This window comes from Cucumis melo, chromosome 12 (genome assembly GCF_025177605.1).
Source record: "Cucumis melo cultivar AY chromosome 12, USDA_Cmelo_AY_1.0, whole genome shotgun sequence".
Lineage (NCBI taxonomy): Eukaryota > Viridiplantae > Streptophyta > Magnoliopsida > Cucurbitales > Cucurbitaceae > Cucumis > Cucumis melo.
In genome coordinates, this window is record NC_066868.1 from 19,361,760 (window position 1) to 19,433,848 (window position 72,089).

The following is a 72,089-nucleotide window of genomic DNA, read 5'->3' on the forward strand; positions in this document are numbered from 1 at the left end:
ATTACCCCACAAAATGCATATGAAACAAAACAAATCTCGAAACTCATTCAACAAATCTCGAGTAATTTCATCAATCTCGACTGAGATTCTTCATCTATACGAGCTTAGATTGATGAAATTGTCGAGATTCATCAAATGAAACCACCTGCATTAACTTAAAATCTTGTTCTCTATCCAACTACAACAGAAAACCAATTACATAATTTTTCATCTGCCTTAAATTTCACAAAAAAACACTATAACAGAATTTAAAATCTAGCCCTAAACCATGAAATCGTTCAAAGTAAATTACCTTCGCATATTTGAACTTGAGGATAACTTCCTGAAATTTGGGCTCACAAAAATTAATCAAATCTATTCAATTTTGGGAGCAAAGCCATAATGTCTCAGGCAGGATGAGTACAAGATTTTAGGGTTTACGAATATCAAACGTTGGACTTCCAAGGATATTTTGGTCGTTTGAGAACACCCTTTATTTTGAAATTTAAAAACAAAACTCAATATCTCGGTGTCGAGTTCAGCCAAGATGGATCAAGAAATGACGTTGAAACCATTTTTTAAAATTTGAGAAGAATTTTCGTGTCGAGGTCGACCAAATTAATTGACTAAGAAAAACAACAAATTAATGAGTTTTGTACAAGTGTGCTACTAAATTATTAATAATATAGGGCTCTACAAACTCGAACCGTAGACCTTCTCGGTAAAACAGATCAAACTTATTATTATCAAAATGATTTGAACTGTTTCAAAGACCCAACATGCATTTTTGAAATGTAAAACCAAAATTATGCTACTTTTGACAATTAAGCAAGAAAAAGAGAAGATGAAAAATTACTTTTCTCTTTTATTTTATTTTTTCCTTTTTTTTTTCTTTTTTGAAGAAAACTTACATGTACTTGGAGGGTGTTAGTATGTATATCTATCGGTTATGTACGCTCTAAACCCTTTTTCTTTTCTTAATTAATTTTCTCCCAAATATTTATATTAGAACCAATATTCTCAAATCTTTTCCAAATTTCTTTACCAAAAAAAAAACTTCAAACTAAATATCCAAATCTTCTTAAATGTTAAATTAATTATCTCAACACCCTACTTCAGGTTTAATCTTTAAAAACCATCATATAATTCAAGATAATTAAATAAATTTACCTTAAAATTTTGGAATGTTACATAATATATCTCTTCACTCCTCTATTTATAGAGTTTTCACAAACGAGCTTTATAAATTTGAATTTGGTTGGTCCATGAACTTAACCATTGGATCCTACTAATCGGATATGAGTCTTCATTTGGTATTTGAGCCAATTAAAACTACCATTTTGGTTAAAAAAAAATAAAAATCAAACCAATTGGTGTGTGAGCCGGGAGGAGACATGCAATTATTGAGTTTTGAAGAGAAGAAAAGAACAAAATTAGGTTTTTTTTGGTGTATTTGATTCGAGTGTGTTGATTATATTTTTGTGTTGGCATAAAAGATTTATATAATAAATTAGCAAGATTTTTTAACTATTTATCAATTTAATTAATATTATGAATCTAGAGTCTAGTTATCCGAATAATGAAATTAAATAACTTCATCGCTCCTTTAAAGAGTTAACAGAATTTTAACGATAAGAACGAAACTAAATATATTTTGTATTTTATATTTGAGAAAAAGCAAAATATTTTATTCAAAATCTTAACAACATATATCAATCCTTCATCCTAATAAGTTGAAAGTTTTATTAAAATGAACTCTTTTTTATCCTTCATTCAGTTATACATTGAATTTATTCACACAATCAAAGTTAAATTGTAGAAGTCCCTAAACTCTCTGATTTCAATCAAAGTTAAATTGGATCAATTCACAGAATCAATTATTAAATTAATATTTAAATTTGTAAAGAATTTAAGAAATATACAAAGCTTTTGTTTTTTTAGTACAGAAATGTGAAGACGTGAGTTTAAACCATCGATCTCAAACAACAAAAGAATGGATGTCGTAATTGTTGAACTATTTTTCTGTTGAAAGCTCTTGTGTTGTTTATGGACATGGATGTTCTATACTTAATTAAACGCGCTACATGAATATTTTTAAATGATTTTTGGGGAAAACAAACCCAATTGAACATGGAAGTTCCAATAATTATGTAAATTTTTCGAATCAAATTTGATACACTAATTAGTCCATGCCCATTGTATCTAATTTTAGACTTATATCATACATTTAAAAGTTTCTTGATTTAAATATAGTTTAACTCATTAAAATATATAACATTAATCCAGAAGTCAATTGTTTGAAGCTTTTAATTTTCATACAATAAAAGAAAAAAAAAGGAATGAAAGAAAAAAAGAAAAGAAAAGAAAAAGAAAAATTCTCATACACATATATATATTATTAGTGTTTAAAGGCAGATGTAAAACATGGCATATGTACTTTAGTGATGCTTATTTTCAACTTCTTATTTTGAAATATGAGACCGGAGAATGCCTTTAGTGTGATATATGACTAATTCCTTTGAAAAATAATATGCTTTCCTCTTATCCCATCCTTAATTTACAATGCTTTCTTTTTGTTCTATTAACAAACAACTAAAGGTACCATAGTAAGAATATCAACTACATATAACTGCCGGTAGTAGTAAGTAGTCATAGTAGTAGCAGTAGTGCATTTGTAGTCTATTAACCCTCACTCATAATGTAAGGAGACTTTTGTCGCTCTTGCTTCTTTTTGTGGTGGTTGCTACTGAGATTTCTGCTTTGGCTTTACTTTCTACTTTCACATGGTAAATGTTTGGAGCTTAGTGAGAGATGAAGTGTGAAAAAGAGGAGAAATGATAGTGAAAACAAGTATTATAATAATACTAGATTAGTATAGGACCAAACATGGAGTGGGCGCTACTCCTCTCTAATCCTAGGAGCAAACAACCCCTAATGTATGAACAAGTAAAATATCATAACACTCATTTGAGCTGGTATTTCAATATACCAAACAATAATTACTACTCATTTTTAAGTGCAATTTCAAACAAAATATATATCGGTATATCAATAATATATTAACACTTACTTTGATTTCACATTTAGAGTATAACACCGATATTTCAATATATTGCTGTATCGATGTATTGTCATAATTCAACTATAATAACTCACATTTTGCCCCAAACACTCCCTAAAAAAGTGTTTCACGTTTTTTCGGCCCAAAAATTGATAAAGATCAACTTATTTACCAGAATGTCATGTTGTTTTATCTACCCAAATGCCATTAGGCATGTTTACTTAATTGCAATTAACTTAAAATTCTTTAGTATTTTGTCATTTTCAACATTTATATATATAAGTATATGTATAAGGTATGTCAGGTGTATAATTTGAATTAAACTTATGTTTTTCTTTTTTTTTGTTATATTTGCAAAAAGAAAAAGGGTGTGACAACCTCTAAACTCAAATTACAACCAACTGCGACAATTTCGATTGCTTTGTTAATTATGGAATATCAAGCATAACTTAACTGGTATCGAAGGTTGGAACCTCCAATAATATATTTTAATTAAAAGAAAAAAGAAAAGGATGTTTTGATGTTATGGATCACTCTCACATTCATTGGAGGGCTTTAGTCACAACGATACGTTTCGTTATTGTTTGGTATAACTATATAAATAATATATATAATGTGGAATTATAATAATAATAAATAAATAAATAAATAAAAAGTAAAGTAATTTCACACCGCATGCAAATACATCATAATGTTAATGTAGAAAGAAAAAGAAAGAAAAAAAGAACAAAATGAATGTGTGTGTGTGAGTGCCTTCTAAAGTAATTCAATCTAATCTAATCTAATCAACATAGATAGGATCCCTCACGCCAACTTCTTTGCTTTTCTCTCCTCTTTTTTCACATTAATTAATCCACTATTTAACTTCTTCCTAAAACTAATTAAATACCTAAATTCATTTGTTTAATTATTTTTTTATTTATATATACTCTTGCAAATTAAAACTAACTATTTTCCTTTTAATCTTTAATTTATTTTTATCTAAAAAAAGAGAGGTGGGGTCCGTTCAAAAGATCATGTTCTTCTTTTTCTTTTCTGGTCTTGGGGTTTTTGGGGAGTGGTTGGTTAGTTTATATAAATAGAGAGGGAGAGTGAGAGTGAGAGTGAGAGGAGAAGTAGAGGGGGCACTCTCCAAATTGTGCTTCAACATATATTCCTATATTGTTTTCCTAGAGAATAAAGGAGGGGGGATACAAGAGGACGATGAAGACTGAAAATGGGAGGAAACAAGGGGGAGGAGCAGCCCCATGCGCAGCATGCAAGCTTCTTAGAAGAAGGTGCGGGGAAGAATGTGTATTTGCTCCATACTTTCCTGCTGACCAACCTCATAAGTTCGCCAACGTTCATAAGGTTTTCGGCGCTAGCAATGTTAACAAAATGCTTCAGGTCTTTCTCTCTTTTATCTTTTCCTTTTTACATTAAATAACTACAACTAAACATATCTTAATCACTATCTTTATTAATCGTAAACTAACGAACAAAAACGCTTGTTTTATGTTAAAGAAATAACTTATTGTAAACTAAACTCCACGTGTGTTGTTTATTTTATAAATGGTTATGATCATATGTAATGAATCGTACTATCTTTTTGAACGGTTTTTCTTAAGACAAAGAGTGTATAGTATAAAAATTTAAACATTAAATTTGAAAGGAAAGGTAAAGATAATATTTGCTAATCACTGTTGAGTTACATTGCCTTAACTCAACTTTTATAAATTTAAATTAAAAAAAAGAAAACACAATTAAATAGGTATTTGTTTTTAATTTTGTCTTTTTTTGGGTTTCTCTTGGGCAGCGTATGAAAGTGGGTTAGGAAAATTTGCAACAATCTTTGACCAAAACTATTCCAACTTTCGTAGCTGTTTGGGCTGCAGTTTATAGACAAGATGTCAAAAGGTTAATTATCAAAAGTGAATGTGTGTGTGTATATATATATATATATATATATATATATATATATATATATATATATATGTATGTATGTATGTATATTTATTTATTTATTATTTAACTAAATTAAAATAAAAAATAGAAAAGTATATTTATTATTGAACTAAATTAAAATAAAAAATAGAAAAGTAAATCTCCTAACATTTGGTGATGATCAAAGTCGTGTTAATATCGTTGAGGAAAGTTTGTTTTAAATTTTCTTTTACGTCATGAAATAGAGTTTTTTATTTTATTTTTTAATTTATAATATTAAACTTTAAGAAATTTAGATGATAGGTAGAACATATTGACTCTATTATGAAAATGTTGACAAATATTGGTTGAGTTACCATCGCATGCTAATAGCTATAGAAAATTGAAACTATCATTAAAATAAATAAACCTAATAAGATAATTCAAAATGTCAAAGATAGGATTTTCAAAAAGTCTCAAAAGAAATCAACATTCGAAATATAACTATTAAGTCTATAATTTAATTACTTTTGCAAGAGATTTTCAAAAATAACAAAACATTAAAATTATTTACAAAACATAACAAAATCCATCCAACTTTTCATAGTCTATTTAAGTTTTCTTTTTGTTATATTTTGTAAATAATTTTAATATTTTTGTCTATCTATGATAATTTTTATATTATTACCTTTTATTTTTAATATTAATATTATTATTATGCCAACAAGAGCTCAGTTCGATTTAGTACTTGAAGACAAAACGTATCCTTTAGATCCTCTTCCTCCAGTTTGTACTAAAAATTACTTTTTTTTTTTGTTTATATATAAATAAATTATATATTTATATTAAAAAAAAAAAGGAAGAAAATGGTGGCTTATTGCTATCAACTTTTAACGGTTTTAACCTTTTTTCATTGCGACCGTTAATAATTAATAAAATATTTATGGTGGAAAATACAAAAAGGTGTGTCTTTTCATTTAAGAAAAGCATCAAATTTTCTTTTCTTTTCTCTTTTGTTTAAAGGGGAAAAAAAGAATTCAAAACAACTCTTTGAAAAAAGAGAGTTGTAGTTTCAAGCCAAATTCATGATGCACATAGACCAAACAAAATAAACCAAAATTACTAAAGTAGCCTATTATTCAAAGCTAATTACAATTCATACCCTATTGCTTTAAATATTACTTTTAATCCTTTAAAAAAGAATTTAAAAATTATACAAAATATTACTCTCAAGACCTAATTTATTACAATTTTTTACTTTATACATAATTAAAACAAGAATTATAATATCATATTATTTTTATATTATAAGAAATTAAAAAAAAAAAAGTTGCTGACATCTCACGTGGTACATACTGCAGAAGTATTTTAAACGATAAAACTACTCAAAATATTTACAAATATCACTATCTATTATCAATAATAGACAATAATAAACCTCTAATAGGCGACTATCATACATCAACACTCTATATATGAATGATAGACGATAATAGTCTACCAAGTTCTATCGATATTTATCTCTAATAAATAATGATATTTTACTGTATTTATAAAATATATTGGTTTGATTATATATCGAAAACAAACCTAAAAGAATAAAAAGTGAATCAATTATTGAATAAAAGCTATTAAGAAGAATATACATTTAATTAATAAATTTAAGGTCAACTTAAGTCACTAAAGGATATAATTGATAGATTAATTAATTTTCAAATCTAAAATTTTAATTAAGTTATCTAAAATCACATGCCTTTTGGAATTTAGCTTTTAACCTTTTCTCCCCCCATTTGCCTTGTACATCACGTGAACGTGAAGTTATTATTTATTTTTAATTAATAAATGTCTTGTTATTACAAATTAAAATATATATAATTTATTTTAATAAAAAAGCATATATTTAATTAAGACAAAAAAAGAAGGGAAAAAATGTCTTACACAGACTTAAGGGTTAATTGTTGGGCAGCCACCCACCCCTTTTGCTTCTTTGTGGAGAGACAACCGACAAATAGATACCAAATTAGAAACTACCGTACCATCTTTTATCAACTAAAAAACAACAATATTCCACAAAAATTTCAAACTTTTTCAGAATCCCAATTGAACTATAATACATTATTATAATATTAACCACTCTAAATTTTAGTTTGCACGTAATTTAGAACTTTGACTGAACACAGTTGTGTTTCATAAGTTTGAATATTATACTTTTATGTTTGAGAAAAAGATGACGATAGCGTTAACATTGCAGGAGTTGCCAATTCACCAACGGGGAGATGCAGTGAGCAGTTTGGTGTACGAAGCAAATGCCCGAGTGCGTGACCCGGTGTATGGGTGTGTTGGAGCAATATCGTCTCTACAGCATCAAATAGACGCCCTCCAAACTCAGCTGGCTTTGGCTCAAGCCGAGGTGGTGCACCTCAGGGTGCGTCAGACAGCATCATTTTCAAACTATGGGCTAAGCCCAACAAGCCCAAGTAATAGTGGGTCACCCTCATCGAGGCTCGTGGGCTCACACTCTAGGGCCATGTTTGAGATGGATATGGTTGTGGACCAAGCCATAGAGGACTCAATGTGGTGATATATCATACTATTATTATTTTCCTCGAATCCCATTTCCATGGCGATTTAGTTAGTTTTTCCTTTTTTTTTCTTTTCTTTTTCTACCCTGTTTTGTCAAATTGGCTTTCACCTGGTTGTTGGCCATTTGCTGTTACTTTCTTTCGTATATGCCGACCAGAGCATAGCTCCAGCAGTCAGGTAATGTTTCCTTTTGTCCAAGTTGGAAGATTGGATCATCTTCCTTAATTATAGTGTAATACTTTTAAGAAACTCGTATATAAGTATATATATCTAAACATATTATTGAGATATTATGTCGTCGTAATGAACATCTTTTCTATATTTAGTGTCATCTTCTTACTGTGTTGCTGATGAGTCCTATAGTATCATGTACAATTGATTGGTGTTGTAATACGTTGGTCAACTATAAAATTGATTTTTGGTTTAGGAAAAATTCCAAAAGGTTTAATTTTGTCGGATGGTTTGAGCTTTAACTCCAATTTTATTAATTTGATCTTTGTGATTTTAGGCTTTTCAATGTACTATGTACCAAATATCTTGCAAAACTTACAAGGCCCCTTTTTAGAACCACATACAAATGTACGTTTGAAGTTGATAATTCCGTAGTTAAATTCTAAAATGGCGGATAGATTTGGCTTAAAACATTGTATATGTATACCTATTATGAGATACATACCCTGAGGCATTTGTATATACATATATATTTTGTACAGGACATAATATGCGTATTACAATGCATGTCCTAAGATCATGCTGTTTTATAACGTTCACCGCTTCCAGCTTTACAACACTTCCCATTCCAAAACTATTCTTATACCTGCATACATCGATACTTCCATCCGGCCCAATCATTAGAACCAATCAGATTTTCGGAGGCTTTTGGTGCGCCACATTTGGGCTCGAGTATTCTATTTCGTCGTCGGAGCATGAGTGAACATTAGATGATTCCGCTGACTCGACAATGGTTGCAGCTGATGGGTCCAGAATTGTATTAGTATCAGGATTCGATTGAAGTGTCTGACTCCTGAAACTATGAGAGCTTGCAGGTATTGTTGGTTGAGGATTTGTATATACATGAGCTTCTTCAGTAAGTCTTTTAAGAAGGTTCATAATAGATGGAAGCAACTGAGATGAAATGGAAAGAAGTCCTACGAACTGCTCAAAAATGTACGAAGCAGAAGCCAAAATTAGAAAAATAATAATCACAAACTGGTAAAAGCACCAGTTTTCGCCGCAACAATTTCAAACCAAGTTCCAAAACATGTTCACACTTGAGAGATGATGCATTATTATGAAAATCATCCATTACTGTAAAAGGTTAAAAAGGTTAGACCATAGAATTTCATAACAAATATCAGCAGCAAACGATAAAGAAAGAAAAAAAAATCTATGAAGTATTGGGTATAACAAATACTCTTAGTTTGCTGTGATTGGTTACACTTGTAACTCATTGATTCAGTTTTTATGTTATATATTCATAGTGTATTTATATTGGGATTCTCTCCCAAATCATCAATAATTTGAGAAATTTATTTACCCTATATATTATAAAATGGTATCAGAGAGAAAAAAGTTCACCTCCCTTCAAATCCGTCTCAAGATTCGTCTTTCTCCATGGCAAACGAAGGTAACGAAGGTAACGACGGCAACTCGGAAGGTTCAACTAGAGCTCCCGACCCCAATCCTATTCAGAATCAAGCCACCACTTCCACAGTGGCGTCTCAATTGGGAACCTCCATTGACGCACAACTAAATCCATTTCTTTCTTCACCACTCATTTGCACCAACTTTAGTTCTGGTTACTCAGCCATTGACAGAAGCAAGTAACTAAAGTTCTTGGAGTCGTGCAATGATGATAGCGAACTCTGGCAGAACAAAGTCGGGTTGATTGAGGGAACAATCACGAAGCCAAATACAGAAGGAAGTCTCCTCTCAGTGTGGTATTGCAACAATAATATCATTGCTTCTTGGATACCGAACTCTGATTCAAAAGAAATTGCAGCAAGCATCGTCTACAATGGATCCGTGGAGGAGATCTATAGGATGAACTACGAGATCATTTTAGACAAAGCATCAGGCTGCAAATCTATCAACTCCGCAAGGAACTTGTCACACTCAGGCAGGGTACTTTATCTGTTGAAGCCTAGCTATTGCACGAAATTAGAAACGATTTGGCAAAATCTTATCGAATTTAGATTGGTTGATGAGTGTTTTTGTGGAGGCCTCAAACCAACTAACCATTTCTTGAATACTTGGATACTGAATATGTGATGATATTCCTCATGGGACTTAATGAAGCATAAGCGAGTGTCGGGACCCAAATCTTGCTAATGAATCCTATTCCTTCTATCACCAAGGTTTTCTCCTTGCTGATTCAAGAAGAACATCAGAGATCCGTAGATCTCCATCAAGAGTCCATTACTACTCCACTTACTGCTGAAACCACCAAGAAACAAGGTTCCTCTTCATCAAATGCCGATCGCAATCACAAGAAGGATGGGCCAATTAGTTCAAATTGTGGAAAAAAGGTCATATTGCTGGTAAATGTTACAAGTTGCATGGTTTTTCACCGGGCTACAAAACTCAATCTCCTAATCCTCCTACGAAGTTACAGCACAAATGTTCCTAACACTGTAGTCCAACTTTTACCTTCTTACGCGACCGTTTAACAAAATACTCTTTCAAAACTTTCTCCTAAACTCTTGTTACCAACAATGACCTTCAACTTAGGTGTGGGTCTTACATTCATAATATGTTGTTTATCCCACAATTCCAATATAACTTGATATCAGTTAGTTGCTTACTAAACGATAAATCTTATTCTCTGCAGTTCTCTAACATTGATTGCACCATACAAGACAATTAAACTTTGAGAATGATCGGCAAGGCTAGGTGCTGCAATGAGCTGTATCTGTTGAACTTGAGTAAAAAGTCATCTCCCTTGTTGCTATCCTTAAGGCAGTTGTACCCTCCCATGTTTGGCATAATCGTTTAGGCCACCCCTCTCCTAAAAACCTATCCATTTTAAAAGATAGACTACACTTTAATGATTCTCACTCCTCCTCTTGTGACATTTGTCCCCTTGTCAAACAAAAATGATTGTCCCTTCATTCAAATAATAAAATCTCTTTGAATCTTGTTCATTGTGATACTTGGGTCCCTTCAAATTATCTACTTATGCTGGTTATAAATACTTTCCATCTCTAGTTGATGATTGTTCTCTGATCACCTGGGTCTATTTGATGCACCATAAATCTAATGCTTTGGCCATTGTTCCAACCTTTTTCAAAATGATAGAAACACGATTTTCTAAAACCATAAAGTTATTTCAATCTGACAATGCTCCTGAACTACGGTTTGCCGAATTCTTTGGTTCAAAAGGAACCTTTCATCTGTTCTCATGTGTCAAAAGACCCCAACAAAACTCCATAACTGAACTCCATAATTGAAAGAAGCCAATAATTTCTAAATGTTACTAGGGCCTTATACTTCCAATCCAAAATTCCTCTAAGATTAGAGATGGTATTCTTAGGGCAGCCTCTATCATCAACAGAATTCTTATGAAAATCATTAACCAAAGATCCACATATTTCATACTTCACACCAGTGAGGTTGACTACACAACCTTTAAATCCTTTGGTTGCTTATGTTATGCTCTACCTGACAATGAACAAATCTAAGTTTGATCTTGGGCCTTGTCATATGTCTTCATTGCATATCTGTCTGGTTACAAGGGATACCGCTTACATGATATAACTAATCAGAAAATTGTCATCTCAAGAGATGTAGTATTTCATGAGAATTATTTTCCTTTTCATCATGTTGCTGAATAGAGAAAATGGTGCTAATGCAAATGACATATTTGTTCTACCACATCCATTAACGGATGTTGTTCCCTTGGAGGTATCCCCTTGAATTCTAATGAAAGCAATTCAGCATCAGCCTCTGATATTCAACAATTAGCAAGTAGCAGTCCACAATCAGCATGAAGCAATCAAGAGGAGGAAGAAGTTAAAAAGTCTAAGGTTATGAAATGAAGAGAAAAGAGAAGAAGATGAAAAGTTTGAATTGAAAATGCACCTTCTTTTGCTATTAATGTCTGAAGCACGACACTTAAGAGAGGAGGTTGCATGCTGCATGCAGTATCTCTCCTCCATGATTGAGAGATGGCCTCTATTTCTCTTTCTAATCAATGTCTTGGTAGTATCACTTTTTAATTGAAGCTTTGTCTGGTGGTCGAAGAATAAAAGTCCACCTTCTGTCTATGTCTAATTTTACTTAAATATCAAATATTCTAGATGATATTGTCATATTTTAAGAGTTAAATATTTTTGCTCTTCCGTATAATAGGTTTAAATAATATTAATTTATTATTCTATTGAATGTGCCCTTCTTCACTCAGACAACGCCTTTATGTCGCCTCTCGCCTTGAGGCAATGAGACTTGTCGTCATAAGGTACGCTTGTGCTTTGAAAATACTGCTTTTACCTGTTCGCTCATCTTCCTTCCCAACTAGGAGACATGTTCACAAAGATTTTGTTTTTGTCGCTTACGGAAGGGTTTATGGACAAGGTGGGCATTTTAAATCTTCATAGTCCATCTTGAGAGGGAGCATATTAGGTATAAATATTGTTAGTTTTTTGTGATTGGTTACACATGTAACTCATTGATTCAGTTTTCTGTTACACCTTCAGTGTGTATTTATGTTGGACTTCACTCCCAAATTATCAATTAAGAATTTGAGAAGTTTATTTACCTTTAATATCATAAAAAAGTTATTTAAATTAATAATTACATTGTTTCTACATCTAAACAAAGTTATAGAGGTTTCCACTTAAAAATTAAGTATAGATGATGTTATTATTGTATGTCTTCCTAATATTATTGTATGTGTCCCTATTTTGGGGCTTTTTTTTAAAATAGAAAAAAAAAAAAAAAAACAAATTATCCACACTCCATAGAGAAAAACCACTAAAAGAAAAAATGCATTACACAAGTGTCAATATTCTATCAATTTTTCTAGTTTTGACAATTTTCCTATTCTTTTAATGTTTTATGATGTCAGACTCTCCAATTTATATTGACATTTTCCCTACTTGATTTTTCTATTATTGATAGATATATTGACATATGGACAGATATTTTAATCCTTACTTGTGCATATGTTGTAAGATAAATAATTATGTTGTTTCTACTTCTGAACTAAATTATAGAGTTTCCACCTCTAAATTAAGTTATAGATCTTGCTATTATTGTATGTCTTCCTATTGAGATTAATTGATATTTTTAATGTTTTATGATGTCGGACTCTCCCATTTATAGATATTATTGATAGATATATTGACATATGGATATTTTAATCCTTGCCTGTGCCTATGTGGTAAGATAATAAAAACTTACTGGCCCACTTTGGAATGCTCTTCCTATGTCCATTTGAATCCATAGAGCCTTCGAGAGCAGATATACCACAAATATAATGACGAAATAGAGTGGATTCCTGTTAATATTGTTAAAGAAAAAAAGGAAAAATAAGCACGATTTGTAGACTGGGAAACGAGAAATTAAAATAACACAAATTTCTATGCAAGATAATAGAATCCTGCTCATACCTTAATAAAAGCATAATTTCATTGAAGCCGAGAATAAACATTGCCAGAATTGCCCATGGAGGAGGCAGCCAGTTGTTTCTCCTCTTATAAGCCTCCTGAAAATAGCAGCCGTGTAAGGTTTAATAACAGGCAAAAACAGTCTCTAATTTAAGCGACAAGAAGAAGAATGAAATTAAATGAAAACAAAGTAAGCTTTTTGTGTTTCTATATGAAAGAAAAAACGGATAGTTGAGATTAGGAAATTGTTAAGTCACTTTCTCGTAATGCAAATTCATAGAAACTTCAAAATTCAATTCTTTATTGCAACGTGATCTTTTACACAAGAAATCATCATCATACTTTTCCAAATCATTAAGAATTAGACCTTGCCTTCGAGATGTTTTTCATTACAAAAGAAGATTTGGACTAGCGATAAGGTTAAGCTATTTGATACATATTGAATACCAGACAAACACATAGGGAAAAAAGGTAAGCACATCAAAATCAACTTGTAGGTATAGCAAGCGCAAAAAACTGCATGAAAAATTTGACCTGTGCTGTTATAGCTTGAGTAACCATATATTCGGTCTCTGCTTTGAACTGCCTCCACAAGGACTTGCATTGCACAGGTGTAATCAGAGTATCGTTTTCCGAAACCTAATTCATGAGCATTTTTCAGTGAGTAGATTGTTTCATAGTGCTATTATTGCGCAAGCAAGACAACAACAATCATTCCTAGAGTACCTTCTCCCATGTACTTGAGGCAAGAAGATCAAAAGAAGATCCAGAACTTGCAACACCTTCGTTCATCAAAGATGATGTGAGAATATTCTCAATCGTATCTGGTTTCTCGTCTAAACGTATAGCAACCAAAACGGATAAAATTTTCAAGGACTGCAAGACAGTAACAGTTTGTTTTTTAAAGTTTATCAGGCAGAGTAAAGTGGAGTTATGATTAATCATTAAGATCCTATTAACTCACTGCTGCACGGGCGTCTTTAGTAATAGTTTTAATATCTTCCTCCCCAGTCCAGGTCCTAGGTAATGAATTGTTGTCATGATTAAAGACGGTTGAAAACCTGAAGAAAGAAAACAGGGAAATGAATAACTAATACATAGATATAAGGGCCAAATCAAATATGCCACTTTCTACCTATCCTTCATGTGCATTAGAACCTTGTTTGCTTCTTCTCTTGCTCTGTTTTCCACCACATTTCTACCATGGTTCCTTAGATTTTGGACCATATTGTCAACTTTTTCTTTATCCAACTCAAAGCCAGCAATATCAGCTGAAAACTTTGATATGGTAATTTCAGTCTCTTGTTGAAGAATCTTTCTTATTGAAGCCCAGGCATCCTTCCCACTAGCTTCAAGTAGAGATCTTACTGGTTGACTCAGGGCTTCAGTAAGCCGTTTCTATCAATTAGAATGCATATATTTATTAGCATAGCAAAAAGTATAGGAGAAAGTGGAAGGGGGAAGAGAAAACATGCAAATACCATTAAGTCAGAACTTACCTCGTAGCTGGCTATCATTCCTGAAAGCTTTTCATTTTGAATAGATAATGCATGCCTATCAATATCCTGACATAGTTTCTCCCGGAATTTTGAAGGGTTCCAATCCGCTTGCTGCACAGCAGCATCTACAAGCGAGAGATTGGTTAACTCATGGAAACAAGCATATGAGATAACAATTTCTACTCGTAGTACACAATTATTTTGACTTCAATCTCCCAAAATACTCAACCAAACCAACCATCATAAGCATACTTTTAAAAAGTGTGCCAATTCGTAAAAGAATAAATTAATATACTATTTCACCTGCAGATCCTTGGTCAAACTCAAGCATGCAAATTTTGGTGCACTTGCGAACAGTTGATGCAAATCCTTCTCCATCATTCATAGACTGTTCAAGTCTTTTTTTGAAATCCTCAAAGGTTTTAAATCGCAGATGCCCCAACATGGCAACATAGGAAGGATAAACAAACTGCAAAGTGCACATCAGCAGGAATCAGATAATAATCCTACAAACTGAAAGAAAAGACAAAAGAGAGCCTTTTTATGTGAAGAATGTGATTCTCATCATGGTTCCAAACTATGCTTGAGGTAATAAATTCGAACCTTTACTAAATTGAGGATACATAAACAAACTGCAAGGGACATATCACTAGGTCAATCTTTTGATGGAGGGACATATCACTAGGTCAATGTCCCAAGTAGATAATGACTGACAAGATATTGAAGAGTAAAGTTAATGTCCCAAGCATGAAAAATAAGACTGAAAAGGTTCAAAAAGATTATCTTAAAAATTTTGCAATTCATTATACAGAACTACATAAATGACAATATAAAGAACTGCTAGGTCAGTTTTGAAGGAAGTATATCAGAAATAACACGTACACAGTGAAAATCTAAAATGCAATCAACTATAAACCTCTCTCATTTCACAGCTGGGAATAGGAGGCTGAGGTAGGACCTTTGCAATAAAATAAAATGCTCCAGACTAACCTCCAATACTCTTGATACCAGTTGGTTTCGTTTAGCTTTTGTCACTTCCTCATCAAAAAATGCTGCCTCAGTATCGTATCTATGGGGAAAAAAATATTACAAAATTAACTCACATATGCTCATGCATAAATTTTCAGATTTCAGAAAAACCATAAACGAGATGAGGAAATGCAAAGTAATAGCAAAACATCAAACTTAGAAAAGTGTTCTTTGTCCCAATAGATCGAATGAATGTTTTATGGCTATATGAACAAAAGACTATTTAAAAAACAAACTTGCTCCACTCAAGAAACTCTACATAGATCCTCCTCCTAAGAACCTAAGGCGTTTGACGCACAGATACGGAATCAAATGATCATTGATAAGTGAATTTTTTTCTAAAAGATATGACATTCAATAAAAAGAACATATTCCAAACCCATGGGTTTGGTTTCTTAATCCCATGAATTTTATTGCAAATGTCCAAACATGGGTTTGGCTTCAAATGCCAAACCCCCTAATTACAAACCCATGGGCCAAACACTCCTAAGTAAACACAAACAAGATTAACGTGTATTAGCAGCTCGCTATTTTTAATTCCCTATGAAGAAAAACACTGCAGTATATTACTACTATTGTTTCTTTTCTTTTTCAGCAGCCATGGATATGATAAGGATAGGAGGTACCAGATTCTGAAGTGAGTAAATCTAAAATTTAACTTATACTCCTGAGTAAAATAGGTCGAAAAAATATTCCATCGAACTGCTTTACTTGTGATAAATTATCCTAAATCAGATGACAACATACTCGTTGAAATAGAATTCTAAGATAGAGCTCAGCTTTTTCCCAAAGCCCCACACAGGACCCTTTTTTACTGCTGCTTCTAATGTCAACCACCTCTGCGTAGAAGCCAATTCAAGTTGTCAAAGCTAATCTAGAAAAACTCCAAAGTAAAAGGACACAAAGAAGGGGATCAAATATCTCACACCTCATCGGTGGTTAAGTGACTAAACTTCTCATTGGCGATCTCTTCACATCGCACACTGGCAACCATTACCTGAAAATATTATTTAATCTCATATCAGAAGCAGGAAATGAATTTTCCCTGGGAGAAATAAAATGCAACATGGAGATATGATAACATAGAAATTGACATGATGGAAGCCCATCCAGTTTCTTCTTTTCTATCGATTGTTAGAATCTCTTTCCTCGTCATCTTAAAGATACTAGAGCTTGATCTATCAAGTCTTGATCTTGTTGTCAGCAGGAAGCTTGAATCATCCTCTTCAGACGATAATATGATTGAGCAAAGATTAAATCATTTCACTTAGTTCCCACCCATCAAAATATCTTTTAATTTACAAACAAAAAAAAGTGAGTCTGAAACACGTGAAGGAAGACATTTATCACCTTTGATACGTTGTTCTTAACCTTCATGACTTCGCTGGATATGTTTTGACGAACTTTAACTTTAACTTGCATATTTTTTCTCAATTTGAATCAAATTTTTAAGAGGAACCATTTCAGCACGGTTCAAGTTCAAGTTTTGGCATCAACTCAGTCATGTTCTCATGGCAAATACAATGGGAAGCATGAAAGGAGAGAAGTACAAAAATTCCATCCGGTAAACATTTCTGTTTGGACCATACTTGGAATAGGATACTGTGCACTTCATACATACTTTACGAGATATCAATTACGATGTTTTATATCTTTTATTTTTTTTTTTAATGAAATATATAACATCTTCAAATCCTTTTCCAGAATAGTACAGACAACTAGTCTTTCCTAGTTTACATATCAATCATGTACTCTATAAATGAATTTATCTCATCGTGAGGAAGAGAGTATAAAGAAAAAATATATATAAACAAACCTTGTGGGCAGGGAGGTTCAGGTCCTTGTTTTCCTTTATTACTTTCCATATTTGCTGTGCACTGAAAGAAAATCCTGAAGCAGGGATAACACCTCGTCGATCACCTGCTATTCCTCCAGGAGAAATAGAACGAAAAAACCGTTGCCTCAGTTGAGCAACCTACATAAGACAGATCATATAACATGAACAGCTGAATTTAACAGTAGATATCAGTGGAAGGAAGGAAGAAAAGAATGGTTACAGCACTGGAAAGAAATATCAGTAGCACAGATTCTGAATTACTGATTAACATATAGGGAAGGGAATCCTTAGAAGTTGCAATGAAGTGCAAAACACCCACATATTATTTCTAGTTTAAAAAAAAATATACTAGATGCTGGAAAATTCCATAAATTAGTGTGCAGCCAGCCACGGTAGCTTGTAAAAATACTACCTCTTCTTTAAACTTCCTTTCTTTCTCTTCGTAGCTTGACAAAGCAAAGATTTCCACCTTCAAGCCAAAATATTTAAATTAAGCATACATGATAACGCAAATGCCTACAAATAGACGTTGAAATAAAGATATAAAATGCCAACCATAAGAACAAACTTACATTAAAAAATTCACTGAGGGGAGTATCCTTGAGAGAATCTGGTTTGTGAACAGCTTTCCATATCTGCCCCAGAAGAGGAAAGAAAATCATTGAGAATAGGATGCTTGAAGTGGATGTCCTTAAATAGCTTTACCAGAAGGGGACATCATGATACAGATAGAAACACCACCTCCACTTTAAATAGAGACTTCAAATAAGTTCACGATGCTCAGCCCATAGTTGAAATACTCAATTTTTTGAACAGAACCATTTGGTTGAAATATTAAATATAAGCAAATCAGTTTTCTTGCTCTAGCAGTTCATACATAATTGCCAAAATTAGTAGGCTTAGCCCATCGAAGAGATTTACCCTAAATATTTTTTCTTGTACTTTTCTATTTATTCCCCTCTTGTATCTATTATATGATTATCAGAAAATAATAAAACTAAAAACATCGTGGTTTTTCTCCCCGGTTCTCGGGTTTCTACGTAAGTTTGGTTTCGTGTTTATTGCTTTCAATATGGTATCAGAGTGAAGTAACAATGAAACCCTAGAAAAAACTTTAGGAAAAACTCAGACCAAAACAAAGCATAGTCCCAAGAGCAGTGCTGAGGCCGAATATAGAGCTATGAGTTTGGGAATATGTGAGAAAATTTGGCTCCAGAAAGTCCTATCTGATCTTTATCAGGAATGTGAGACTCCATTGAAGCTCTTTTGTGATAATAAAGCTGCTATTAGTATTGCTAACAATCCAATTCAACATGATAGAATTAAATATGTTGAGATTGATCGACATTTCATCAAAGAAATACTTGACAGTAGGAGCATATGCATTCCGTACGTCCTTTCGAGTTGACAAGTTGCTGATGTCCTCATCAAGGGACTTCTCAGACCAAACTTGGACTTTTGTATTAGCAAGTTGGGCCTCACTGATATTTACATCCCAACTTGAGGGGGAATGTTAGAATTAGTGGGCTTAGCCCATTGGGGAGATTTACCCTAAATATTCTTTCCTTTTTTATCTCTTTATACTTTTCTATTTATTCCCCTCTTGTACCTATTGTATGATTATTAGAAAATAATAAAGCTAAGAACTTCGTGATTTTTCTCCCGGTTCTCGGGTTTCCACGTAAGCTTGGTTTCATGTTTATTGCTTTCAATAGTATGCATTAACTATTAGAGACCATCTCCAGAATATTTTCAGCAAAAAACTACCAGTTGCTTAACAATTTTCATCTTTCTTCATCATTGTGAATTCTCCACCAATATTTTGAACGAGTAGAGGGAGATAGATGGTATGGACTAATCTCCAAAACATGTTTATTTTAATTCTCCAGAAACAGAATTAATGCTGGAAGTTTTTACACTGCAACAAAGCACCAAAGAAATGAGTACCTTCTGAATATCTTCCCTTAGAATAGATTCCAAATGTTGAAATGGGGTCTGCACGGATATCCAAGTACTTATCAGGAAGAACATTCAACAACGCTGAACTGTGAGATTTTGAGAGAAACACAAGACATTTGACTTGTTAAGTCAATAACAAACCTTGGTCTTGTCACGTATAACAAACAGTAGAGTTGTTTTACGAGGACTGAACAACCGCATCATGACCTACAATTAGCAGTGAATGCAACAAATTGTTGGTTACAGAAGCTTCACGTCAAACAAAAATAAACCAGTAGAGATATTACCTCAAAGACTGTCTTCAGAAGAGGCCTGTTTGCTGCATGCTCTCGACCAATATCATGGCACCATCTGTACATGGTTTACAGGAGATACGAAGAACCACTTTGGGCGTCAAAATCATCCATCTCCATGTAATCAGGAAATAAAACTCAAAAGGAAAATTTGGTAGCTGGAATAATTTGCATTATTCATACATCAAACCAAATAATAGAAAGATATCTATAGTTTGTTTGTTTGTAACCTCTGTCACAGAACAGAGTAACCTAATGGTTAATGACTCTAGTACATCATCCAGAAAAATGCTACCATATGGTTAATTGGAAAGAGTCTACCCGCTTATGCTATAACATGATAACCCACTTATGCCTCACAAGCACCTATTGAAGAAGCCCTGTAATTTTCTATTGTTTAATTTATGCTAGAATCTTATTTTTCTCCTACAAATGCTCATCAATCAATCAACAGACACCTCGTTTCCATGCCCTACTTTTTAAGAAATTGGTGTGTCATCGTGTCTCTATCTATGTCTTGTCCCATATCTGCGCCATGCTTCTTACTAGAATTTTCTAACATGGAGCTAATTTGTCACCCCTCAAGCTACTTTCCATACATGTTTTTTACTTTTTACTTTTCATAAGTAATGGTACGATCCTTGAAGTCGTTTTTACTTTTTTCTTTGATGTCTCATTCTTTTGTTTATAAATAAAATGCATTAATGAGAAAAATAGTAATAATAGCCAAGATTGTGATAACAATATTAATATTCAAAGAAGCAAACAGTCAATGCCAAAACTTACATATTTATCAAAACAATATCAGAGACTGCCAAAGCAAATAACGCACTCTGTTTTTCAAAAGTAGTATCATCCTGAAAGTAGAAAGAATTGAGTATAGTATACACAAATATTATATCATGATGAAATAAAATGTTAACAAAACAATAATAACACTTCTACAAATGTTCGCTGGTTCTTTCATTTCATATTAACCCATTCATTGCAATGCATATTGCATGTACAAACCCATGGTAGGAATTTATGAGTTGAAATAGGATAAAAAATAATTAAAAAAATCCAAACACCACATTTTACCTCTCCTCTTTCTCTTCCATCAGTGCCCTCCAAGTCCATGGCAATTGTGCAGGGCTCAATGCCAACACACTTCGCCACCCAAATGCCTTTGGTAGTTTGAACCCTAATTACGTTTTAATAGCTTAGCCTCATATGGTAATATATGCAAAGGAACATAACTATATAATAAGAATTAGAAATCGGTATAAATTTTATATGCCTTCATAGCCCAACTATATGGTTTGGAATTGGTTCCTGTGGGTGTGTGTCAAGAGAAAACACAGTGTAGAGGAAAGAACCTTCCCTTGTACGCATCCATCTCTCTAAAATTTGTGTGGAAAAGATGATTCAGTAATGTGCTCTTCCCTGACCATACAAGAGGGAGGACGAGAACAAAGTATTAGTGCAGCAAGTTGGGCACATTGGATGCACAAAATGAGTAGAGAATCTAAGGTTACGGAATATGTAATCTAGGGAACTTCATTCCCATGAAAAGACAATGGTAGAGACACAGAGACAGAGAAAGAGCTCTTGGGCATTCCCAATCGACTAGACAACAACACTATGGGCATGTCTAGAAGTGATTTTGTAATAGTTAAACACTTTTGTCATGTTTAAGATCACTCTAGAACACTTTTAACCTCTCCAAATCAATTCAGTGTTTACTTTTATACTTCTAAATGCATTTTTCACACTTTTAAAATTAACTTTAAGTGAATAAAAGCGTTTTAAAGTGATTTTAAACAAATTTAAGATCACTTCGAAACATGTACTAACTTCCTCAATACCTAAAGACAAAAAGGGACAAATGATAAAATACTACGCACAACGTTATGATTTTAAGCCATCTTCATCTCAAGATAGCATTAGTGACAATTTTCCCCCTTCTTTTTCATGCTGACTAATTTTTTTAGTAACCAAAAGAGTAACCAGCATATTAATAATATAAAAAAAAATTAAAAAATCACTATTAGTTTCTTGATCACTAAAGATTCTAGAGTTTCATTCAAACAAAAGCCTCCACATGAGGGAGGAGATCCCGTTGGACCAGAGGATTTTTTTCCCTTTAACATTTAACAAAGGACCTTCAATGTGAAATCTGATGTAACGTTATCCTCATTCCTTAAACATTGCCATTTCTACATTCCGACAAAGACCAACACCACACCAAATTACAATATTAGGACCAAACTTTTGCAAGCAAGCTAGCTATCAAAACAATGTAAAATGAGAATGATAAATTACAACAACCTTTTCTCTAACAAAAATAAAAAAAGTACAGATAGATATAAATGGATCAAATGCAACGATAGATTAGTTTGAAAGAGTGCAATCTCCACAAACATACCACTACTCTGAGGCCCCATGATAGAGACCACCGCATAGGAAAGCCCACACTCAGCCAACTTAATCTTCCGGACGAAACTTTCAAGGCCAGCGGCATTGAATTTGCCATTTGCATCAATCAGCTGCGTCGTGAAACAGTCGTCTCTACTCATGTCGAAATAAGAGAGAACCAAAAGAGAGCTGGAAATTTCAGATGTAGATAGGGGAATCACTAAAGGGAAGTTAGATGAAATATGAAAGTAAGAGCAGAAGGTTTACTTGGAGAGAAAGGAAGGCTTTGAGCCTTTGCCTAGTGTTGAAGCTGAAGGTTTATTCCTCTGTGTATAAAGAGAAGTTGAGAAGCTTGGAGAAGACGAAAGGCTTTGTTGTGTGTTGCAGACTTGCAATAATGGCGGAAACTGTGAGTTTGGTATATATACGTGTCTGTCGGAGCACCGCCGGTGCGGTGACATCAACCGCCACCGCTCGCCGTAGGTTTCGGAATAAACCGCCTCGTGTCATTCTCGGCTAAATTACAAAAGTAGCCCCCAAAGTTTTTAAAATATCAAAATTTAGTTGAGTATGTTAAATTTACTTCCCTTCTACCTCAATTTTACAAAATAACCTACCTGCAATATTGTTATAGTTGCCAAAATCAAATATAAAATAATTAAAAAGATTATTTTAAATATAGTTAAATAATCCAAAATATTTATAAAATATAGTAAAATATCATGGTCTATCTATGCCTGACCCCAATTGACTATTATTTATGTTTATCTGTTTTGTAACGATCACTATGATAAATTAGGGTTCTAGATAATACTTTAAGAATCTATTTCTTAATATAATTCTTAAACTATTTTTAAAAGAAATCTAAATCAGGCATCTCTCTTTGTCTTAGTTCTTTATGTGAATTGAATATGATCATCAATAAATCATATTCTTAAAATCTTGATAAAGGTGTGGTTGATATTCAAAATATGAATATATGTTATTGGTCGATCGTGCTAAATTCATTAAGAAAGTTCAAAGCTAAAGGTCGAACGATCAATGATTAGATTTAATTTATAAAATAGCTTATCATACTTTGAGGTAAAATTTTGAAGAATGTTTAATCTCTAAATCTTGAAGTCATTAATGTTGGAATTTATGTCCTAAAACTCGTACTTTGTTATTTGATTCAATAAATTTTATTATTGAATGCTATAATCTTAAAACCAATAAATTAATGTCCCGAGGCTATTTTACTGAGTTTGTCAATACACTTGAACTTTACGTAGAGACATAAACATGGATTAAGTTCGAGTTAATAGCCCAAATAGTCTATAGTGTATAAATAAGGTTGGACGCTTTATTCTGGAAAAACACTATGGACACGGCCCGCTCCGTAGTTAGTACAAACGATATAATCCTGAATCGTTCATGTAGAGACATGGGAGTGGGGACATCCTATGTAAATGGTTTGCATAAGACTGAAACCGCGAAATAGTCACTTTTAGTTATAACGCCGTAAACTATATAAACTGATTATTTCAATTACGATGGTCTAGGTAACTTGATCTTAATTCTGAGCTAACTGTGAACTTCTGTTCATTCGGTAGTATCCTTAGATCTGCATAGGTGAGGGCAGCTCATCATCGCTGGCCCAATAAGCCTCTCATTTCAGGGATAAGACCAAGTGGATAGCTAGGGACATAGGGTGCAAGATGGAATTCACTCCTACCCTCTTCTGGGATAGTAGATAGATTGTTCCCTTAAGGACTGAATTCAAGTCTTGAACAAAGGGCACCACCTTCTCATTGGCCCGAAAAGGATTCAGGTTTATAGGTTGGACCTTAAACCAATTGTTCAATAGTGGATCGGTGGGTCTTAAGTAGCAAGATGTAATCTCGAGGGTAAAACGGTATTTTAACCCAGCCAAGATTATGAACAACCTGTGAAGGATCGACTTACTCATCATGGTTATATCAGGTAGACAGAAATATATCTATAGTGAGAGGAGTGCAACTATGAGTCTTCGGTGGAATTACTCATTAGTTAATGAATGTTGATTAAACTTGGTCTAAAAGAGTTTAGCTAGTTAATCTCGAATCGTTAGAGCCCATGATCTATAAGTCCATTAGGTTCCCCTATTAGCTCATATGGATTCAACTAAAAACAATATGTTGGAATCATCCGAATTGTTCGAATTAGGAAAAGAGAGAGAAACCGACAAGTATATAAGATATAAGTCGGTAGATATAAACTTTAAGCTTTGTGTTTAAATATGATTTAAATAAATATAAATGTAGATTCATATTAAAAGCTTCAAAAGTTTTGAAACGATCAAAGTTGTAAAAGTCAACATGTTGACTTTTGACTTTTGAAAAACAAAACTTTGATCGGTATTTATATTCAAATATGATTTGAATTTTAGAAAAATAAATATATATCCATACTCAGGAGGTTAGAATTAGTCAAGACATGTAAAATAGCAAAAAGTCAAAAAGTTGACTTTTGACTTTGAAAAGTCAAAGTTTGACTTTGAAAAGTCAAAGTTTGACTTTGAAAAGTCAAAGTTTGACTTTGACTTAATTGGTCAAATGACCAAATTGCCCCTTTGACTAATGTCTTAATTAACTAAAAGTTAGTGGGAAATTTGGCAGCTTATTGTGAATTAGAAGCCACTAATTCCATTAAATAGTTAATGGATTAATTAGGTGTTGAGATTATATGAAATAATTTACATGCAATTTGCATGTAAATTTGATATATAAACTTCTCATTACATAATGAGAAGATGACGATGATTCTCATATAAAAAACTCTAAACGATTCACCTACCTCCTCCCTTCTCTCTAAACGATTTCCTTCATAGAAACGAGTCCCACAACTCAGTTCTTAGTCCTGAGATTAGTAGGTCAACTTTGTGGTTGTTCTTACTCGTGATCTGAAGGCAGAGAGGAAGTTTTAGAACGAATTAGAAGTTGAAAATTTCAAAGGCAGAGAAGTTTTTTTTTTTTTTAACGAAGAAGTTGTGAACTACAAAGGTAAGCTCATCGTTTACCTTTTATTCTCTTCGTTTAGGTCTATCGTGTAGTAATTGCATGTTAATTTCTAAATCGTTTAGATGCATATAGAGTAAAGCATGATCTAAATCTTCCGTTGTGCATGCCAAGTTTTTATTCCATCAATTAGGTTCTCCTTCACCCGTTTATGTTTTCTAAACTTCTCTCTAAGCTCTCCCCTCACTCTAATACGATCGTTAATACACACTTCCTCTCCCTCATCCTCCGCTTCCACCATTACTACAGACTCAAATAAAAAAAAGATCTTTTAAAGGCATTAACCAAGCACAATACTGTTGAGGTTCACTTAGCAAAAATCGAAGAAAGACTAAAAAATTGGTCCATTCCTAATATAGATCCAAATCAAGTTTACAAAATCAACACTTTCAATTTTTCTCAACAAGATGTTATAGTCATCCCTGAAGAAAACGTAGACATAAAGGATAAATTTACCGAAATCAACCTTCTTTCAGGTAAAAGAAAACTACAAATAGCTCCATATTGGACGAGTTCAAGTTGCTCTAAAGCCCTTATTTAAGGAAGGATTAGATGTTCTACCTTGGCCTAAGGGACAAGAGGCATCTAATGTTCACTCCCTTCCTTTTATAGAATGTTTTGTTAAATCTAGGCATAAAGTAGCCTACTTCAACTGTAGATCTAGATTCATTGTCTCTCTCTTAGGTAAGAATATCATGGACTCCATTAGTCTATCGGAATTTATGTCCTAAAATTCATATCTAGAAGAAATCTGACCTGTAATGTCGGTTTAAAACTAACATTAAAAGCCTTTAATGTTGGTTGGCAACTGACATCTTTGCTAGTGTTATTAAAAGCCGACATTAAAGGCCTTTAATGTCAGTTCTCAATCGACGTCTTTGATAGTGTTATTGAAGCCCTTTAATATCGGTTAGGCTTTGATGTCGTTTTAAAATTGACATTAAAGAGATCAACAATGTCGACTTATAACCGACATTATAGATCTCTAATAATGTCAGTTTAAAATCGACATTAAAGCCTTGCTTTTGGATCCATTTTTACAAATTTATTTTTATTTATTGTTGCATTATTATCCATTTTTTATAAACCGACATTTGGTCCATGTAGATAAATATTTTTTTCACTCCAACAAATCAGTAAAATTAATATTATTTAAGAAACTATAATATTTGTCTTTTACATTTCTATACACAAAATGAAATCTTAATATTGTATTTATATATACATTCTATAATAGTACATGAAGCAAGATCTTAATATAAGACTTAAATAAGAAATCCTAAACGCCTTCTCAGTCTTCAACCTTCAATAATAGTCTGGCTATCTACACAATCGCTTAGCTTTCAACCTGATATGTCTTCAATCACTTTACAAGCAATATCAAAATAAACCATTTAATCTTTAGAATTCTAACAAGAATATCAACACAAAAAATTCTCATAGTTGTCCATTGTTCTAATCACATATTATTTCCATATGAGATATGGATCAGTAAAAAGGAAGCTTTTGAAGAAAGAATAATGTTCAACTAACCAACATTTCCAGTTTGATCACATATACTTTGAGTTCGATTACTACACTTACGATTCTCCAATCCTTTATCAATCGACTAATACTTTGAGTTTGATTACTACGCTTACGACTCCCCAATCCGTAGTCTAGATTGAATCCAAACAAGTACACATAATGATTATGTACACAAAGAAAGAACAAAATCTCTAACCAGATCCTTTTAGGGCATGAAAATATTTCTTCCTAATGAACAATCATGTTTTCTGCCTGTGTACACAAAGAAAGAACAAAATTTGGACCATGGTTGGTAAAGGTTCCAGTAAAAGTAGAGGGTACGTGATGTTGCACCAGAAATTTTGCAAACTGCCAACTAACAATAAAACGTAAAGTTAGAAACATAGAAATATGAATAGTACCTTTATTGCTTCCATCTCAGCTTTCCTTAGAGCTCTCTCTTCCCTACGAAATTATTAAAATTAACAACAGTAGAATGAACGAGAAATTGAAAAAACAAGCATATAAACAGAATTATAAGTTCTTGAAAGTTTGAAACTTTTTTTAGAGGGATATCAACAGAGTTCTTGAAACTAAGACGCTAACATAACAAGTCAAAGGCAATACAATCAGGGATCTCAGGATTTCAAAATTAGTCTTCAAAATAGATATATAATTCAATATATGCAAAAAAAAAGTACAAAGTTATGGATGTAACCAGGCGCATGAGTCCTCCAACAGTAAAATGTGAAGATTCCAAGTCATTAATTCTCATTTAACTTGGAAAATAGCAAATCGTGCAACTCTAATTTGTACAACTATCCATCCCAGAAGTTAGCAACATTAACATGAAGTCTTCTAACTTGGATGGGCATGTCAAACACAATCTAGTTCTGCCAATGCTGCCTGGGACTGGACCCATCTCAGTAACTTCAACACGCCTATGTGATAAGGCTTTCATAACTAAACTAACGTGTTCTTCATTAACCTGAATCGAATCACAATGCTTGAATTTTGCATACATAATAGAAACAATTAGATATACACAAACTTTACCTCTATGGTGACTTCTTCAATTGACTCAAGGTTCGTTGAATTCTCAGTTTTATACCTTATGCAAAATATGGATCAACCCAATTATTTTATGTACTCCATTCTTTTGAAATTTTCATGTAATGCATATACAAATAAATACATGAGAAAACTACAAGGAGTGAGATTTACATGAATAATTCCATGCAGAAGCATCAGTAAACTCACATTACTTTAGGTGGTGAAATTGATAACTCAAATCCTTCACGTCTCATGTTCTTAATTAGAATACCTAATTAAATAAGCACATATGAGTTCAAAAGGATTGAAATATTGATAACAAATAAAATGCAAGTAGAAAAGAAAATTAAGAAAGTATGAGTATTCAGAAAAGAATAACTATACTAATTAGATTTTTTTTATTTAACACACAAAGCTCAAACCGAACTTTCATCATTAACCATAATAAGAATACAAGTGGTGACATCTTTCTTAAGCCTTAAGCCTTGAAAATTTCTTCGAATGGAGGGTTCTAAAAAAGGGCACCTAGTTGAAGTTCGCCTCGCCCTTACACCTCATGAGATTCTGACAAGCCTGGAAGCATTGGTAAGATTTGTTCAGCTTCAGCCATTAATCGGTCACCAATTTTTCCTCCAGTCAACTACAAATAAAGTTCTAGTAATATGTGAGTAGTGAAAATCTGTTAGAGTTAGTGGGCTTAGCCCATTAGGGAGATTTACCTTAAATATTCTTTCCTTTTTTTATCTCTTTGTACTTTTTCCTCTTGTACCTATTGTATGATTATCATAAAATAATAAAATTAAAAACATTGTGGTTTTTGTCCCAGTTCTCGAGTTTTCACGTAAGACAATTTCATGTTTATTGCTTTCAATATGGTATCAAAGCAAAGCAACAACAAAACCCTAGAAAAAAGTTTAGAAAACACTTAGACCAAAACAAAAGTTGTCGCCACCATTGCCGTCGTGGACATCACCATGAAAAAACTACTCCAACGGATTGAGACGCCGCCGATCTATTCAATGGGCCAACCCTCGCCGCCATCCGCGCAACTGTTCGGCTACAAACCACCTAACACACGTCTCTATCAGGCGCGTGGACCCACACGCTACCACTCGTTAATCTCACCGCCCATCCCATCCACTAACGCGTTGTTGCCTACCCAATGCTCTCACCCTTCTGGTCATCCACTGCTGCATATGCCGCCCATCGTCGCTGGACAACAACCTTTAAAATTGTCAAATTTGTACAGCACTGCAAATTTGTTCGTCGATCCTTTACAGCAACCTTTCTTCTATAGGAATGGGCTGACCATTGCCATAACAAATTGGGAATTGAAGCATGAGAGTCATCGACACCCTTCGATTATGGACAACCATATGTTTGTGGTTTAAGTATTAACCAAACCTACAGAAGAGTTGTCTTTGAAGTTGGTGCATCCTCCGCACAGATCGATCTATCGATGTATTCAAAGAACCCGATAATTTTGCTTCCTAATGTGCCTTCAAATTATATAACTAACTTTGCTGCCTTTAGTTCTTAATCCTTGACCAGTGTTAAAGAAAAGAATAATAGGAAACCAATTCTCACTTGTAAGCACTGCAAGAAACAATGCCATACCAAGGATCACTGTTGGAAAATCCACTGTTGGCCCTTAAGAGGTAACAAATGTTCCTCCAAAGAACAACAGAACTCGAGGCGTACCGATGTTAGGGAGACTGCCAATACCTCTTAGCCAACTGGCCTTACTCTTATACCCCCTATGCCGGTAATGAGAAAATTCGGATAGTTAATAGCTTTTTAGCCCCGATTGTTGGAAAAGGACAAATAGTTTTCTTTACGGTTTCTCCCTCCATAATGTTTTGCATGTGACTAAGCTTTCTTACAATTTGTTAGCTATCAATAAGATCATCTGTGAGTTGCACTATAAAGCTACTTTCTTACCTGAATCTATTTGCTTTCAGAACTTGAGTTAGGGGAGGACGATTGACACTGCCCGACATAACAGGAGACTTTACATCCTTGATGATGATACCTCCGGTAGTAGTATCTCTACAACTAGTTTACTATCTTCCTATTTTAGCACTTTTGAACATGACTTTATGTTGTGGCATTTTCAGTTGGGTCACCCGAACTCTACTTATATAAAGTATTTGTTTCCCCATCTCTTTCCTAATATAGACGTCTCCTTGTTATCTTGAGACTCGTGCATTCAGGCAAAACAACATCAGGATTTCTTTTCCTTCACAACCGTTTACCCTTATCCATAGTGACATTTGGGGTCCCTCCAAGGTCACCACCTCATCCGAGAAACAGTGGTTTGTAACTTTCATTGATGATCATACCTGTCTTACGGGTCTACCTTATCACCCATAAATCTAAGGTTTCTTCTATTTTCCACAACTTCTATCACACCATTGAAACACAATTCCATAAAAATTGCTATTCTTCGGAGTGATAATGGTCAGGAATTCCAAAACCATAACCTTAGTAATTTGTAGCCTCCAAGGGGATTGTTCACCAAAACTCGTACGCTACACTCCTCAACAAAATTGAGTGGCCGAGCAAAAAACCTTCACCTTCTGGAAGTAGTCCGTTCCCTTATGCTTTTCACTTTCATTCCTTCATACTTGTGGGGAGGTGCTATTCTTACAGCAGCTCATTTAATCAATAAAGTGCCTTCTCGTATCCTCCATCTTCAGACTCCCTTAGAATGTCTTGAGGAGTCCTACCTCTTTACACATATTATTTATGAGGTTCCTCTTCATGTGTTTGGGTGTACCGCTTATGTCCATAATTTTGGCCCTGATAAGACCAAATTTACCTCTCGGGCTCAGACTTGTGTGTTTGTTGGGCATCCTCTTCACCAGCACGGTTATAAATGTTTTCACCTGTCGTCCAGGAAATACTTAGTCGCTATGGATGTTACTTTCTGTGAGGACCGACCCTATTTTCTCATTAGCCATTTTTAAGAGGAGATAGTGAGTGAAAAGTTTAACATCTTTGAATTTATCGAACCTACTCATAGTATCGTTTCTAACATTAATCTTCATTCGATAATCCACCCACAAACCAAGTTCCTTGGAATCTTAGAAAAGAAGTCAGGTCCCCTACTAGTCAACCGTCGGCTCTAGTCCAAGACTCTGAACCTCCTCGAAATCAAGGTATGGAAAACCCTACTGAACCTTGTACTAATAATACAATGAGTTAGAATGGCAGGTCTGATGTTACTGTTCTGGAAAATGTAGAAGAAAAGAACAGTGGTGATGAAATTGAGGTCAGAATAGAAACTAATAACAATGAAGCTGAATATGGTCATATAGGGAAACTTGACAAGCATGATCCTTATCTTGATCTTCCTATTGCACTTAAAAAAGGTACTAGGTCCTGTACAAAGCACTCCATATCTAATTATGTGTCATACGAGAATCTCTCATCACAGTTCAGAGCTTTTACTGCTAGCCTTGACTGTACAACAATACCGAAAAATATTCACATTGCTTTAGAGTGTCCTAAATGGAAGAATGCTGTCATGGAAGAGATGAAAGCTCTTGAAAAGAATAATACTTGAGAGATTTGTACTCTACCCAAGGGACACAAGCCTGTGGGATGAAAATGGGTGTTCACTCTCAAATACAAAGCAAATGGAATACTTGACAGAAATAAGGCAAGGTTAGTTGCAAAAAGGTTTACCCAGACCTATGATGTTGATTATTCAGAAATTTTTTCTCCTGTTGCTAAGTTGAATACTGTTAGAGTTCTTTCTATCGTTGTAACCAAAGATTGACCTCTATATCAGCTGGATGTTAAAAATGTTTTTCTGAATGGAGATCCAGTAGAGGAGGTCTACATGAGCCTCCCGCCTGGCTTTGAAGTCCAGTTTGATCAGCAGGTTTGTAAACTCTAAAAATCTTTATATGGTCTGAAACAGTCATCCAGAGCATGGTTTGACAGATTCACTACCTTTGTCAAGTCCCAAGGATACAGTCAGGGACACTCTGATTATACTTTATTTACAAAATTTTCCAAGATAGGAAAGATTACAGTTTTGATAGTTTATGTGGATGAGATCGTTTTGTCTGGAGATGATTAGGCAAAATCAGTCAACTTAAGCAGAGAATGGGTAATGAATTTGAAATCAAGGAGTTAGGAAATTTGAAATATTTCCTTGGAATTGAAGCAGTCAGATCTAAAGAAAGCACCTTCGTGTCTCAGAGAAAATACACCCTTGATTTGCTAACCGTGACAGGTATGTTGGGATGTCATCCTGCTAACACTCTTATTGAATTCAACTGTAAACTAAGAAACTTTGATGATCAAGTTTCAGTTGATAAAGAACAACATCAACGCCTTGTGGATAAATTGATTTACTTATCCCATACTCGTCCTGATATTTCCTTTGTTGTGAGTGTTGTCAACCAGTTTATGCAGGCTCCCTATGAGGAACACATGGAAGCTATCAAAAGAATCCTGAGATACTTAAAAACGACACCTGGTAAAAGGTTGTTTAGAAAGACAGACAGAAAGACCATTGAGGCATATACTAACTTGGACTGGGTAGGATCTGTTATTAACAGAAAGCCTTCCTCCGGTTATTGTACCTTTGTTTGGGGAAATCTTGTGACTTGGAGGATTAAGAAGCAAAGTGTTGTGGTAAGGAGCAATGCTGAGGCCGAAAATAGAGCTATGAGTTTGGGAATATGTGAGGAAATTTGGCTCCAGAAAGTCCTGTTTAATCTTCATCAGGAATGTGAGACTCTGTTGATGCTCTTTTGTGATAGTAAAGCCACTATTAGTATTGCTAACGACCTAGTTCAGCATGATAGAACTAAACATGTTGAGATTGATCGACATTTCATCAAAGAAAGACTTGACAGTTAGAGCATATGCATTCCATACATTCCTTCGAGCTGACAGGTTGCTAACATCCTCATCAAGGGACTTCTCGTTCCAAACTTTGACTTTTGTGTTAGCAAGTTGGGCCTCATTGATATTTACGTCCGAGTGTTAGAATTAGTGGACTTAGCCCCTTAGGGAGATTTACCCTAAATTTTTTTTTTTTTTTTATCTTTTTGTACTTTTCTATTTATTCCCTCTTGTACCTATTGTATGATTATCAAAAAATAATAAAACTAAAAACATCGTAGTTTTTCTCTCGGTTCTCGGGTTTCCATGTAAGACAGTTTCGTATTTATTGCTTTCAATAAAATCATTTCTAGTTGCGTTCAACATTTAGATTCAAACAGACATTTCAACCAAAGAAATGGGGGTGGGGGTTAAATATTTGAAAGAGTGAAAGGAAACGAAGGGTAAAATATTGTGGGGAAAAGATCACAGGCATTCCTTCTGCATAAATAATGCAAGCAAGGCAACAAGAATCATAGACACAAATCATATGCAAAACTTCCAACCCAACAAGGGTATTAGGAAAAAAAGAAATATGCAAAGAGCCATACTCCCTGCTCCATAATAAAAAAAGAAATATGCAAAAAGTGTACGTACTTTTTTATGAGAAACATTCAACCAAGATGAAAGATACGAAATAAATGTGAATTAAAACAAAATAGTGAATGCTGCCAAGAAGAGAAAATAAGGATGTGATGCAAATAGTGGTGGTCCTGGGTTCGTGTTTGTGTGGAGATTACGAGAGTCTGAAAGCTTCAAAGGTATGTTTTCGTTTAACCCTAATTTCACATAATTAGGATAGAATCATGCATGTTAATTACTAAATAGTTCAATAACAATTAGGGTAAAATATATCCTATTTTTTGTTGCGTGTGTCTCTTGTTCCATCAAAGAGGCAATATGGTTAAATGAATTAATAGAAGACCTGGGAATTAGTCTTTAAAATCAGTTAGCTATTTACTGTGATAGCCAAAATGTTGTATTCTTATCTAAAAATCATACTTATCATGAAAAGACTAAACACATTGATATACGCTACCATTTCATTTGGGATGTGATAGTTGAAGGGAAGATAAGAATTGATAAGATTGTTTCTATAGAATTAGTAGGGCCTTGTCCTTAGAGTATTTTTCGAAAGAACAATATGGAAGATTTTATTTCCTATATCTTTACCCTTTTTATTCCTATTGCATTCTATTTATTCTCTCACTTTGTACCTTTTGTATTCATTCAGAAGAAAAAAATAATAAAAACTAAAGTATCGTGGTTTTTCTCCCAGTTCTTGGGTTTCCACGTAAGCCTCGTGTTGCCGTTAATTGCTTTCAATATGGTATCAAAGCAAAGCAACGAAACCCTAGAAACTAACCTAGGAGAAACCCAGATCGAAATTGAACCCATTACCACCGTCGTCGCTGCCTGGGATCACTATCGCCATGGACGTCACCGTCGCTGCCGCCGGGATTGCCATCGCCATGGACGTCGTTGTCACCGTTGCCATGGAGAAATTGCTCCAAAACCTACAAAAACCACCAATCTACCCAACGAGAGTAGTCTCGCAGTCATACGCGCCACATTTTGACCAGAAAGTGACTCACACGCCACTACTATCTGATGTGTGGGCCCACGCGTCGACGCCGTTTCATCTCACTGCCCACCCCATTCCACTCTAGGTGCCGTCAGATGTCCAACCGTTATACTCTTCCAACCACCCGCATTTCCACGTGCCGCCTATGCCCTCCGAACAGCAACCGTCAACTGTAAATTTGTCAAATATGTACAGTAAGCATTCGTTGTATGTTGACCCTTTACAGCAACCGTTGTTTTTTAGTAACGGGATAGATCAACCCAGAACAGATCAGACAATGAAGCGGGTGAATCTTTGATGCATTCCAAACCAATCGAGTTACCGATGTATTTTAAGAACCCGATAACTTCGTTCCCTAATTTACCATCAAATTATATAACTGGCTCTTTAGGATCGTTTACAGGAAACTTTTCAGGTGAAAAATTAAATGGGCAAAATTATTTCTCTTGGTCCCAATCAGTAAAAATGTTTCTTGAAGGTCGCCACCAGTTTAGCTTCTTAACTGGAGAGACTATACGTCCTCCATCGGGTGATGCCTTGGAACGACTCTGGAAAGAGGAGGACTCACTTATTTGGTCCATATTGATTAATAGTACGAAACCTCAAATTGGCAAGCCTTTACTATATGCAGCCATAATAAAAAATTTATGGGATACAACTCAGACCCTTTACTCGAAACGACAGAATGCCTCTCGGTTGTATACACTACGAAAACAAGTCCATAATTGCAAATAAGGGACCCTCGACGTGACTACCTATTTTAACAAGCTCTCTCTCCTCTGGCAAGAAATGGATTTGTGCAGAGAGACAGTTTGGGACACACCAAATGACGATACATAATATACTAAACTTGAAAAGGCTGACCATAATTATGACTTCTTTGCAAGACTTAATCTCAAGTTTGATACTATTTGTGGTCATATACTCGGATAAAGACTTCTTCCCTCCCTAATGGAAGTGTTTTGAAGTTCAACTTGAAGAGGATCACATTAATACCATGGGTGTACTGACTATCCCTACAATTGACTTCACTGCCTTTAGCGCTCGGTCCTCGAATCATGATAGCGACAAGAATAATGGGAAACCAATCCCTGTGTGTGAGCACTGCAAGAAACAATGGCACACTAAGGATCAGTGTTGGAAACTCCATGGTCGTCCCCTAGGAGGTAAGAAACAATCTCCAACGAGAAATAGAACTCAGGATGTGCCTATATTAGTGAGATTACCCCTGCTAGCACTTCTCAATCAACTGGTCCTACTGCAAGCCAGACCAAGACTCCGACTCTGGGTGCCATTGCTCAGTCAGGTATGCCTCAGTCCCTTGGGCTTATTAGCGTTAATGGGAAGAATCCCTGGATTTTAGATTCGGGGGCTACAAATCACTTGACAAGTTCTTTGGAACATTTTATCTCTTATGCCCCCCTGTGCCGGTAATGAAAAAACCAGATAGTCAATGGCTCTCTAGCCCCAATCGCTAACAGAGGATAAATAATTCCCTTTGACGGTTTTGCTCTCTAGAATGTTTTGCATGTCCCTAAATTGTCTTACAATTTGTTATCTATAAGCAAGATCACTCGTGAGTTGCATTATAAAGCTATCTTTTTACTTGAATCTGTTTATTTTCAGGACATGAGCTCGGGGAGGACGATTGGCACTGCTCGACATAGCATGGGACTTTACATCTTTGATGATGATACCTCCTATAGTAGTTTATTTAGAGTTAGTTTACTATCTTCCTACTTTAGCACTTTTAAACAAAATTGTATGTTGTGGCATTTTCGGCTAGGCCATCCAAACTTTACATATATGCAATATTTATTTCCTCATCTTTTATCTAAACTTGATGTCTCTTCTCTATCTTGTGATGTGTGTATACGGGCTAAACAACATCGGGTCTCTTTTTCCTCACAACCATATAAACCTACACAACCGTTTACCCTCATCCATATTGACGTTTAGGGTCCTTCTAAGGTCACCACCTCATCAGAGAAGCGGTGGTTTGTAACTTTCATCGATGACCATACCCATCTTACCTAGGTCTACCTTATCACAGATAATTAAATATGAGGTTTCATCCATTTTCCAAAACTTCTATCATACTATTGAAACACAATTCCATACAAAAATTGCAATTCTTCAGAGTGATAATGGTCGATAATTCAAAAACCATAACCTTAGTGAATTTCTAGCCTATAGGGGGATTGTTCACCAAACCACATGCACCTACACTTCTCAACAAAATGGAGTGGCCAAGCGAAAAACCGTCACCTTCTGGAAGTAGTCCATTCCCTTATGCTTTCCATTTTCCCTTCTTTCATACCGTTGCGGAGATGTTATTCTTATAGCAGCTCATTTAATCAATAGAATGCCTTCTCGTATGCTCTACCTTTAGACTCCCTTAGATTGTCTTATGGAATCTTACCCCTCTACTCGTCTTGTTTCTAAGGTTCCTCTTCGTGTGTTTGGGTGTATCGCTTATGTCGATAAATTTTGCCCTAATCATACCAAATATATCCCTCAAGCTCAGACCTATATGTTTGTTGGGTATCCTCTTCACTAGCCCGATTATAAATGTCTTCACCCGCCGCCCAGGAAATACTTTGTCACTATGGATGTTACTTTTTGTGAGAACCGACCCTACTTTCTCGTTAGCCATCTTTAGGGGGAGAGTGTGAGTGTAGAGTCCAACAACACCTTTGAACTTATGGAACCTACTCCTAGTACTGTGTCTGACATTGATTCTTATCCCATAATCCTACCCACAAACCAAGTTCCCTAGAAAACGTACTATAGGAGGAATCTTAGACAAGAAGTTGGGTCCTCTACTAGTCAGCCGCCGGCCCCAGTCCAAGACTCCGAACCTCCTCGATATCAAGGTATGAAAAATCCTACAGAACCATGTACTATTAATACAATGAGTAAGAATGATAGGTCTGATGTTGGTATTCGTGAAAATGTGGAAGAAAGCACCATGGTGATGAGACTGAGGTCATAACAGAAACCAATAACAATGAAGCTAAATAGAATCATACAGGGAAACTTGATGAGTATGATCCCTCTCTTGACATTCCCATTGCTTTGAGAAAAGGTACCAGATCCTGTACTAAACATCCCATTTGCAACTATGTTTCCTATGGTAATCTCTCTCCACAGTTTAGAGCTTTTACAACAAGCATTCATTCTACCATAATACCAAAAAATATCTACACTGCTCTAGAGTGTCCTAGATGGAAGAATGCTATTATGGAATAGATGAAGGCTCTTGAAAAAAATAGAACTTGAGAGATCTGTTCTCTACCCAAGGGACACAAACTGTAGGATGCAAATGGGTGTTCTCTCTCAAATAGAAGGCAAATGGTACTCTTGATAGACACAAGGCAAGGTTAGTTGCAAAGAGATTTACTCAGACCTATGGTATTGATTATATATAAACTTTTTCTCCAGTTGCTACGTTGAATACTGTTAGAGTCTTGCTATCTATTGATGTAAACAAAGATTGGCCTCTATACCAGCTGGATGTTAAGAATGCTTTTTTGAATGAAGACCTTGTGGAGGAAGTTTACATGAGCCCCCTGCCAGGATTTGAAGCCCAATTTGGTCAACAAATGTGTAAACTCCAGAAATTCCTATATGATCTGAAACAGTCTCCTAGAGCATGGTTTAATAGATTCACTACCTTTGGCAAGTCCCAAGGGTATAGTCAGGGACACTCTGACCATACTTTATTTACAAAGGTTTCCAAGACTGGAAAGATTGTTGTTCTAATAGTTTATGTGGATGACATTGTTTTGACTGGAGATGATCAAACATAAATAAGTCAACTAAAGCAGAGAATGGGTGATGAATTTAAAATCAAGGATTTGGAAAATCTGAAGTATTTCCTTGGAATAGAGGTGGCCATATCTAAAGAAGGTATCTCCGTGTCTCAGAGAAAATACACCTTTGATTTGCTAACTAAGACAAGTATGTTGGGATGTCGTCTTGCTGACGCTTCTATTGAATTCAACTGTAAACTAGGAAACTATAATGATCAAGTTCTAGTTGATAAAGAACAATATCAGCGCCTTGTAGGTAAATTAATCTACTTATCCCTTACTCGTCCTGATATTTCCTTTACTGTGAGTGTTGTCAGCCAGTTTATGCAAGCTCCTTATCAGAAACACATGGAAGCTGTTAACAGAATTTTGAGATACTTGAAAAATACACCTGGTAAAGAGTTGATGTTTAGAAAAACAAATAGAAAGACCATTGAGGCATATACTGACTCAGATTGGGAACGATCTGTGGTTGACAAAAAGTATACCTTCAGTTATTGTACCTTTGTTTGGGGCAATCTTGTAACTTGAAGGTGAATAAAAGTGTTGTGGCCAGGAGCAGCGCTGAGGCCAAATACAAAGCTATGAGTTTAGGAATATGTGAGGAAATTTGGCTCCAGAAAGTCTTGTCAGATCCTCATCAGGAAATTGAGACACCATTGAAGCTTTTTTGTGATAATAAAGCCGCTATTAGTATTGCTAACAACCTAGTTCAACATGATAGAACTAAACATGTTGAGATTGATCGACATTTCATCAAAGAAAGACTTGACAGTGGAAGCATATGCATTCCGTACATTCCTTCGAGCCAATAGGTTGCTGATGCTCTCACTAAGGGGCTTCTCAGACCACACTTCAAACTTTGTGTTAGCAAGTTGAGACTCATTGATATTTACATCTCAACTTGAGGGGGAGTGTTAAAATTAGTAGGGCTTTGCCCTTAGAGTATTTTTGGAAAGAATAATATGGAAGATTTTATTTCCTATATCTTTTTCTTTCTTACTCCTATTGTATTCTATTTATTCTCTTCCTTTGTACCTATCATATTCATTCATAAGAAAAATAATAAAAACTAAAGTATCGCAGTTTTTCTCCCTGTTCTTAGGTTTCTACGTAAGCCTCATGTTGGTGTTAATTGCTTTCAATAGTTTCTAATGATAATGTTGCTAATGTGTTGACTAAATCAGCCCTAGTACACAAGCTTGAAAGTTGCTTAAAAACTCTCAAAGCTGGTTTTTTTTATAAAAGTTTGAATGCTCATTTAGGGATCTTTGTGGAAAAAATTTGATTCATTGTGGATGATCCTTGACGGAGGATTACTGACTTTCTGAAACTGTTCCTTTGTGGATTTTATTGCATACTCTTTATGAGTGCTCCTGTATGGATGAAGGTAGTTCTATTGTTAGTTTTTAAATTTTGTTTTGCAACTGATCATATCTAGCAAGGTGGAGAATTATTAGTTTTTTCTATATATTATTATGTACAACTCACTTTAGTTTTATGCTTTTGCTATGTTAAATGCCAACGAGTTTGATAATGACTATGGAGCTAAAACAATGAAGCATCCTTTATTGGCCTAGTATTGTGGGCTAGATCCACCACAATCTCTTTTGGCTTGAGTCCAAATCTGTTGATGTTAGGGCAAACATATGATGTATGTATATATATATATATGGGAAGTGGTAGATGTCAATGATACTGAGAGCAGAAGAGAGAACTTTGTTCACAAATTTAACAAAGTTGTTATGAGTGTGAGAAAGGAGTAGAAGGAAATTTTCTAGAGTTTTTCTTTGAATTCTTCATCTTGTAAGATTGCTTACAATTAAGGAAGGTGTAAGACTGAAATTTCCTTTATTCTCTTGCTTTGTATTTGATTGTAAATCAATACAAAAGATGACTACCTTGAAGAGTGGATGTAGATATCATATTGGGATCGAACCACTATAATTTCTTTGTGTTTCTTCTTCTCTTCATCTTCTACATTATGTGTGTGAAAGTTATGCGGGGTAACGTATGCCAAGGCTAGGCAACATAACACAGTGAGACCCACCCAGTAAGCCAAGTAAGCTAAGTTGAAAGGCTAGGTGCAGTGCATTTGGATGCCAAGTCACCAAGTGAAGTCTAGGCATTTTGGTAGTGCTCTTTGAAGTGGAATCCAAGTGTCTGGGCATGCAAAGAATTAAAAAAAAATGGCAAGCAGAAGGTGTCTAAGTAGCCATGCAAGGACCAAGATATAAGGTAACTTTTAAGGGAAAGTTCTCCCATTTCGCTTGTGCGTTTTAGGTGATTCCAGTTGTAAAAGCTCTCTAAGTAAGTCTTGTTTGAAGGGTTAGGCTTCCAGATAAAGGGGACATGATAAAGACTTTTAATAGTTCAAGGAAAGTCTTGAAGGTCATTTCTTAAGTGAAGTTGAGCAATGTTGATTCTCTAGAGACTACAGAGCTCATTACTTTGAATTTGGAGCTGAAATTTTGAGGTAATGTAGTTGAAATGAAAAGAAACAAGTTGGTAGAGTAAAATTTCTTGTTTTGGATTCTGGATTTTTAGTTATAAATTTTCTAAGTGAGATTTGGTTTTCTAAAGTGAAATCAGAAGCTTCAAGCCATGAGTGTCAAGGTTGGGCATTGAGGCTAGGCGTGCTGGACTTTAGTTCGGAAAATTTTAAGAGATTAGTTGTGCACAATTGTGCATTGGTGCATATAGGTTGAGTAGTAAGGTAGTGTCAGTCGTGAGGCAGGCACCTTAGGCACACGACTGTAACGTTAGACAGCACTGCCCAAGGTCATGCCATGGCTTGCATGTGTCCGCGCACCGCATGCCGTTGACTAGTGTCATGGCATGGGCAATGGCCAAGTGCTAAGAAGTGATTTTTTTTTATATATTCTAAGAATGAGGAGTTTAATATGGAATATTAATTCCTCAATTTCAGACGAAGAAGAGGAAAGAGGAATTTCTTGAGCTAAGGAGTTAGGTTTCAAGATGTGAGTGACAAAATGAATTTCAATGTTTATTCTTAAACATGAGTTAAAAGCTAAATATTTCTAAGCATGCTTTGAGAATTCTGAATGATATTTCTTTACTAATTTAGTAAATAATTTTCAAAGCATGAGTTTAAATATAAGTTCAAAAGTACATGTTTAAAGCATGAGTTTAAGTATAAGTTCAAAAGTACATGTTTAAAGCATGAGTTTATGTTAAGCATGTCAGACCCTCTCCCCGAAATGCATCCTTCTCGCATTCCTAGGCACGAACACAACTTTTGGCAATTATAACACTCCTAAATGAAGTGCCTAAATGCCTAAACTTCAACCTTAAACTTAAAACTTTAACTAAACATGCTATGCGATATGAACTTAGTACAAATACAAGGCAAAAACTCAACATAACTTAGTACAAATACAACTTTTAGGAATAACTCGAGTTTATAAATAACTTAACAACTTTTATTCCTTCCTTAGCATAACTTAGTACAAATACACAAGGCAAAAACTTTTCAAATTTAAATACTACACTTAATCTTCGATGCCTTGCCCAACTCTTAACATCTGTCACTATGCAACGACTAACCTTCACAATGCAGCCTCAAAACCTCACTTACCTCGGGAAGGAAAACTAAAACATAAGTTTAATGCTTAATGAATGATTATTTAATAAACCTTTTGGGAATACATGTGCGGAATAAAACTTTCTTTGCTTTTGGAAACATTTTCATGCCTCATCATGTGTTTAAAACAACATAAACATCACATTAGGCTTTACTTATTCCTTTTGTCAAAACATTAAATCATTCCCACGTATAGACTACTATGACGACTCGTATCACGATTATATCATATATTACACTATACACAACATGACATGATTTGAAAGAAACTTAGGAAAAAACTTAGGAAAACGGTAAAGAAATGACAAATTTGTAAGTGGTTAAAATTGGATTTTTAAGTTGAGGGCAAAACAGTAAATATGCCTAAATGGAAATTTTGAAATTAAGCTTATCTTCTTTCTTTAGGTTAAAAATAAATTACAAAAGAAGAAGATGCAAAAGGGGCAGCCGCACACAAACACACAGTAAAGAGAGAGAAATTTTTTTCTTGCACACACAACGAGAAGAGAGCGGTGTGAAGGGGTTCAACATCTTTCTCTGTTGGCATTCGGCACAGCACATCTTTTGGTGAGGGAAGATTGATAGGGTCTGCGGTTAGGTCTCATTCTTCAGGCAACGACAATGGTTTAGACAATAAATTTCAACGGCATCTAGTGTGATGGTTTTTTGTTGGAGTTTTGATCGATCTTAGCTGCATTCAACTCCAGATTTCATCGTACTCAATCGTAGTTTTGTTCACGTGGTTTAGCCATGCGTTATTCAGTTGTTGTAATGGGTGTTCGACACGTGGGTCTCCAGTCAAAGGAGTCGATTTTTCGATGGTTTTGGGTGATGATATCAGAGGCGATATCCGACACGTGGTTCTCTCAGTTTCTTAGTGTTTAGTTGCCGGTAAAGTCGGGTTTGGCGGTAATATTACAAATTGCATATTACTTTGCTGAAATCTTTAATTTATATCTTGATTGATATTGCTCTTAATAAAATCCCGCCAAGCTAGTTCTCAAAGTAGATGTAGATCGAATTGGTAGAACCACTATATATCTTTGTATCATTTATTTTTTTATCGCTTACTTTGTGGTTATCTGGCTATTGCGTTCTGGTTAGTTTGGCACTATGTTCTCTGATTTAGTGCAGAATTCGTAACAAGTGGTATCAGAGCTTGATTCGATCCAAAGAAATTTGAGTTTTGCATAGTAGTTCACAGTTGGCATATCGTTGGTTAAATCATTTTTTGTAAAGATGACTTCAACGCGGTTTAAGGTGTCTAATTTTAATGGAAATGGTGACTTTGCTCTTTGGAGGAAAAAGATTAAAGTTATTTTGTTTCAACATAAAGTAGCTAAAATCTTAGATGAAGAGAGCCTTCCGGAAAATATTACAGAAAGTGAAAAAATGGATATGGATGAAATGGTCTATTCAACGATCCTTCTATATCTGTCAGATGAAGTGTTTCGGCTAGTAGATGAGGCTACTACTGTGGGGGGGGGGGGGTTGTGGAAAAAGCTAGAGAGTCTCTACTTGACAAAGTTCTTGCCAAATAAATTATATCTAAAGGAAAAGTTCTTTGGATATAAGATGGACCAAAATAAAGGCTTAGAAGAGAATCAGGATGAATTTCAGAAGATTGTAGTTGATCCCAGTAACATCGATGAGAAGATGTCAGATGAGAATCAAGCAGTGATTCTTTTAAATTCATTACCAAAAAAATATCGAGAGGTTAAGGTAACTATTAAATATGGTTGAGATTCATTGACCATGAATATAGTGTTGGATTCCTTGAAAACTAGAAATCTCGAAATTAAGAAAGAACACAAAGATGGAGAGTTACTCATGGCTAGAGAAAAAGTGACAAAAAGAGCTGAAAATACAAAGAGAAGAGTTCCAGGATGAATTCAAAGGGGGAAGCTAGAGTTTCCTTTGTCATAAAGGATACTTTAAGAAAAATTGCCCTTTGAATAAGAGCAAGGAAACATCAAGTAGCAAACATGCAGCTGAGATTAGTGAAGCGAATGTTACTGATGGGTATGATTCAAGGTATGATTCAATAAAGGTCTTGATGGTGTCTCACAGGGATATACAGTATGCTTGGGTCATGGATTTATGGTGCACATTTCACATGACTCCTAATTGGGATTTTCTGATTAACTTTCAGAAAAGTGGTGGGGGAAAAGTCTTATTGGGTGATAATGGTACCTGTGATGTAAAGGGAACTAGTTCAGTTCATATTGCAACACATGATAGGATGATCAAAATTCTTACTAATGTGAGGTATGTTCCGAAACTCAAGCGTAATCTAATATCTCTTGGTGAATTAGATAGATCAGGTTATACCATAAAATTTAAGAATAGAGTTATGAAAGTTACCAAGGGTTCTTTGGTTAAACTGAGGAAAACATTGAGGAATGGTCGATACTGCACTTTCAGGTACTACTGCTATGACATTAGACCAACAGATATAGCAGACAGTTGATCATGTTGTGACAGAAGTCAGAATTGATTCTGGAGTACGACCATCAGGCAAAGGTTCAGATGTATCTAGTGATCACTCATCACTAGTTTCACAAACTGAGGCTACAGAGCAGTCTAAATTTGATGGTGTACAATCTCAACAGGATAGGACTTTGATTGATGAGGGAGTTTGTAGTAACGGTATTGCATCTGATTCGAAGAAACAATAGAAGGATGCTACGGAAGCAGGGTTGTTTATTTTGCGAAAGAATCAGACATGGTCATTGGTTATAAAGCCTCCTATTCCGAAACTCATTCAAACAAAGTGGTTCAAGCCAGAAGGTGACAATAAGCCTAGGTATAAGGCTAGGTTGGTAGCAAAGGTTCTTCCAGCTTATAAGTTGAAGTACCGGTCAGATGAGCTGAAGGTTAATTCTGAATGATAGGGTGATTGGGAGAATTATTTTGGTGTCTTAAATAGTTTGTCATGATGGAGATTTGTAGAAAAATGACAAATATTTAAGTGGTTCAAATTGGATTTTTAAGTTCAGGGAAAAATAGTAAATATACCTAAATGGCAATTTTGAAATTAAGCTTATCTTGTTTCTTTAGGTTAAAAAAATTAGAAAAGAAGAAGGTGTAAGAGAGGCAGCCGCACGCAAACACATAGTAGAGAGAAATTTTTTCTTGCATACACAAGGAGAAAAGAGCGGTTAGTGAAGGGCATTCGACGACGTGTCTTCTGATGAGGGAAGTTTGGTAGCATCTGCAGTTGGGTCTCATTCTTCGGACAGCGACGATGGCTTAGACGGCGAATTTCAACGGCATTCAGTGTAGTGGTTTTCCGTCTGGGTTTTGATCGGTATTAGTGGCATTCAACGGTGGATTTTATCGTACTCAGTCATAGTTTTGTACACGTTGTTTAGCCATGGGTTATTCAATTGTTGCAGTGGGTGTTTGACACGTGAGTCTCCGGTGAGAGGAGGTGGTTTTTCGATGGTTTTGGGTTTCGGTATCAAAGGCAACATCTGGCATGTGGTTCTCTCAGTTTCTTGGTGTTTGGTTGACGGTAAAGTTAGGTTTGGCGGTAATATTATAGATTGCATATTACTTTGATGATATCTGTAATTTATATCTTGATTAATATTGCTCCTAATAAAATCCCTCCAAGCTAGTTCTCAGTGAATGTAGATCAAATTGGTCGAACCACTATATATCTTTGTATCGTTTATTTTTTTATCGCTTACTTTGTGGTTATCTGGCTATTGCATTCTGGTTGGTTTGGTGTTGTGTTCTCTGATTTAATGTAAGAATTCGTAACAAAAACTTTATCCTTTTCTTTGAAGAGTCACTCACAAAGCCTAAATTCTTCCTTCCCTTCTACTTTCCTCTTATCATCTAACTTCAAGATCTTCTCTTCACACCTAATGTTCCTTTGATAGAGTTTGTAACGCCCCAAGCCCAAGATTTGGACTAGGATTCAGAATTCGGATCCCCGACATAACCCTACATCCCCTGCAACCTGGCAACATTATCCTTACTTGTTTTAAAGGCTTATTAGAGTGAAAGTTTTCCCTATAAACCAACACGAGTCCTTTCGGCATTCTTTGTCCTCACTCACATGCATCATAGGAAAATATTCAGAAGGTCACCCAATATATAATTGTTCCAAGCTAAGCATGCTTAATTTGTCTCAAAGAAAGGTGCACCTTGTTGGTATAGGTATTAACTTTTAATTCTTTTAAGTCTTTCTTAACCTTACTTTCATGTCATCAGGATCCTTCTCATTAAGATGTGATATCAGTTCATTCATGTCCCCTTCCTAAACTCATAGCATAGAGTTTCAACACTTGAAATTTCTTATGGTTTTCTCCGAACTCTCAAGGCCTATTTACACTGATCCTAAACTGGATTAGTCATTTTTAAGCTCTTCTTAGCTTGCCAGCCAACTTACACATGTAGGTATTATATTTCCTCTAAGCATGCTTAGTTTTTTAACCTTATATGTAGCCTACTAACTAATCTGGATTAGTAAGTTCTCTTATTTTTTTAACTTTCTTCCTCGCCTTGCTAGAAATACAAACTTCCCTCGCATCGCTTAGCTAGAATGCATAACTCTTCCTTACAGCATGCCATTCTCATACTTAGTCATTTTAATTTCATTTTTCTTTAGAACGCGTAATATTTATGCTTAGCTTCCTTCTTTAAAGCCTTCTTCCTCGCAACCCTTCTATTCTAAAATGCGGATTTCACAAAGCATGTTTTATAAGCTATTTCCAAGCATGTCTTATAAACATGAGGTTTGAAAGCTAGATTCTAAAGTGTTTAAAGCAAGTATGTTTTTAGGTTATTAAATGATTCGAGTAAAGTGATAATTCAATCAAAAAAGAATTCAAGTATGTTTTACATGAATTTATACCTGATGGTTACTCTCTTTACTTAAGTTGTGCACACATGTATGTTTTCTATATTGATGTGAAGGCTGTAAGACAGTACAAGGCAATAAGACCTATGTTTCTTGTATATTAGTGAAGGTACAAAATATTGTGCCTAAGGGGGAAGGTTACAATTAGAACTATGCTTACGGGTTGAGAATTATGAGGTGAGACATCACCTATGTTATGTTATAAACGAGTTATAGAGTAACGTACAAGCTAAAGCTTATGTAATATTATTTAACTACTTGCATGTTCCCACGAGTTAAAAGTTTAAGCATAACTATTTAGAAAAGCATGTTCTATTAAAATAGTCACTCACTGAGTTTCTCAACTCATCCTTTCAAAATGTTTTCTTACTTTCTAGGTAGTGACCATCATGTCGAGCCTCCTCAATAGTTGCTATTGGTGAACTAAGGTTATTCATCTTATATTTTGCATGTGTGTGCATTTATCATAAGTTAGAAACCATGAGCCTAGATATTAAGATTTATGTTTCAGTTGTATGTCTATAGTAAATAGTTAGAAGTGTTTAAGCATTTAGCTTATGTTGGTCTTAGTAAACATACATTGTTAGTTCAAAGGCTACTGCGTTAGTTAGTTTAGTTGGTTGACACCCTCTTTTAGGGTAAAGGAGAGAGGGGGCTCCAATAGGAGGTGTGACAACTGGAGAGAAGACCTCATTGTGATCTATACCATCCCTTTGAGTGTAACCCTTAACCACTAACTTTGCATTGTACCCAGGTTCTTGAATACCTTGGATTCCTTTCTTGAGTTTATAAACCCATTGTTCTTCTGCTGTTTCTTCTTGTTGACTCTCAACATCGAGAGTTTTAGTTTCTGCACTTGGAATACTGAAGTTTAGATTAGGATAAGACTCCACCTCAATCAGAGTAGTATCAACCTAAGACTTTTTTTCAGAATTAACTCCTAGTGAAATAAACATCTCACGTTCTTTGAAAATAACATCTTTATTATTCAAGCATCTTTTCTCAATTGGATGCCAAAGTCTATATCCTTTTACTCCCTCTGTGAACCCAAGAAACATACACCTCACGGCTCTAGGCTTCAACTTTCCTTGATTTTGATGCACGTAACCTACACACCTAAAACTTTAAGATGTTCCAGTTTTGGAGGCTTTCCCGACCATTTTTCTTTTGGAGTTGGAAAGTAAATTTAAGTGTGAGGACATCTGTTAAAACTAGACAGCGTATACCATAGCCTCTACCAAAAAAATTTCAGGTAATATGGCATTTGATAATTAACATCTAACCCTTCCATAATAGTACGGTTCAACCTCTCAGTTGCTCTATTTTGTTGAGGAGTGTAACAAACTGTTCTTTGCCTTTTAATCCCCTCATCTTTGCAAAGCTAATTGAACTCATGGCTGCAAAATTCTAATTCATTATCTGTTCCAAACATTTTACTTGTTTATTGGTTTGTTTTTCTACCAACGCTTTCCATTCTTTGAATTTGTTATACACTTGATCTTTAGATTTTAATATATATAACCAACTTTTCCTTGAATGATCATCAATAAGAGATAAGAAATACCTTGATCAACTTAACGAAAGAGCTTGAGCTAGTCCCCAAAGATTAGAGTGTACATATTCAAGAATGTAAGATGCCCTTTGTTCAGAGCTCTTGAAGCTTTGTTTTTTTGCCTTTTCAACAACACAGTGCTCACAAAAACTCAGCTTCTTTGATGTCTCTTGAAAGAATTCCTTGTGTTGACAACACTTCTAGCCCATTTCAGTGATATGACACTCTTCTAAGCCAGAGGTCTCCTCTGTCAAAGTGTGTTCTATGGCTAACATGGTTGATTCAATCATTTGAACATCTTTGATGACAAAGAGTCCATTCCTTCTAACACCAACTAGAATTACTTTGGAATACTTTATTACTTTAAAAATCTATTGCATCAAACATACCAAGAGATAGGAGATTCCTTTTCAGCATAGGAACATGTCTCCAATTTCGGATCAATTTTATTGAACCATCTTTAAACTTTAGTGAGATTGATCCAATTCCTACTATCTTGCATGTATCATGATTTCCCATGTAGACCATACCACCATCCAACTCATGATATGTAGTGAACCGACCTTTTTGATGAGTCATGTGGCATGAATAACCGAGGAGTCATGTGGCATAAATAACCAGTATCCAAGACCCAATCCTCCTTCTTTAACTGGGTATCTTAATCCTCTGTTATGGTTAGTGCATCAGAATATGAGAAGGAATTTTTGGAAGGTGTACAGGTGTCTTATCGTTTGTGTTTGTTGTTCTTCTTGGCGACTTTCTTTCTTTTTAATAAGTAGCACTCTTTTCTCCAATGGCCATCTTTGAGACAATAGGTCCATCTTGCCTTATTCTTATTTTTGTCACCAAATTGTTGCTTGTTTTCTTTTGTTTTTAACTTCCTTTTAACAAAAAAATCCTTCTACATTCTGAGATTCTTTCTTCATCATTTGCAACAACTTTGTTTCTTTTGCTTTTAATGCTGAAATGATTTCATCAATTGGAATCTTATCTCTGCCACACTTCAAGGCTGCTTTAACATCTTTGTAGGAATGTGGAAGTGAGTTCAATACAACAAAAGACTCATTTTCATCAACTATCCTTTCTCCTAATGATTTGAGCTTTGCTGTGATATTTTCGTACGCATCAAGATTTTTGTTCAAACTTTTTTCAGAATCCATTTTAAATGTGAAGAACTTCTCTCAGGGATACATTTTATTTGGTAAGTCCATTGACAATGAAGCATTCAACTTATTCTAGATTTTATAAGATGTTTCTTCCTCAATTACTTGTCTAAGAACACTCTCACTCAGATTCATGATGATAGTTCTATAGGTTGTCATTTCAATTTTTTCTTTTTTCTTCAAGCGCTATTGTGGCTGGTAAGTTTTGAGGATCTTGGATGCCTTTTGTTGCCCCAAGATCGCCCCAGAATCAGACTTTTCGTCAAATTTGTCTATTTCGTACCTTGCCACTACCATTCTTGGATATCAAGAACTGGTTTCTTGTATTTGAGATAGCTATGATACCCTGTAATAACTTGGGTAGAAAATGAGTGGAAGCTATATTCTTCAATGGTAGAACAAGAACATTCAATACCCACCTAATTATAGAAGATGCCCAAAAGACCTTCCCACATGAACACAATGAAGTACAAATAAGAAAGAAGATAATAAGTAGAGAAAAAGAGATGTGAAGACAAAGAATTAGAGTGGTTCGTCTATAGTAGCCTACATCCACTATGAAGGAGAGGAGCTTTACCCTATTGAAGAAAGTGAAAAGGTGTAAAAGTACACAAGTAATACGACAACCCATTATTAATAATATTCAATTTACAAACTTAACTAGAGTAAATATTGGCCCACTTTATAACTAGAGTTAAATGAGTTTTGTTTACTTCAACACCTAATGGTAACAATTTTTTATAGAAGTTCATGTCAATTGCTGTTGAATTAACTTTACTTTCTCCAAAGCTTTCTTCCTTATTTATTGTCAAATAGTTTCTTTGAATCTTTGATTATAAAAATCCACCCATAACTCTACATATGCTTGTAGATTCTATATCTTTAACCCTTTTTTAGACAATACAATGAAAATTAAATAAGCTTATTTTTCTTTCCCCTTTTTCTAATAGGCAACCATAGTTGGTTTTCATCAAATGTCATATGGTTGGGATATTGTTGGTTTCAGTTTGGTGGGTATTATGCGTAGGCTGGCAAACCAACATCCCTTATCGTTTCTTAGTGAATAGTGGTAGTGGGAATTCAAAACTTTTTGTCTCCTCTCTAGAGTCTTTATCATCATATATTTCAACTTGGTGAAAGAATTTCATGACCTCATCCACATCACATATCCAACCCCTCACATTCTATCTTCTCACAAAAAAATAATGCAAACTTTCCTACTTGGAAGTTTCTCATCTTCCACAACTTATTATTATTCCTTCATCTTTCTTCCACTTTAAAAATCATAATTTACATCCTTCTTCCGCTTTAAATATCATAATTTCAACTCAAAAACATTCTCATTGCTATTGAAATGATTCGATGTAAAATACACATATGTATTGTAGGCAACCTTCAAAAACAAACAAAGAGCATTATTCGAAATCATTTTTAAACAATTCAACCAAAAGTGTTTTTTTGTGAATTCAATCTCACTTAAAATCACTCCAAATATTACCAATTTCTAATTAAGTGGTTGGTTTGATAGCTTCAATCATCAAGAAATAGTTTCAAAAAATCGATCACTCAATTCGGTCGATAAGAGGTCATAAATGTAACTAATGGTCACGCCAAGCTTTTCCACTATCTAAGATGCAAAGACTTGAGGGAAATAAGTGCTTCAATAGGAAGAAAAAGAAAGAAAAATAAAAAACAACTTGAGACAGTGTTAAATGTGAGGATCCAACAAGTCATTGCCCTCACTTTAACTTGCCTTTTGCATTTCACCCCATTTATCAAAAGACACTGATAGAAACTTCCCAACAAGTTTTGAAAGCTAACATTTGCTAATGGTTGCCCATACTCCAAAACAACACAACCCCAGTTATAAACATTTCAATATTTTTCTGTTTTTAACATAAACAATAGGGTTTTTGCACTACACTTTCCTATTTACAAAAGGATTTTCGTCATAAATGCAACTAGAAATTACACGTCAAAACTCGAAATGGAATAATCAATTGAATAAAAAACAAATACATAATGTGTGTGTCTGATCATCTTGATGAGTAGGACATGGCCACAACCAGGAATGAAGAGAAACCTGAATCATTTTCTTGTGCTTCCTTGAGTGTGTGAGTTCTCTTGTTCGGTATGTGGATGCATCGATCCACTTGTAATGATCAAGATTAGCTCTTCTGCTGTCCATGTCACTAGAGAGAGATTTCGAAGATGGTCTAGAGCTTCTTCATCGAACAATCGGAAAATATGCTTGCATTCTGTACAAAAAGTTCAAAAGAACAATGAAATTTTGTTTGATGTTATATTTTGACTGGAAATGTAGGGAGTGAAAGAACGCTTACCTGTATATTTGCCGAGGTTAAGCAATGAATATGATGCGAGCACTTGGTCCTCTACAGCTTTGTCGTGATTCAAGTATTTTATTAAGGCTGGTACTAGAATCGAGGGTGCCATTAAACATAGCTTCTCATCTCTAATAACGAACAGGTATCTGCTCATCCACGACAACGTGATAAGACATGCTTTTGCTAGACTTGGCCGGACACAACTAGTCATTGATGTTGAAAGGGAAGACAATAAACTCTTATGTCCATGGTTAAACAACACGGTAGCTGCTTTTAACTGCCAATTCACCACTTCTTCTTCCTCTTCATACTGATCATTTGCAGTGGGGCAAAATTGTATATTTAAACCAATATGAGAGAATCTAACTAAAAGAATTGATCGAATTAGATCAAAATCAATGAGAACTTGAGGCAAATAAAAGCTCACCAATAGCACGACGTCATCGTAGAGATGCTTGCTGTGAGATGAATCCCCAGAGTTCTCTCTGAAACCTGCTAGTTTTAGAAGCCAATTTTCGGTGCTTGGTTCTCCGGTACATGAAAACCGACCTCCCAAAATCAAGAGAGCTCTAGCCAAATTGTCCTGTACTTTTTCTCCACTTATTCGAGCATTCAAGGCAGTTATAATTGTCACGATGGCCTCTTCTCTGAATATGCTGCAGTTGAGGGCGTCTTCCTGCAATGTGACTGCAACTTCATGTGGGAACCATTCAATTTATTTAAAAGCAATCACCGTTGACAAGACATAACTGTAATATTTTCTTGTCAAAAAGAGGCCAAAGAAGAAGATTATAACTTTAGAAGACAATAGAGAAACTGAGTGGCTATCTCTACTGTTAAATATAGGCCATTTAACCATCCTTTCATAGAATAAAAAATCTGAAATACCATGAAATCAAGCTGCAATAGCATTGTTGCAACTAAAGGCTGCTCCTCAGGAAGAGCTCGCTGAAGATAAACAGACAAAATGTTCATGATGCCCAAGCCACTCCATCCTTCTTTAAGTCCATCCAGGAGTTTAGTGATTCTTGTTCTTCTGTTAAGTTATTCGAGATGCTCGATTTAATGGGTGAGCTACTAAAAATTCAACATAAAAACAAGAAGAAATAAAAGTAGTCCATACCGACTAAGGCAGAGTAGATCAACAAGTAAAGCCAAACCACCCCTACCAGAGTTTTTGTTGCTTTCATGGACAATAAGTTCAAGAAGTGAAGCCTTATTCAGATTCTCCGCTAAGTAGTTTCGACAGCTTCCATCAGCTTGGACGCAGCATGAAATTATTGAAACAGAATTCTTCCTTTCTTCAATCTCACCTCTCTCTAACCTTCTCAGCAACAGACTCAATCCCCCAAGCGAAATCAAGTGTCTACTATTCTCCAAGTTTCTGTCTTCATCAAACCCTTTCAGTAGTTGGTCTAGAAGGTAAAATGCTGCTTCATGTGGCTTGCACCGTACCGAGAATAATGTCTGTAACTGGCCTCCAAACTCCAATACTCTGAGAACTAGTGGTAACCATTCAACCGAAATCATCTGTTTTGCCTGTGGCTTTGAAAGGTAAAGTAAAATTGATGCTTTGAGGAATAGACTGCTACTTTTCAAGAGTTTAAGAAACACTTGCAGCTGGGGATCAGAGTTCAATATCATCTGTCGAATAACCTCACTCCTTACAGCAAGTTCTGCTAAAAATGAAATCACTAATTCTAAAATCTCATCATCGTCGGAAGCTAATAAAACCTCCAGCATTCCCTCGACAACTGGTGGCTTCGATAAGGCGACCTCAATGGTAGTGTCACCATGGGCGTCCAACCAAGCTTTGGTAACTACACGAATGGCTATCTCACACTCACTCAAGATATCTGAGGAGCAGATTGCGGTTATGGCCTTGCTCAAATCGTTGGAAAGAAGATGGTTTCTTCCTTCCACTCTAACAGAGCTGTTTTTGGTAATCACATTGCTACTTTCCAAGTATTCTTTTGTAATACTCTGACATGTGAAGAATCGAAAATAGTCGGATTTTACGGTTTCGCGCCATGATTCAGTATTATGACTTCGGTAGTCAAGGACGGATGACATTCTTCGGTTGCTGTGTTCATCCTGCAGAAGAATGGGGGAAAATAAAAACAGTGAATCTAGATTTTTCTAACCAAGAGCCAAATGATTCTATATTGAAGATGAAGATGAAATTACAGACTTGAAGAGAAGCACTATTTTCATAGTGCTTGTCTGAAAATAAGATCTCCTTTTCATTTGAACTCCTTGCCAAGGCTGCAACCAAATTTCCACTCCTCAACCCAGCTAATTGCTGGTCAAGACTTGGACCAAAAACAGCATGATATCTTTCATCACAACCGAAACAACCATGAAACAGAAACCCCCATTAGAAAAAACACTCATCAAAATCATTATTCAGCTGGAACTTTCACTTCAAATAACACAAAGAAACATAATCTTAAAGAACCTACAGATTCTTATTCGAAGACGGCTGCGAAAAGTATGAATCCGACGATCTTCTCGAAGCCTTATGGATGGATTTTGAAGGTGAACGAACTACAGGAACAGGGGGGGCTCTGGCTCCATCTTTGAGCCATTGTATATAATACAAAGCAAATTGAACAGTTCCCCTATCCATATGGTCATTATAGACCTTATTCAAGGCCTTGGTTTTCCTATCCTTATGTTCACATTCAAAGTTAGACACAAATTCAAGCTCCTGATTGTACCAAACCTTCAAATGGAGGAGATGGGGAAGAAAGAAATGCTCCCAAAGGTCTGGCAGAAGATGGGTTCGAGCAAAAAATGGAGAATCACAAAATACTTGAAGAAGATGCTTAGCAGAAATCTTCTCTTTCTTCTCTATTTTGTTAACAATCGCCAAATAGAGGTGAGCACATGCAGAAAGATGAGAATAAGCACCATTTTTGGTGAATTTTATTGCAGAATCCAAAGACGTAATCACCATATTAAGAAGACCAATGGAGTTTCTAGAAGCTTTTATTCTCAACTCCCTTTCATTTCCATGGCCTTCTTCAACCAATCTGTCAACACTTTTCATACCCATCTCCAAGTTACTGCAAATCCCACTCTCCATTTCCCCCTTTCGTATCAAATACGGATTACATTTTTTTCTCACTATTTCTCTAAAATTTTCATCCTTTGAGTACCTCCCCACATACCCACTAAGAATGGAAACCACAGCTCGTATAGCAATGTCATCAATGGCCGGTTCCTCCATTGATTTACAGGGAAAGGTCTCGGAGAGCGAACCGACTCGTTTCGAGGAATATATGGAAGACCCATTTCGTACAAGAGGTTTATCGAGCTTTTTCTTTGAAGAATCAATCATTTTCTTGTCGTGGCATATGTATATGGGCAAAGTGACAGAATCATCTGGGGCTGTTCTGCTTCTTCCTTTGGGCCTTGAGAGTTTTCGACTACTGGGGAAATTACTGCCTTCAAATCCTTCTCGAGTGAGTAATTCTTGTAGAGACGCCATTGTTTCGGAGGTTGAAGGAGAAGAAGGAGAAGAAGAAGAAGAAGGCAAAGACTGAAATGTTGAAGGTGCAAAAGAAGAGAAGGAGATTGTTCGGCCAATCCATTTCGACCGGCCGGATTGTTCGTTTGTTTTTTACATATTGACCAGACCGAGCGGTTCAATTTGATGACCGTTAATGACAAGTGTATCCGGTCCCACTGTTTCTTTTGGAAAGGAATTGTTTTGGAAAAAAATAAAGGTCAAAGGGATTGTTTCGAAAATAATTAGCCATAGCTTAGAGGTGGTTTTCTCCTTTCATTCTTTCATTTTAATTTTATTTTAACCACATTTCTCTAAATTTTTTTTTGATGATGTATTTTCAAAAGATAGTGATAAAAATAGAGTAGGCGAAAAACTAATGTCAAAAAAAGAGTTGTAAAATCATGTACTCGATCCACGACTATGATAAATCGTGGATCAGGTACATATCTACAGGTCGGAATTGTGAACTCGATCCACGATGTATGATTGGAGTTGTGTGCATACACACTCTGCTCATATGCTATCCTTCGTGGAAGTCAACACTGGAATTGACTACCGCACTATCGACGTCATGGATCGGGTACACAATTCCATATGGAAGTTGTGTACCCAGTACATTACTTCATCACTTTTTAACCTAGCCCCAAGCATTCTGCCTTCCATCCTTCACGAAAAAGGCAGCTCGGCCATCCATCAATTCTTCCATTCTTCCATCATTCATGAAGAATCAACAATCGAAAGCCTCCCTCCCACTCGTGCTTCACGAAAAAAGTCTCCCTCCCATCCTGTTTGCCTTCTGATTTCATTGTCTACAAGTATATTTATTTTCTTTCCTTATATGGTTTTATTGTACTATACTTTGAATTTAACTTAGTCGTGGATCGGGTACACGATTTTATTGAATAATGCTTAAATAGTAATTCTTGAAATTATTTGGTTTTTGGAAAATTATTTGATTATAGAGAAATTATTTGACTTTAGGTATATTATTTGATTTTAGCTAAATTATTTGATGTTAGGGAAATTATTTGATTTCATGTATATAATTTGATTTTAGCTATATTATTTGAAATTATTTGATTTTAGATTAAAAGTATATTATGGTATTGTGTGATTATTTGATTTTATACTTTTGAATTTTTGTTTCATAAAATGGACATGTAATATTTTTAATTGACCACTTTTATATAGTTGAGTTTTCTTTTTTTATGTTATTACTGAAATACATCTTTGTTATTAATGGAATACCTATTAGGAAATTTGTACAATAGAACTTAACCTTATTGATCCTACCCAACTATATCAACAACCATCGGGAGAGAAAGGTAGCATCCTAACGCACAATCCCCTTCGATCAATATATTATGTCATACTTAGAGACTGTTAGATTTCTTGAGGTTTCCCAAATAGGATTCATGTAGTTGGATTGGCACTTTAATTACTACTTTGGTGGAGCGTTAGAGACTAAAGACCCATACATTTCATATGTCTTGTGGAGAATGCACGCTCACATTACAAGACGTTGTGATCCAGTTGAATTTACCGGTGGACGGAGAGCCTATTGTAGGATCGCTAGTGTATTATTGGAAGTAAGATGCGAAGATTTCTTGATAGTTCTACCGTTTGACATGAAAAGTTAAAGGTTGAGTCTTCCACGGTTGGTTGAACAGTTCACAAAATTACCACTAGATGCTAACGTTGTGAGCGTCTAAAGATACGCTTGTGCATACATTATGCAACTCATTGGAGATGTTTTGTTTGCCGACAAGTCAAATACCCTGGTTATATGTTTTTTTCACTTTTAAGCGATTTCAACCAGGTTGATAGGTACTTTTTCGCTTTATAAGGAATTGATTCGAGCTAGTAATGCACAATCCCTAGAAATAGTTGGGCTACAAATATTACTGCAAGTATGGGCACATGACAAATTTCTTATTGTAGCACCACAAGTTGCATTACAGGCTCCAGTTGCTCAGCCATTGAGTTTTAGGTATTGTCTTTATATATATTTATATATATATATATATATTTTTAATAAAATTTGCACTATCTATAACTTATTAAATTTTTTTCACACATTAGATGGAGTAGTGTCCTACTTGCAACAAAATAATTAGCAAATATGTCGTTGACGTATCGACAAATATTTGACCGACTGATGCACACTCAAGTAGTAAAGTATTATACAAATGTTGTCTATTTATTTTTTGTTGTCTACTTATGTTTGTTTTTTTAACAGATTAATTTGACATCATACCCTCTCGATATTACGACATTGCTTCCTGATGAATGTCATAATGGTGGAATAGTTTGAACTTACATGGGCCTTATGATATGCTTCCATATCGTTGAGTTACATCTACCAAATCTTGCAATAGTTCGGTATGCTGCAAATGCTACCAACATTGTGCTTTACAAACTCAGCACTGCACCAAGTTGATTTAAGAGGCAAACACGATCAAGATTGACGTAGGATTCATGCGAAGTATGTCACATTCACGTTTTAAGCTTCGTGTACAAGGAGAAGCAACACACAAGCCAACAGTGATAACTATTTTTCCTGGAACATGTCAATTACAAGACGATTTATCACACATTATTTAATTATATTATTTGTAATCATTAAGAATAATTTTGTTCAAGACGTTCATGCTTACTCGATAGAACCCAATTTACAAGATTTGAGCTCAATGTGTGATCAAAACTTGAAAAATATAGAACATATTATTCAACAGACTAGACGACTCCATGTTGCCTACACAAATCGAAGATGCATTCAATGTAGACAACGACAACAGGGCGATGGTGTTGCAAAGGAAGATTAGGATCATGATTAGTTTGTAAATCAAATTTTTAATTCATATAAGTTTCAATTTTAATTGTAGAATTATACAAAAATGCATCTTTATTTACACCAATACATATAATTTGCACCAAAATAATTTTTTTAACTTAAAAATTTTATGGCAAAGCTCATAGTACTCTTCTAATTCACTAGTTCAAAATTTAGTTATCATTATGGTTTCAAAAAATTAAATAGCGAGGTGAATGAACATACATATATTTTGATACCATACAAATTAAACATAAAAAATATAACAAAATTGTCAACAAAATATACCTAACTTAAAAAAAAAATATATCAATCAACTACCATTCAATTGGACATAAAATCGAAAAATTATAAAAAAAGAATTTACAAAATATAGCAAATTTCAGATTTTATCAAAATAGACATCGATAGATATTGATATTCTTCTATCAGTAACATTGATTGATAGTTATAGAAGTTTATCAGTTTCTATTATTGATAGAATCTAAAATTTTTCTATAATTTAAATATTTTATATTTTCTTTCAAAATATCCATAAATTTTTTCGGTGAAACAAAACAACACACTAATTAAAAAAATGACATTTTTAAATATAGTAAAATAAATTAAAATATTTACAACATATAGCAAAATATTGTATTCTATCAATAATAGACACTGATTGACTTCTATTACTGTTTATCAATATGACTGATAGAAGCATATTCATATCTATCATTGATAAAATATAAAATTTTAATATATTTTGAAAATATTTTGTCAAATTTACCATTTTTTATAATAAAAAAAGACGTTTTAGACACTAATTTTATTTTATTATTGTTATTATTTAGAAAATCAAAAGCAATATATAACTTATTTTGAAAATTAAAGTTTAAACTGATACAAACCCGCCTTTGATGAAAGTCCTAAGAAAAATTAAATTAAAAAAAAAATTAACTACTATACACTAAATAGGGGTGCCTTATTACAAATTGACCTAATGTTTCCAAAATTTTCATAAATATTTTTTCAATTTTAGATAAATGTAGAGCCCAAAAGGCCAAACTACTATCTTTATCATTAATAGTATATTAAAAAAATAGAAAAATGAAATACGGAAAGTGAGACTATCGCATGTGATTAAGATTTACATTTATAAGATATCCTATTTAAATATGGTATGTGATTAATTATATTGTGTCAATATTAGAATCAAAATTACCCCTTAATTATTTTTCTTTTGGTGATTTTGTTCAAAAATTCTTCACTCCACCCGATCTCTCTCACTTTTCGATCTCTCTCTTTGTCCATTCTTTCCTATTCCGTCCATCTCCATAAAATTTTTCGATGAGTGCATATTTGTTTCATATTATTAATTAAGTGTATGAAATTGTGAAATATCGTATTTCGGTGAAACTTTTTGATAAATTTTTTCGATAAAGAAAATTTACAATGAATAAAGTATATATGTCACGTAATTTACAGTATATACCCCTATTTACAGTCAGCCAAGTATATATACCACGTCATTTTCTTTCATTTTGCATTGGTTTTCATATGTTTCACGTAATTTAATAATTTCTGATACATACTTATTATATTTCATCAAATTTTCATTGATTTTCATATATTTTGGAAGTTAATTTGTAAAATCTTACTACAATTGAAACTAAATAGATCATTATATACCCCTATATATTTAACATAATATTATATAACAATGTATGTGTGCATATTTTACATTGTATTTTAATTTTGTAACAAATTTTACATTATGTGAAAGTACAAATTTATATCAAGGAAAAGGAAGACACTAAATGAGAATAGAACAAAAGAAGAAAATAAATCAAAAAAAGAAGAAAATAAATAAATAAAAAACAAGTGGAGAGAAAGTAGGAAATAGAGAGAGAACTTCAAATAGATCACCAAGAGACTGAATGATATACATTATATATTGTATAAATATCATATATTATGTCTATCATACTTATAGATATACTTTGTAATATTTAAAATATATGCAGGTATTATTTAAAAAGCTCAAATGGAGAAGAAAGGCGAGGAAAGAAAATCTATAAGGGAGGACGTATATGAGGTATTGCTAATGATATTTTATATATACTATATAATATATTATATATTATACGTCTGCTGCTTAATGATATATTCTGTGTGTGATGTTTAATACTTAATGCTTGATGATATTTAATATATACTGTAACATATATAAAATATTATGTATGTATTGCTTAATTATATATTATGTGTGTGATGCTTAATGCTTAATGCTTAATGATATATGATATATACTATAAACTATATGATATTTTTTAGGTTGTATGTTTGCATGGTGCACCATTAATTTTAAAAAAGAATAAATGGTATGGAGTCCAGAAACTTAAAAAAAAAAAGTTCATTAACCGCACAATAGTATTAAAAAAGAAAGGGAAAAGAAGTTCATTATATATTGTATACTATATTACACAATTTAAGAAAGAAAATTAATAGCATAAAACAATTAGTTCAGGAGATGACCAAAAAGTTCACAGTATTTTGATCAAAAACTTCAACGGAAAATTAAATCGAAATATGCCCTCACCGGATAAGTTGAAGGAGATGACCAGAATAAAAAAGATTGATCGGTGAGAGATAAATCAGACGATCAAATTATTGGATGAAAGACACTGGAAAGTTGACGAAATTCTTATTGAAGGAGATGACCGAAGTTACAAAACTTTTGTTAAATATGCAAATAAGACAAAATCGTTACTTTTGTGGAAATTATTCAATATATTAGTACCATATTTGACTCAGATATTTACCATAATTAAATTGGAACAATAATAAATAATATACTATAAGTAAATAAAAATTAAATTATTTTTTATTCAATGCATTAAATAGGTAAGTTTTTAGATACATAATAAATGAGATATAATATAATTATGGTATTATATTAGTATATATATTCAAAAATAAATATTATTTATATCTAAACGGTTTTCTTACAAAAATGTATGTGAAGATCATTTAGATTTGGTACAAAATCATGTATTAAGATCATTTCGAGCACGTGTATGACCGCACTACAAAAAATTGGGGCTTTCCAAACGTAGAAATTAATAAGCGTCGGTAAAGGCACCATCGGAACAAAGGCCCATCGTCAACACCTACAAACTTATGTCGACCTAGATGAGTAATCCTGACGTTGTGGTTGAAGACATCGGAGAAAGTTAAATTATTATTTAATTCTTGCATTTTCCCTAACATCTCTACGAAAGGCATCGGGACACATGTGGTCGTTCCTAACATCTATGTTGACTACGTCAACTAAAAGTATACAATAGAATAATTGTTCAACTCCCCCCGACACCGTGAAAGAGACATCGAGAGAGGTTAACCTTATTTTCGACGTCATAAGTAAAACACCAGTATAGGTGGAATCTATTCCCAACTTTTTACTTATGTTGTTGGGAATAGGCGGTGTCTTCCGACATCTTCATTGTGCATTAGAAGTTCCCTATAAAAACCCACTTCAGCTCTTTAATTCACAGAACTAAAAATGAGAAGGCGAGAGTTGAGAGAGAGACCAAGAAGGAGAGAAATCGTCGCCCCATATATCCTTCAACATAGCTCGTAATTATCATCACCGTCCCTATTCGCCATTCGTCATCGCCACTGCTCTTCATTTCAATAAGTGGTTTAGTTTATTAGTTTTAATATTTAGATTTCAAATTAGTTTTAGGTTTTAGATTTCAAATTCCTTTTAGGTTTTAGATTTCAAATTAGTTTTAGCATTTAGAGTTTGAATTAGTTATAGGTTTTAATATTGAATTCAAATTTGAAATGTCGTTAGAAATGTGCAAAGAAGAAAGTTGAACATTATTAGAAGTTGCGTCGAAGAAAATATGAAGACAGTCGTTGGACCAAAAAGCTCTACCTCACGCTGGCATTTATGCACAGTTTACGATTTGGCTGCGAGCTGCACGTGCATAAGGTGTGGAGTTCGGTTTTGTTCATCTCATTGCCAGAATATACATAACGATACTCGTTGTTTGAAATTTGTTGCACAATAGATTTTGTTCATCTCGTTGCCAGAAAATACATAGCGATAGGTGGGTGGATAAAGCCACCCGAATTTTGTAAATTATATTGAACTCACTATTCAAAACTTTGTAAATTACATGGCGTCTGGTGTACATATTTGTGGTAGTTGGTTAGGCCTTTGATATTTGTAGATTATTTGAACTAACTATTCAAGATCTTTTTCATGGTTAATTAGACTTCAAATCTTGTTACCTTGTGTGTTTATGGCACATATTTGGTCTTTGATATCTGCTTCCTTTCTTATGCTTGAGAGATTTGATTGTCAAAGAGCATCCGAGTAGTCCTTAGGCTTTTGGATGTTCCAATTTTGAAGGGTAAACTTACAAATGGAGTTTCTTGTGGCACTCGACACAATGTTGTACTAATATGTATGGTACGTGTATGGTTTTACTATTCAGTCTGTTAAAATGAATGTAGCTTGAACGATCCCAAGACATTTATTGTTCACCTCATATGTGTTATTTCTTGTTCTAATATTGTTCTTTACTGATTGTTCTCAAAGATGATGACCAGCTATTTTCTAAGGTATCCATCGACGAATGTTTACCACAAAATATTGTTTGTAGTTGGTGGCACACGTTAATGTTGGCTGAAACTAAACCATCAAAGGTATCCATCAAACTTGAATCCTTAGTTTTGCATTGTTCAATTAGGAGATGTAGGTAGATATTCTTGTTTACGACATTATTTTTGATTGCTTAGTTCACCTCTGTCTTTCCTAGGTACTGGAGGATGCTTTGTTCAGATAATGTATGCACAGATGATGTGTTTCCTAGCAATGTTTTTTGCACCTCGAAAATGCAAATTTCAACTGCTACTACAGTCATGTTAAGGCAATGTGTAGAAGTTGGGAAAATTAGCATCCGCGACACTTAGCATTATGTTTTCAATTTTTTGTTTTTAGGTTTTATTATTCATGTAATTTTTGAACCTACAAACATGTACTTCTTTAATATTTGAATTAATTTTAATATAAATTTGATTTGAAATTTTAGTATTTTTTAATTAATTTTACATTAATTGTTCTTAGAATTTGATTGAATTTGAATCGAATACAATCTCAGTAGCGAAAAAATTAAATAATAATAATAAATTAAAAAAATATATATATATAAAAAGAAAAGTTTTCCCGACGCACAAAACACGACTGGCATGGACGTCTAGTACCGACGCTTTGACCAAATGTCGGACAAAGCTTTTCCAAACGTCTTGCCTAGTCGGTGAAGCACCCATCGGACAAAAGCTTTTACCGACGTCGTCAAGTTTGCATGTCAGTGTTGCCTATCCCAACACGGTATTGCCAACACTCTCGTCGACATGGCTTTCAGAGTCGAGATAGACATTCCCGACGTGTTTTGTGATATTTGTCGATGCATGTGCGCATCAGACGAACCCTTACTTCTTGTAGTAACGATTAATCGTGAGGTATTTTTGTTATTTCACATTGTGGGTTTTTTAACTTTTTTGTTTTCAAATTTATTCTATACGATATAAATATTTTTGTGTTTTGTTCTATTTTGTTCACATCGTGGGTTATTTGTCCTATTTTTTTTTGAAAAACCCCAATTTTTAATTTAGTTTTCTAAATGTAAAGAAATTTAGTTCAAAAGATACAAAGAGAAGAAAGAGAACGGGGGAGGGAGATTAGTGCGTCAAAGAAAACCCACCCTTATGTCTAATTACTTTCAAAACAACCATTTTTTTTCCAAATAACTCAAAAAATTAAAATTCTTAAGAAGAATAAATAGAATTTTTTGAGGGTTTTTTCAAAAATAGAATAAATCACGAAAATATTTACACCGTATAAAATAATTTAAAAAAAAAATCTATAGATCCACATCATGAAATAACAAAAATACTCATACAATTAATCGGTTACACAATGTGAAAAAAATGGTATTATACTCAGTCTAAACGATCTATTGTTTTTTTCTATAACAAATTTATTATATATATAGAGAGAGAGAGAGAGAAAGAGAGAGAGGTATATATAGTACGTACATATTAGTACACAATTTGAGTTAAATGGTGCGTACCTATATATATATATATATAGAATAAAGTTTAATTATAATAAGGTTTACAATATTGGTTCGATATATATATATATATAACAAAGTTTAGTTATAAAAAGGTTTACATAGTTATAATAAGGTTTACAATATTGGTTCGACTATTTTAAGTTGTTTTCTCATCTAAAATAATTTTACAAGATAGAATATAATAAGATCTCAATTTAAAAAAAAATATAGAAGAATATTTTATAAAAGAATTTAAATAAAAGATTTAAATTAATAAACAAACCTTTTATGTATTTTAACAAATTAAAATTATACATTATTCACATTAATTATATTTTGTTTCTTATTTATATATGTCTTGTGATTTTTTTTATATTACAATATAAAGTAAATCTAAATGTCAAATCTATAGAATGCAAAAATGTCACATGTGAATGCAAATTTAATATATAGAAGATATTAAAATTATAGAGGCATTTTCAAATACTAATTTGAACTACGTGCGTTTAATAACCATTGAAAATGAAAAGACTATTCAATCTAAAACTCTTATAAAAAAAATTGAAAAAGATAAACATACCTTAAATAATGAATTTATGTTATAGTCCTAAGAAAAACACAAAAACATTGCAATGATCTTTGAAATTAAGCTAAAAAAGAATTCATAAAAAGTTAAAAGAGTAAGTTAACAAAAATAAAACTAAAACTAGAAAATATGGAGAAGAGATAGTGTATTAGAAACAAATACTTAACTCCCATTTTAAAAGGTAGATTTGATATCCTAATTTTTCTTATTTTAGAAAAAAATTATATGTATAAAAGTTTATAAAAGAAATTGGTGTAGTAGACATTAGTTAGAGGTAAAATACTATTGTTTTTTTAAAAAATATTTTCTTTAATTTCAAGTAGATATTTGTTGTAATAAAATATAATTTCCCTTTATTTTCGATACATTAGTGAGGAAAATAAATTGATTTTTTTTTTTTTAAAGAATCTCTTCAAAATTTTATAATTTTAACGTTAAGTAGATGTTAGAAGATAAAATGTTATTTTTTTTAATCTCTTCGGTGTGATGCTAAAAAAAGTATATTTAATTATTTAAATGTCAAATTACTTAGTAATCATCATCATCATCATCATAAGAGAGAAATCTCATGTTTATCACAATTCCTCTAAATAGTATAGAATATGTATGAGTAAAATATGTAGAGTATTGAAAAACCTATTGCGTTTGAAATCTGTTTCTTTCTTTCTTTTTTTTTTTTTTTTTTTTGCAATTTTTTTTAATATTATTTTTAAGACTAAGAGAATTAACGTAAGTTTTGAATTAACAATATGTACGATTTTAAAATTTAAAAATATTTTTGAAATTTTTAAAAATCTTTAAAGAACAATAAAAATGGTGGAGTTTGAAAAAGGGTATAATTATTAAAATAGCATAAAGTATTTAAACAATTTGCAAAGTTAATTTCTTTCTTCTTAGTAATACATGGTTATGTTACAACCAATCAAACATCTAATTGACGAATATGATTCTCTGAATCATACCTAATAAAAGTTCTTAAAAGTTTGGTGTGACGGTTGGTTATTTTGTTCTACTTTTTGTCCCTTGAGATGTTTTGCATATTTGTTAGAGGGAGATTTGTACTATTCAAACCAATTTATAATAATGTTTGTATAAATTTAACCTACTACTTTTACTAGGCCACATGCACTGATGACTAAATATAAAATAAAAAACTAAGTTGATAGTCCAATAATTTTAAATTTGGGAAGAAGGGCAAAATTAACAAGCTAAATTCAATATGTGCATTTATATAATTAAATCAAATGGTTATCATCTAATTTGTCATCGATACTAGTCTCTAATTTTTGTTTGATTATTGTTCTAATTGCTTTTTTATATTAGATATTTTTTTTAACTGCTATCAGATATTGATTCTTTTATCTGATTGCTATTATAATTTTATTTCATATTGGTTGTTATGATGTTATTCTCAATGAAATCGAATTATTTTATAATTACTTCAATATTAGTTCTTAGTGGCAATGATTGTAGTCTGATTGTTTCGTCAAATATATTGATTACTATTCGATGATGATTATTAATAATAAGATTACTATTTGATAGCAATAGATATTTGATTGTCCTTAAATACTTATTGTTATTTATTGTTGATTACTGTTTGATTGTTATTTGATAATAAATGTTATATTCTTATATTATAACGACCTAATTCTTTATATTAAGCTGGAATCATTATTAATATAATAAATAAAATCATTTTAACAAAATGAAAAAATAACACTAACTTTCGTAAGCAAAATCTCAAATACTCATTTAAAATTTAAAATAACTGAAAGTATGTACAAATAAATCTAAAGAAAATAAAATCCTAGTTTAGGCCTTATCTAGTTTTAAAAGAGAAATAATCAAAGAATACAAAAATACGGAAATCATAACTACAAAGTAAAAGCGGAAGCAAAAAGTTTTCCTATGGCACGTAACGATCACTTCTTGTCGTTCGCCAGTTTTCCTCTACCTCTGTCTGAAAGATTAAACATAGAAATAGTGAGTATAAACACAGTAAGGGACCTACTATGACTAGTCCCGCTAGGTATCTGTTAACTTCCCACCAAAGTTCTGTAAAGAAGTACCCTTAAACTAGCACATTCTCGAACACGCACAATCTAATGATTCTGTAGGAACCATCTCTTGTCTTCGATGAACCAAAATAAACACCTAGGAAAAATGGTCTTCGGTGAACTCGAAAGAACACCTAGGACAAACTGGTCTTCAATGAACCCGAAGGAACATTTAGGACAATCGGGTTGTAAGTGACCCCATCGGACCACTCATATACAAAACATCTCATGAGACTGGTGATCCCGTCGGACCATACAGTCATAAAAAGGTAGAGATCTTGAAGGGCACCCATATGGATATAACTCAAATAGATAAAGTTAACAGACCACCTTATCCATAGCATGTATCACATCATAACATCATAAACATGACATAAATATTAATAATAACATCCTTAATCATGAGATTAATATTTCATGCATTAACATTAACATAATCAGTCATCATCATTAACGTAACTCAATTATAACTATCGATCATCAACATACATCGTCAATACATTATGCATTTTAGCTACATCAATGCATAATAGAGAAATCACATGCAAAATCTTATCTTCAGTACGAGGTTCTAGTAGGAGAATCTCTTATCTGAAGATTAGTTTAACTAAAAATATTTCTAACAAAATAGTCAAATCTTTTTTCTATCTTCTCCCAAAATAATATTAAATATTTTCTTTCCTCAAACACATCATCACTTTTATCTTTCCAAACTAATATATATATTCTTAAATAATTATATTATCTTAATAATATAATTATCTTTAACCTTCAAACTTAATTAATTAATTAATTAATTAATTAATTAATTAATTAATTATATATATATATATATATATATATATATATATATATATATATATATATAATTATCAATAATCTCACCAATTAACAACTTAAATCAAAGATTTACAACACCAAAAATTTCAAATCTCCAAACTAATTAAATATTGAGAATATTTAATTAATCATAATCTCCACAAAATCCAACAATTCCCACACATTAACTCAAATAACATCCAAAATAAAATCAACATAATTAAAATAAAAATTACCTTATAATTTGGGACGTTGCATATACACTAATTGTTAATGATATTGATTTATTAACTATCGTCCTTGTTTAATGTTTATTTCATATGGATTGGTATTGTCTAATTACTATCGAATATTAAATTAGTTAGGTGTGAATCATAGGTAAATATAATAGTTTAATGATTACTATTTAATATTTAAAATATAGAAACTAAAATCCATAAAGTAAGTGTATCAATTTCATAGTCTCCACCAAAGACAACCGCAATATGTATGATATTCATATTTCTTTTTTTCTTCACTGTAAGTGAAGTGATGATGGCATTGAGTTTGGAAATACACATTTAGTGAGAAAAAGAGTAAAAGAAGCAAGAAGCAAATCATGAATATGCTCAGCAATAACGATTATTCTATTAATCTAATACTTTCCTATTAATTTAAACATTGAGTGCACCTATTAATTTGATAGTGTTAGTTTTTGTCACAACTAAAGAGAAAATGTAGAAAAAGGCGGAAGTTGAATAAAAATTTGAATTCTACAATGTCGTCAATATCCTTAATTTTTGTCACACATGCATGCAACTAACCCATCTATATTCCTGATCTATTGTATAATTTCTTTCTTCTTATATTATTCGATTGAGTTCATATTAATAAAATTAATTAAACTAAAACTCTGAAGTTAATACCCCCAAACACTTTTATTTATGAAAATTTCATTTTTCAGTCACTTTCTTATTTTTTTTTATTAATATTTAAGGTAAATCAATCTGCATTTTCATTTTCACATTCCTTTAGGCAATAATGTGTTTCATTTGTTAAAAATATATATCAACATGTCCATCACATGACTGTTGAAAAGTTAGCAAATAATGATTAAATTATATATCTAAATATTATAAGGGTTATACAGGACAATGTTCAAAGTTTTCAGGACTAATATATAATAAATATAAAAGTTAAAACATATTTTAAAGAACAAGAAAACAATGGTCAATTTGAAAGAGAATTATACTTTTAAAAATAGCATAAAGTGTTGCTTCACAAATTTTATTATTAAACAATGTTGTGTTAATATTATATTTCATGTTACTACCAAGCCAACATCTAACGAATCTGATTATTAGTATAACATACTTAATATGAATTAATTATTACTGTTGAACTAGCCACTTGTGACATATATATAGCTATATTTGTTTTTACAGGAAACTTAAGACATTTGGTTACTTTTTTTTCTATGACTAGTTGTGAGACGGTTTTATTAAGATATTGTTCTTTCCAAAAATTTATTATCAACGTAACGTTGTTTTTGAAACTTATCCAAAAAATATAGTTGTTCAAATGGATGAATATTGAAAGTACGTTTATTTTAATAGGACTGAGTCTTAAACTAATTTTGTCCTAAATTGCTAAAAAAAAGGTCCAATATTGAATACATGACTTTCAAATCCAGTAAAGAGTTATAAAAAAGTTGAAAAAGCTAAAAAGAAGTTTAAATGTACATGGAACGATTGTCCTAAGCGTACAAAACCTAGATGCTGGCATGCATCTGTATGTATATGGAATCATCATTTCGATATAAGAGGGGTGAGTCTTTGAGACAAGAATCGCCCATCTCAACCCTTCACCCGCCTTTCTTTTCTTCATATGCCAAACTTATCCTCTTTTCAAACTCTTTACAAAAGTGTGTCCCTTTCCAAATCTCTTCTTTGCCTTCGTTCACTCTCTTTTTTCTTAAAATCTCCCTTTACTCTCCTAAATCTCTTTTCCTTTTAAAATAATAGACTTCCACTCTTCGTCTCTAAAAATATTGAAGCATTTGTGGTATTAAATTTTGTTTACATTTGTTAAGTTTATAATTTTCTAAATTAATTATATAAATTTTGACTATATTCTCATACTATTTTATTATTAGATCTTGTAGCTTTTTGAAAAAAAAAACCACCAAAGATGATATATTTTCTTCTAACTAAATCTAAACACAAAAATATTTACGGTCCGTACGTGTAACAAAAAGCAAAAGCCCATGTGTAACGACCCAACTTCTTAAAGTAATTTGAGGTCATTGCTTTAAGGGAAATATGTGGAAATGACAAACGTAAGAATGGAAATTGTCAAAATAGCAAACTGTTATTTTATTTTTATTTATGGCAAAACTAACTGCCTGAAATAATTTTCAACTTTTTTCGACCGAAAATGTCCCTCAACGGATGAGAACTGTCCATAATCAAATACAGTATATTTAGGAACCCGGGAAATCAAACAAAACATCACATAGTCGATTACAGTGTATCTGTAAACACACCCACTTATGATAATTATTAACCAAATCAAATAATTATTATATTATTTCAAAGATCCCTAACCATATTCAATTGATTTCAATATCTCCTAATTATTCCCATTTTTCCCTTCAATAATTATATATTCAAACTTTAGCTATCGATTTTTTCCTTCAATAGCTATTAACGCAATGAATAGGTTCTAAAATTTTAATGCAATGAATTCTTCCTTCCTAAAATAATGATAACATGATGCAATAATTAATCATATACAAAAACATTAAAAAAACCTAACGGAAAAGCATTTAAATCATTCAAAATTCAAATCTCTAAAATTCAATTTTAAATTCCAACCATTCCCTAAAATTATGGCAAATATAATGGGAATACATAAGTTTAGATTCAAATCCCAACTATCCCTAAAATCATGCCAAAACACAAACCGGAATTATCCCTAAAATTGGGAATATCCCTAAAATTGTTATCTATCTTTAATGTTGCCAACAAACCGGAATTAATCGAAACCAAAACACAAGATTCACCGAAAGACAATCTTTTTGAAATTTCACCGAAACATTCATGGCCATTAAAACATAAATTTCAACGAAGAACGGAGCAAAGCATATTATTTTTGAAATTTTAACATCTTTATATTCTAAACTACATTAGAAAAATAACTAATATTGCCTTTCCAACATTATATTCATAAGATTATGCTATATACATTTTATTTCTTTGCCATTGTCTACCATATTTTCGTAATATCCGACCATTACATCAAATTAAAACGTGATCCTTACAAATGAAACAGGTACCCGTATAATATATGAAACAATAATTTAATTTAATATTCATCCCTCCTATATACAATCTAGTAGTGAATACTTTATCCGATAAACGTGTTCCCTTTGAATTTTTTCCATGGCTTTACAACGAGTAAATACCGTATTCGATGGTAGATGGATTGAGTCCTCCCGGTATATTGACTATCGCCTCCTTGATGTATATGTTCCAGTTTCATCCTCGTTTCAAGAATTTGCAAATTGTATCCAACGTAGACTTTTTCCAAATTGAGAAGTTTCTGTCTCTAGATTGACCGTTTACTGGAAAGATTGCAACAATTCGAAACTCATTCGGATTGTTGATGATAAGGATGTGTCTTGGATTATGTTACTTATATCGAAATTCCCCGACAATGATCAAATAAAACTCAACGGATGAGAACTATTCAGATTCAAATACAGTATATTTAAGGAGATAGAAAAATCAAATAAAATATCACATATTCGATTACAGTGTATTTGTGAACACACCCACTTATGATAATTATTAACTAAATCAAAAAATTATTATATTCTTTCAAAGATCCCTAAACATTTGGTTTCAATATCCCTAATTATTTCGATTTTTACCTTCAATAATTATATATTCAAACTTTAACTATTAACATCCTATAATTTTAATGCAATGAATACTTCTTAAAATAATGATAAAGATGATGCAATAATTAACTATTAACAAATATATTAAAAAAGTAACGAAAAATCATTTAAAAGATTCAAATTTCAAATCTCAAGTAAAATTCAAATTCAAATTCCAACCATTTCCTAAAATTATGGCAAATATAATGGAAATACTAAGTTTAGAATCAAATCCCAACCCTCCCTAAAATCATGCCAAATAAAATGTGATTTAATTATGGCAAATATAATGAAAATATTAAGTTTAGAATCAAATCCCAACCCTCTCTAAAATCATGTCAAATAAAATATGATCTATCTTTAATTTTGCCAACCAACCGGAATTAAGGGAAACAAAAATAGAAGAATCACCGAAAGACAATCAACCGAAATTAAGGGAAACAAAAATTTGTACTAAAAGAAGAAGGTGGAAAGCGACGGTGCGGGTGGAAAACAAATGCAGGTGGAAAGCCATTTGAAAATTTGAAGAATGTTAGAGCCGGAGAAAATTTGAAGAAAATTTTGAGAACTCGGTATTTTTTACCGATACATGCAGAAAACAGAGAAAAAATCCAAAGGTTGAAGAAGGAACAGAAGTGTGAAACGAAACAACTCACCGATACTTTGG

General features: G+C 33.4%; 3 protein-coding genes across 10 annotated transcripts; 1 reads left to right on the top strand and 2 right to left on the bottom strand.

The window, feature by feature from the left end:
* Positions 1-4,137: 4,137 nt before the first annotated feature.
* Positions 4,138-20,136, top strand: LOC103498298 (LOB domain-containing protein 4). Of its 6 annotated transcripts, none has more exons than XR_007816302.1 (3): positions 4,138-4,426; positions 7,194-7,702; positions 19,386-20,136. XR_007816302.1 is itself a non-coding variant. In XM_008460859.2 (2 exons), exons 1-2 carry the CDS (start codon positions 4,244-4,246, stop codon positions 7,521-7,523), a joined length of 513 nt encoding a protein of 170 aa, XP_008459081.1. In that variant the 5' UTR covers positions 4,138-4,243; the 3' UTR covers positions 7,524-7,856. The 6 variants fall into 6 exon arrangements, 1 of the variants encoding a protein (XP_008459081.1); XR_007816301.1 differs by lacking the exon at positions 19,386-20,136 and adding an exon at positions 11,928-12,497; XR_007816299.1 differs by lacking the exon at positions 19,386-20,136 and adding an exon at positions 8,034-11,901.
* LOC103498297 (protein ROOT HAIR DEFECTIVE 3 homolog 2) lies at positions 8,132-22,654 on the bottom strand. Of its 3 annotated transcripts, none has more exons than XM_008460857.3 (23): positions 22,413-22,654; positions 22,156-22,298; positions 21,107-21,173; positions 20,829-20,931; positions 20,535-20,605; positions 19,743-19,806; positions 19,597-19,662; positions 19,444-19,491; positions 18,069-18,131; positions 17,909-17,965; positions 17,476-17,634; positions 16,588-16,656; positions 16,407-16,498; positions 15,621-15,699; positions 14,934-15,099; positions 14,631-14,755; positions 14,267-14,529; positions 14,096-14,192; positions 13,858-14,007; positions 13,666-13,770; positions 13,135-13,229; positions 12,926-13,022; positions 8,132-8,680 (listed from the first exon to the last, which is right to left on the bottom strand). In XM_008460857.3, exons 1-23 carry the CDS (start codon positions 22,604-22,606, stop codon positions 8,387-8,389), a joined length of 2,667 nt encoding a protein of 888 aa, XP_008459079.1. In that variant the 5' UTR covers positions 22,607-22,654; the 3' UTR covers positions 8,132-8,386. The 3 variants fall into 3 exon arrangements, with proteins under 3 accessions (XP_008459079.1, XP_008459077.1, XP_016902357.1); XM_008460855.3 differs by having other exon boundaries at positions 22,156-22,334; XM_017046868.2 differs by lacking the exon at positions 22,413-22,654 and having other exon boundaries at positions 21,028-21,173; positions 22,156-22,238.
* A 28,443-nt stretch (positions 22,655-51,097) lies between these two features.
* Positions 51,098-55,179, bottom strand: LOC103498300 (putative E3 ubiquitin-protein ligase LIN-2). The gene is made up of 7 exons (XM_008460860.3): positions 54,041-55,179; positions 53,770-53,914; positions 52,702-53,672; positions 52,467-52,614; positions 52,006-52,254; positions 51,576-51,888; positions 51,098-51,491 (listed from the first exon to the last, which is right to left on the bottom strand). Exons 1-7 carry the CDS (start codon positions 55,069-55,071, stop codon positions 51,322-51,324), a joined length of 3,027 nt encoding a protein of 1,008 aa, XP_008459082.3. The 5' UTR covers positions 55,072-55,179; the 3' UTR covers positions 51,098-51,321.
* Positions 55,180-72,089: the final 16,910 nt, after the last annotated feature.

Bases quoted from the DNA above. Each gene is read 5' to 3' on its own strand.
- LOC103498300 (XM_008460860.3), bottom strand. From the start codon at position 55,071: ATGGCGTCTCTACAAGAATTACTCACTCGAGAAGGATTTGAAGGCAGT. The intron at 52,255-52,466 runs GTATTTCAGATT...GTCACATTGCAG, and splicing joins TATTGCAGCTTGATTTCATG to GAAGACGCCCTCAACTGCAG. The intron at 51,492-51,575 runs GTAAGCGTTCTT...CTTTTTGTACAG, and splicing joins TAACCTCGGCAAATATACAG to AATGCAAGCATATTTTCCGA.
- LOC103498298 (XM_008460859.2), top strand. From the start codon at position 4,244: ATGAAGACTGAAAATGGGAGGAAACAAGGGGGAGGAGCAGCCCCATGC. The intron at 4,427-7,193 runs GTCTTTCTCTCT...TTAACATTGCAG, and splicing joins ATGTTAACAAAATGCTTCAG to GAGTTGCCAATTCACCAACG.
- LOC103498297 (XM_008460855.3), bottom strand. From the start codon at position 22,606: ATGTCACCGCACCGGCGGTGCTCCGACAGACACGTATATATACCAAAC. The intron at 17,635-17,908 runs GTAGTATTTTTA...TGTCTTATGTAG, and splicing joins AAAGGAAGTTTAAAGAAGAG to GTTGCTCAACTGAGGCAACG. The intron at 14,193-14,266 runs GTAGAAAGTGGC...TTCTTTCTTCAG, and splicing joins CTAATGCACATGAAGGATAG to GTTTTCAACCGTCTTTAATC.